The sequence below is a fragment of the Magnolia sinica genome, chromosome 17 (genome assembly GCF_029962835.1).
Source record: "Magnolia sinica isolate HGM2019 chromosome 17, MsV1, whole genome shotgun sequence".
In the NCBI taxonomy this organism is placed as follows: Eukaryota; Viridiplantae; Streptophyta; class Magnoliopsida; order Magnoliales; family Magnoliaceae; genus Magnolia; species Magnolia sinica.
Genome location: NC_080589.1, coordinates 23,918,191 through 23,990,279, shown reverse-complemented (window position 1 = coordinate 23,990,279; position 72,089 = coordinate 23,918,191). Strand labels below are relative to the sequence as shown.

General features: G+C 39.5%; 2 protein-coding genes across 6 annotated transcripts; both read left to right on the top strand.

Annotated features, from left to right (window-relative positions):
• The first annotated feature begins 36,846 nt into the window (after positions 1-36,846).
• Positions 36,847-56,653, top strand: LOC131231406 (autophagy-related protein 18g-like). Of its 5 annotated transcripts, none has more exons than XM_058227577.1 (10): positions 36,847-37,383; positions 46,710-47,171; positions 47,652-48,098; positions 48,246-48,491; positions 48,715-49,539; positions 49,629-49,804; positions 54,809-54,957; positions 55,051-55,338; positions 55,429-55,641; positions 56,037-56,653. In XM_058227577.1, exons 1-10 carry the CDS (start codon positions 37,204-37,206, stop codon positions 56,039-56,041), a joined length of 2,991 nt encoding a protein of 996 aa, XP_058083560.1. In that variant the 5' UTR covers positions 36,847-37,203; the 3' UTR covers positions 56,042-56,653. The 5 variants fall into 5 exon arrangements, 3 of the variants coding, with proteins under 3 accessions (XP_058083560.1, XP_058083557.1, XP_058083559.1); XR_009164345.1 differs by having other exon boundaries at positions 36,849-37,383; positions 55,051-55,641; positions 56,037-56,156; positions 56,271-56,653; XR_009164344.1 differs by having other exon boundaries at positions 36,849-37,383; positions 55,051-55,641; positions 56,037-56,156; positions 56,236-56,653.
• Positions 56,654-68,003: 11,350 nt separating this feature from the next.
• On the top strand, positions 68,004-69,178 carry LOC131230910 (uncharacterized protein At2g29880-like). Its single transcript, XM_058226932.1, has 2 exons — positions 68,004-68,585; positions 68,669-69,178. The coding sequence occupies exons 1-2, from the start codon at positions 68,502-68,504 to the stop codon at positions 69,026-69,028; spliced, it is 444 nt and encodes a 147-aa protein (XP_058082915.1). The 5' UTR covers positions 68,004-68,501; the 3' UTR covers positions 69,029-69,178.
• Positions 69,179-72,089: the final 2,911 nt, after the last annotated feature.

Here is a 72,089-nt window from a genome sequence, read left to right as displayed (position 1 = left end):
AAACTGGAATGACATTCTGGTAATGCGTTGCGTGCCAATCAAATGCTGCCTCGATTTTGACTTCTTCACCGTATCTTTACATCCAATGTGTATCATCATTAGGGAATAAGTCAGATCTTACTCCCTTCATGGCTAATATTCTTCACTCTGTTGTTTCTGGGGTCAAGTGTGTCTTCCTTCTTTTATTTTCTATATCATAATTCAGTTTTGTCTTCATCTTGGTCATGGTTCTATTCTCTTTGGATATCTTATGACTTGTATTGCCTTACATTGTAATGTTCCTATTCCTACGTCTGAGGAACCCAAGTCAGAATTACCATTCGATAACGCTAATATTCACAAGATGAATCTAAGATATCTTTCAGGTCGGTAAGATGAGGAAGAAGAGGAAGTACCTGCACCACCAGAAGACGTATCTATGGACGACATCTTTGATGAGCTCGACGATATGATGATCCAGATGATTCAGATTATCAACCTTTTTAGGTTGATGATCGGTTTAAATCATTGGAGGAGAAGGTTGAGGCTCTACGGATCTCATAGGACACTATGATTCAAACTCAAAAATCTTCTATGCAATATATGAAGAAGTACTTCCATCGTATTGCAAGAAGTTTGCATCAGATGGATCCTTCCATGCTTGCTCCTTCCTCCTTAGGATTTGACTGAGTTCATTTCATTTCTCTTTTATTTCTATGGGGCTATATGACTTGATACTTTCACTTTGTTTAGATGATCATTTCCTTCCTTTGATAATTTAATATGCCACACTATCTTGACTTAATGTTTTATTTATTCTACATGTTTTACATGCTTGTTAACATCCTTTTTTCTTTGTCAACTTGTGACAAAAATGGGAAGAGATTTGAATGAATATAGCATTGGAATGCATGTTAGGAATATGTTAGAGATTATATATACTTGCTGAGAAAAAATGTTTTGAATATAAATGCTAGGAATGCTTTGTATGTTTTAAAACAAGAAACAGGGAAAGCATAACTTGAGGGAGAGTACTATTTTTCTCGCTCTCTTCAACTATACCATGAGTTCAAGAATACAAGGCCACATTCTAATTCATTTATCACTAAGTATTTTGTCACAAAATTGACAAAGGGGGAGATTGTAAGTGCTATTATGTTTAAAGCACATGTTACACCTAGTTTGTCAAATTTCTTCTTGTCAAAACAACTTAGCATAGTGTTCTTCAAGTTAAAGTTAAGCTTATGTTCAAGTTGAAGTCTAGCTTATATTCAAGTTGAAGTTAAGCTAAAGTTCAAATCACGTAGATCAAGATGAAAAGTTCACCTTCAAGTTTAAGTTCAAGTTCTACTAAAAGTTCTAGTAGAAGATCAAGCTTCATCGACAAACTCAACTCCTACTGATGATCAACTAGTAGAAGATCAAGCTCCTTATGACATTCTAGTTCTACGAAATTCAGTCCTTACAGGTATAATAAACCCTAGAAAGACCTTAGGTTTAGGTGCTTTTAAAAATAATTTAAAATTGAGTTCTTATACTTATTGTAGGTTGAGTTTCGACTAGTCTAAGTTTTGCCTTGACTAGTTTAAGAAATTTCTCGATTAGTCCAAGAAACAGCTGAAGTGTAATGAAAATTTTGTTGCGTCTTTGACTAGTTAAGTGGAGTCCTCGATCAGTCGAAGGACCCCCTTCGAACAGTCGAAGGTTCCTCAACTCGAAGTCCAACAACTAAAATTAAGTCAGATTATGCTTGCTCGACCAGTCGAAGGTCACTCTCGACTAGTCGAATAGGCTCTTCAACCAGTCGAAGATCTGTTAGATCTTATCCCGCTGAAATTTAAAATTTTATTGGAACCGAATCTAATACTTCGACCAATTGAAGACTGCCTTAGGCCAGTCGAATGAATAAACTTTCTGACTATAAATAGAGGTTCTTTCTCAATCTGAAAATAAAACTTAAGCCTATTAAAACCCTTATTCAAGAGAGAGAGAGACCTCATTTATTGTCAAGCTATCAAGCAATATTTATAAATTTATTTTATAGGTTTTTCATTAATTCTTTTATCTCAAAACTCTATCATTCTGATTTTAAAAAGAGTGTTTACTCTTATTGAGATTTAAGGTAATTAATGAAAATAGCCTTTGGGTTTAAATTTAATTAAAATTAAATAGAACCCTATACCTTTTCTATTAGACTGAATATTGAACATTTGTCATTCAAGAAAAGCGATTTATGGTTACAACATCTTTTTTGGTGAAGATAAGTATCAATTTACTTTCTATATTTGGTTTTTTATGAGATAGCCAGAAAATCTCATTAGAAGTTGTCTAAGATAGCCTAAAAATCTCAAAGAGGGGTTTCTTTATTTGTGATAGCCCGATAAAATCACAGCTGTATCAGGTTTTAAGGTGACCCTGTGAAAACCTTGTTCATAGTGAAAGCCAAGATTACAAGGTAAGTAATCTTGGGAGTGTAGTAGGTGTGGTTGTTTGAGAACAATTGTTGTACACACTAAACCACTATAATTCTTAGTGTTTATAGTGAATGTTTCCTTTTTGCATTTGTGGAGAATGTTTGTAATTTTATTTATGCATAAGTGACAAATGTTTGTAATAGATAAGTTTATTTTCTCTTGCTTGGTTTAAGATCATAATTCTTACAAATGTTCATGAAATAAGGTTATCCTATCTAAACTTTATTTTATGTGTAGGTTGTCCTACGAACTAGTTTGAATTAAATTTTCAATACTAGTGTGATTGAGATTCAGATTTGTTTATTATTTCTGTATTTTAATTTTTTTATTTGGCATAGTTCTATTCACCCCTCCCCCCCACCCCAAGACTATTAAGCTCGCATTTTCAGTTAGATAAGAAAGCTAATATATCTATCCAATTGTATCTAATAGATGAGGTCCTTTATAATGTTATGAGAGAGAAGACTGCAGTGGATACGTGGGCGAAGTTAGAGAACATTTATGCAAAGAAGTCTCTTGAAAATCATTTGTATCTAAAGCTACATTTATTCAATTTGAAGATGAGCAGGGGGGGCGTGACATTGAGGCCAACATCAATAAGTTCAATAGGCTTGTCTCTTTGTACACCACTAGAATGACCATTGATGTTAAGACTATTATTTCGGCCCTTTAGTCGAAAGTGATGAGAAAGAAAAATAGTGACATGGGTGTTTCTACAGATGCACTAGTTAAGAGGGGAGAATTCTGAGCGAGACATTAGATCTTCATGATGAGGTCCAAATCCAAGGGCAAGGGCAAAGGAAAGTTGAAGTGCTGGAATTGTGGCATGACTGGGCATATGAAGAAGGATTATTATAATCTTAAGTCGACAAAGGAAAAATCAAAGGGTTCTTCCAAAGAGGCCGACACTACAGAATCTGATTAAATATGAATGGTTGTAATATGTTGTCAGTGTCCAAGGTCAGACACTTATACGATGAACGTAAGAATGAGTGTATTTTAGATATGGGGGCTTCATACCACATGACCCCTAATCGGAATTAGTTCACTAGTTACAGTAAGTGTGATGGTGGCCAGGTGTTTATAGGCAATGACATTGCCTATAACGTGGTTAGTGTTGGATTGGTGTGCATCATAATGTTTGATGGCATGGAGCGTATCTTGACTAAAGTAAAATACATTCCTGAGTTAAGGAAGAGCCTGATATCTGTAGGAGCACTTGAGGCACTAGGGTGCAAGTTCACTCGGTTTGATCATATCCTTAAAGTTTCAAAGGGGGCAGTTATGAAGGCACAAATAAATAAAAACCTTTACATGTTGATTGAGAGTAATTCATCAGGTGAAGCTGCAGCATCAGTAACGGATTCCACACTTTGCACAGATGTGGCATGCATGCTTAAGCCACATGAGCGAATGGGTCATAAAGGCACCTTCCGACTGTTGTTTAATTCTAGTTTTTAAAAGTATTGATTTTCATATAAAAGAGCATTGTATATAGTCCTGTACATGAGTCGAGCTTGCACGAAAAGCTCGCTCGACTCAGCTCGAGTTAGCTCGGATTGACTCAGCTTGAAGGACGACTTAGGGTGAGTTAAGCTCCATACTACCCAACTCGATTTGAAAACGAGCCGAGTTCGAGCATGGTGCAGCTCGACTCGACTCGAAGCTCGAGCTGGACTCAAATATTATATATATATATATATATATATATATATATAACGAAAAAACTTAAAATTTTAAAACAAAACTCTACCTTGCTCAACCCTTTCCTATCTCTTTTCCTCTCTTTCCCTTACCCAACCCATTGCAGCCTACACTCGCCCGAGCAATCTCTCTCTCTCTCTCTCTCTCTCTCTCTCTCTCTCTCTCTCTCTCCCCTTCTCCTCTCTTGATCCTCACTTGGCCACTCGTCCAGTATTTGCCTGACTCGTCTCAACATGGCTCAGCACTCGACCACTCACCCCAGCTTTGTCACACTCTCTCTTAGTAATCAACACCTACCACAAAGGTAGGTTATCTTCCTCTATCATGAATGATTTATTATTTTTTTAATAAAAATGAATATTTGATTTTCTATTTGATTTGGGTTGGGTCCTGGGTATGGATTGGGCACTAGGTTGGGTTGGGTCAGATTGGGCGTCGGGTTGGGCTAGGTTGGGTTAGATTTGGTACTAGGTTGAGTCGGGTGCGGGTTGGGCGCTGGATTGGGTTAACTCAAATCGAGGTAAGCTCGACTCGACTTGATCCACTAGCTCGACTCAAAAGCTTTCACAAACAAGCAAATCTTTAATGTTGAGCTTGAGCTCGAACTTAAGTAGAGCACGGATACCCAAGCTTGGCTCACCTCGACTCGACTTGGCTCGATGAACAACCTTAATTGTATACATGATAAACAGTTAAGGTTATCTTTTAAGTATGGAAAACATGTTTATAAAAGGGTTCTAGATTATGTGCATTCTGATATATGGGGGTTGTCGTCCATGGTTTTCACGTTCATTAACTACTATTCCAAAAAAGTTTGGGTTCGTTTTATTAAAAATAAATTCGATGTTTTCACTAACTTCAAACCGTGAAAGGCGATAGTGAAAAAATAGTTAGGGCAAAAAGTAAGAATGTTAAAGACAGATAACGGTGGTGAATTCACTTATGGGGAATTCATTTGGTTTTGTAAAGACGAAGAGATCGTTAGGCATAACACAGTGCGCCACACACTGAAGCAAAATGGTGTGGCTGAGCGGATGAATCAAACTCTCTTAGAGAGAGCCCGATGTATGATGAGCAATGATGGATTGATAAGGATTTATGGATTGAGGACGTTAACACGGCTTGTTACTTGGTGAATCGATCCTCTTCTACATCCATTAAATGTAAAATTCTAGAAGAAGTGTGGAGTGGTCAGCAGGTAAACTATTAAGGATTACGTGTATTTAGTTGCAATGCTTACTTTACTTACCATTAGTTGAGAGAGATAAGCTGGACCAAAGGGCTAAAAATTACATCTTTGTTGGCTATGGTAATGGTGTGAAGGGGTATTAGGCTATATGATAGGGTCACATGAAAAATCATCCTTAGTCATGACATCAAATTCGATGAGGGATCCATGTTTCTTAAAGATGAGCACAAGGAAGTGAAAAAGTTGGTTGTAGATGTTCAAATAGATAAAGATGAGGCATAGGCTAATATTGAGATGCAAACAGAGGTACATGAGTGGGTGGAGCATCCACCTGTGGGAAGGAATCCGCCAAGGGATCGCAGATTACCAGCGAGATACAGGGTGACTCAAATGTTACATTTGTCATTATTATAGATGAGGGGGATTCATTTACTTTTCAAGAGGCTCTTGATGGTGCAGATGCCAAAAAGTGGAAAGCAGTGATGAATGATGAGATGGACTTCTTGTACAAGAATGAGATTGAGAGCTGGTGGAGCTTCCCGTTGGCCGAAAAGCGATCGGGTGCAAGTGGATCTTCAACAAGAAATGTAATAGGTACAAGGAATAGTTAGTAGCAAAGGGATATGTTCAAAGAGAATGTGTGGACTTCATTGAGATATTTGCGCAAGTAATAAAGAAAATATATATCATATTCGTATTGGCGTTGATTACCCAATACAATCTCGAGCTAGAATAGATAGATGTGAAGACTGATTTCCTTTATGGGGAATTAGAAGAGAAAATTTATAGCAATCAATCAGAAAGTTTTGAAATACAAGGGACAAATAACAAGGTTTGTAGGTTAAAGAGGTCATTGTACGACCTGAAACAGTCACCTAAGCAGTGGTATAAAAAATATAATTCTTTCATAGTGAGTCAAAAGTTTACCAAGAGTGAGTATGATCATTGTATCTATTACAAGACATTGAGTGATGAAAAGTTCATCATCTTGGTATTGTATGTTAATGCAAATTCAAACTAGAACACAATGAAGTTCAACATAAAAAAGAATCAAAGCAAAATAAACATCCCAACACGTTACAAGCTTCACCTCTTAGCTCTAGCTAAGAGGTTTAGTTAACTATAGACATGATTAAACTAAAAACTCCTAAAAAATATGAAAATAAACTAAGGAAGAGAGAAAAACTCTTGGGAGGTTGTTTCACCCTTTGGCTCTACTCTTTAAATCCTAGAAGATACTTTGGAACATCTTAGGGACTCCTATTTATAATTGTGAAACACTATCTTTCACACTACCATGGAATTTCTACAAACCAACCTTGAAAATGCCTCGAATTTACATAGCCGCATTACACACATTGGTCGGACCGAAGTTGAGCTCGAATCATGATAGGATTTCGTTTCAGTAGTTGCCCAATTTTGGTCACACCGAGCTTGGGACCGAAATTAAGTTTCGTTCGAACCGAATTAATCCTCGGTCGAACCCAATTAACTCCGAAATTCATTGTTCTTCGTTAGAGCTTTTTGTGTACTTTTGGTCACATTAAATCCTTCCTGCAATTGGACCGAACTTGGGTTTGGTCGAACCAAATAAGCCTTGAATTTCATCGTTAGTTGTTGAACTGTTTTGTGCGATTTCAGTCGGACCGAAGTTGGCTTCAGTTATACCGAACCTATCTGTTTTCTTCTGTGGATTAAATAATCTTCTTTGGTCTTTTCTTCATCCTTTATACTTGGTTTCCTTGGATCTTTGGCATGTGAATTCTTCATTCTTGGTCTCTTAAGATCCAACTTTTGCCTTGGTAATCTGAGCATCAAATCCATGCTTTTAACATTCTTTTCAATCCAAGCTCCCATATTCACCTTGCAATGCAAACATGTATAAAATATACCCATTAAGCATTATCATGTTCATAAAACCAAGATATAAACATGGAAAAATATACAATATTTAACACTCAACACGAGGCAGGATGCACCACAAGTCATAAGACCACAATGAGCCCAACTGCACACCCGCACTGCACTCGAGCAAGCTTAGACACACCATAGCGAGCCCGGGCCGCTCCCGAGTCAGCCTAAATGCACCATAGTAGGCCCGGGCCGCTCTAAAGCTAGCTCGGCTTACCCGAGCATCCATTTTGAGATATTATGATAATTTATTTAATTAAAACAATAAAAAAAAATTAAAAAACTACCTGAAATTTAGTCGGATTGCTGCTGGAGCTGAGAAAGTAGAGAGCAGAGAGAAAGGAGTTGGAGGAGGAGATTAAATGGGTTTGGCTGGACAGGTGCTACTGTGCTGGAGTATGGGTTTCGGTCTCAGATTGGGTTTGGTGCGATGGCCGACGAGTAGTGTTAGGGTATAGGGGAAGGGTTTTTTTTTTGTTTATTTAGTACCCAATTACCGGATCGAGTCGAGTTTTGGATCAGGTTGAGTCTGATCGAATCAAGTTTTGGTTCGAGTCAAGTCAAGTTACTGGGTAACTCGAACTCGACTCGGTTAATTTTAAGATCGTCCTAAGGCTACTCAATCTGAACCCGACGCTGCCATTTGATTCGCGTTAAGTCAGGTCTAACCGAGCTGAAAGAGTCGAGTCCACCAAGTTGGTTCGACTTGTGTGCAACTCTAATGGGGATGCTCGTCCCCTAATGTTTTACCAACATGGCGGGCTCGTCACCTAATGTTTTACCAATGTGGTAGGCACGTCACCTAATCGTTGGCCTACAGTTTGGACATGGTGTCCCATACCATCATGTCTGGCCTCGAGTCTTATTGGATCATAACGTACTAACGGTTATGAATTAACCTCATTCACTAGTAATAGGGTATCCTAAATTCTGTATTGTATTTTAAACTTACCAAACATAAAAGTGATCGAGCTAGGTATTAGACTAATCTAATTGACCAAGAAAACTGTAAACAAACTGGCATTGGGTGTAAGCATCCCATGTAGTTTCGACTATTGCTGATCACCCATGTTTCCGCCTTGTTCAACCACTGTAACACCTCAAACTTTTCAATATATGAGTATTGAAAGTTTCTTAAGTATTATCATGAAATTTAATTTAGTATATACATATGTATGTTACCAACTTAGCCTATCCTAACCTTACATCTATTCTCTAACGTAAATATGACCAATTGTAATATCCCAGATGTTACCGTTCTAGCTTAGGTTAATATTGTTGTTTGATATATGTATTTCCCCTTAATTAATGAGAAGTTTAACTTATTTGGTGAATAGCTCTTTATCTGTAATGATTTAGATATGGGTACTTTTGTAATAATTGCTTAGAAATGTGCCTATAACCATGTAGAATCATTAGATTTTCCAAAACTCTTATATCAATAACAATAACAAAAATGTCATTAACTTAGACCCCTGAATTCTAGATCATATAGATCTTATGATCCATTTAATGTGAAATTTTACTATGACTTTGTATCATAAATTAGCCATACACATCAAATTTTAGCCCTTGGATCATTATAAAAGTGCCCCAATTGACAAATTATCCCCTTAACTATTGATTTTCGTATCCATCGAGTGAGGAAAACTTGTGGGTAGTCGTAGTAGGATATTTTCCTTCATATGAATGACGTAGATTTCCTGTCATATGGAGCGAGTGTATGAGAAACCTTGCTAGGTTTTTCCTCAGGCATGACTTATCAACTCTTTCTAAATCTAGACCTTCTGATTGACCTACTTTACACCGTCAATAGCAACTTAAATTTGGATCACACTTGAGCCTCATACAACTACGAGATCATACAAAATTCAGACCCTAATTTATGATCTTATACCATTGAATGATGACCACCTTAAAGCTAACTCCTTCCATTTGACACAACTAAGTGAAAATTTAAATTTAGGCATTTTCCACCATTAATCAATCACCAATTTTTGTTTAATTGTTTGCCTATCTCGGCTACACATTTTTCTCAAATTGGACCATGTTCATTAAGCGTGGACTGGTAATTGAGATCAAGTCCATTTTGGCACCCGGTAGGAGAATTTTCAAGATAAGTCAATCTAAATTTTAGATCACCAGGAAAATAATATATCATGACCCTATTTGATGACTTTGACACCATGAACGAATTGGACTTAAAGAAAGATCGACAGAAAAGATAAATTTGAGAAGCCCAATTCAAGTGGGATGTGACACACCCCCTCCTGCCTACTCCATTACAAAAAGGGGTGTGTGCCCCTTCTCCACTCAAAAACTCACACACCCCACCTTCCCACGTCCAAGGAAGAGAGAGAGGGAGAGAGAGAGAGAGAGAGAGAGAGAGAGAGAGAGATGTCCAAGCCTAGACGCTTATCTATTCTCTTCTTTCTTCACACGTGTGATGTCTCCCTCTTACTTGAGCAACATCGTGGTTCATATAGAAGCCCTCCTACATCGATATCTACTTAATGTTTATATCTAATGCTAAGGTGACAGATTCTTTTAAGTTTACACCAATTTAAGTTGAATTTATATGTACTTCTCTTATTTTTGCGTTAAAGCTGTATATAGTTTGATTTTTAACGTGATTTCTATGTTAATAAGTTCTTGGATAATTATGAATTGTTTATCCATGTCGTAATTATATTTGAGATATGATTTTAATCATGTTTAACACATTTTATAGGTCGGATCACAAAATATACCTTAAATCGTGAAACTACACACATTTGGGTCCGGAACTGTGCATAGTTTGCGCATCTAGGGCTGTACACGAACCAATTTAGCTCAATTAGCTCGCTCAACTCGACTTGAAAAAGATCGATTCAACTCAGTTCGAAACTAAGTTCGAGCCGAGTTGAGCTGATTTTTTTAGCTTGAAAAGATTTTGAATCGAATTCGAGCTTGGCTGAGCTCAACTCAGATCGAACCCGACTCGAATCGAACTCAGATCGAACCAGTTCGGTGACTTGTTTACTTTGATATTGATGTTGCTCACCAAGTGTTTGATGAAATGACTCAACGAAGTGTCACCTGGTGGCAAGGAAGGTATGTATATGAAACAAATATGTTTTTTCTTAATTTTGATGTTGCCTACAAGGTGTTTGATGAAATACTTGTAAAATTGCTGCTGCCATTTTACATACAGTGAAATTTTGAAGGTGCAATCCATGTGTTTATGGAAATGCTGCACAGGCAAACTCGACTCAATCTTAGCTCGAACTCGACTCGAACTGGCCCGAGCTGCTGACCGAACCGAGCAAAGCTGGCCAGTCAGGCTCGAAGACCGAGCCGAGCCAAGTTCAAGCTGGGGTCAACTAGTAGCCGAGCCGAGTCAAGCCATGCCAAGCTCAACTCATATCGACTCGTGTACACCTCCATGCGCATCCAATGGACTGGATAGTTATGTCAGAAAATCTTATGATTTTGCTGACATTAATCTAACCTAAATCTATATTTTAAAACTTAGGGCAGCAGGACTCACTTTTAGAGTAATTAGGACTTATCAGGTGACTCGTCTAACCCGAAATCACAATGTTGTGCCTATGGATTCACTATGAAGTGTATGAACTATTTTCTACCATATTGGGATTTATTTTATTATACTTTCATATTAATTAGTCTATAAAAATACTATTGAACTTTTTATAAATTCATGAGGAGTGACAGATACAAGCCTTGTCCTCCACCAATTTTGAGAATGACACGTGTTTCTACTCTGTATTGAGTTGACTTTTACTCCTCTCTCTTATTTTGTTGATTTAGCATGTTTGTTACTCTTCTCTTTTATAAAGTTAGCTTATTACTACTATGTTTTTCTTTATTAGGTTACTCATGTGTTACACTTCTTATGTTATGGCTTGGGCATGTGTCTTAGAGTTCTAAAACTCTCATAGTTTGATTTAATTCTCTATTGATGCAAGTTATGTGCTGAAGGAGCTCACAACTAGTGACTTGTATGTATTTATCATTGACGTAATGCACTCTGGGTAGTGATCCTCTTGGTCGATGCATAAATTATTAAATTTGGGTAGTGGTGTACACATAAATATAAGTAATCTGCAATGCGTTTTACATCACATTTCTGGGATTAAATGTCACAATTAGTCACTCCATGAACAAATCGTGTTACGTAATTCATCCAATCCATGTGTTGTACCATCTCAAGGTGTTACATAAATACACGATAGTGTTAGACACGCTAACAAATCTCCGTAGTTATAGGATGCGGAGCGAGCCGGATTTTTATGAATTATATTCCACAATGTGGTGGTTACTCAGTATGATGAGCCGCACACACTATACTAGGCATGCATTTATGTAGATTGGTTACACATATCTATACCACTCGTAATGGTGAAATATGAGGTATATCGAAACCCATACATTACTATTATGATAAATCACTTGAATTATTGTTAATCTTAAAGGACGAATGATGCAGGTGATGCATATGTTGAATATATAGGCGATGCATGATCTCTCTATGAAAGAATACGAGTGATGTGTGATTATGTTGTCGTTGCTTTTATTTTAATTTAGATTTATTTACATTTTATGTTGTGAATTTAGATATTTGCAATAAACTCCATCTAAGTAAGCATTAAATGATTAGTTAAACTTTTATATTTAAATTAAATAAGATTTATAATATGGTTGGTTTTATTTTCATGACTGGGTACCTTCGTTAATGTGATTTGAAAAAGAAAAAAAATGCATAATTATAAAGTATTCATTCACTCATTTCAGTAACACTCGGAATTCTCGGGCACGAGTATGTACTCGGACCACAAAAACTCGCGGTGTTACAGCCATATAAGTCAAGAATGGCCAACTACGGCGGCCATCCCTTACTTCAATGATTGGCAAGGCCCGATCTCACCCCACGATAGATTAATTTATAAAATGTATATAGATTATGATGTAGTGATACATTAATATTAACACGTATATCAAGCTTAAATCAACTATGAAGCCATACATTCCACGGTACATCAACTTGAACCCGCAACAGTCATGCCAAACACACAAGTACATGAAACATACTCAAAACAAAGTATACACTAAACACCATTTAGTGTCAACAATTATCATCATAAGTTGTATCAAAACTCCATCGAGATAAACATTATATTGGGGAAGCATTTCATCATGCATGTTTACTACTAACATTAGCATTATTAGGGTTACTAACATAAAGCAATTTAGGCATAATTATTGTATGTATTTCTACTTAATCAACCAAAAGTCATGGTCTATCACCCTCAAGGGTTGATAAAACAAAACCTAAGAGAATAGTCCACACCTTATGAGGATTTTCTCCAATTTGTGGCACTTATAGGGTTAGGGTTTGTGGTTAAACTACTGGTGCCTAATTAAATGCCAAAGCTATTGTGAGATTCACATGGTTTAACCTAAAAAGACTTCGATTAGGAAAAATGACTCAATCCTTATCTCCTATTGTCGATAAAAGAGATTAGACAGAGGATCCGAAAGTCACTAGGGCTTTAATTGAAGGGAAGAAGGTTAGAGAATACACTATTTCTCTCAATCCACCACCTTCACACACACACACACACTCTCAATCTCTCTCTCTCTCGCTCTCTCTCTTCTTCTTCTCTTCTTTCAGGGCATGAAATTCATATGGGAGCAAAGGGCAGCCCTAAAATTCACTTTTATAGCACCAAAAATGGTGCTCATTGTTCACAATCCCAAGTGTAGGGTCGCAATGTAGTAATAATCTCGATGAGACCAAGGTCGAATCCATAAGGACTAATCTTGTATATTTATTTTGAAAGTAATTAGAATCAAAGCTAGGAAAAGATCTAACCTAAATCAGGAAAGTAGAAAGTAATTGTGAGATGATGAATTTAGAAACTTAAGAATTTAAAGGTGGGAAACTAGGGTTTCCAGGGATCCACTGCCAGCTATTAAGATGTTTCCTTATTCGATTCAAAGAACTCAATTAGAATTGGAGTCTCATCCTATCCAATTGGAAGATATTCAATAAAATAATATCTGAACTTCCATTGACCTAATTCTCAACGAATGGAAGTTGTGAAGATTAGAAGTGATTCCATCACCTAACCATGCCCAGGAGACAATTGTAGACAATGGTGTATACCGATCCAACAACCAACATGGGAGAATTGTAAAAAATAGAGGGGATTCCATCACCCATCCATGCCCAAGGGACAATGGAGAACAATAGGATTTCCTATTTTTACAAACTTCAAACAGGAAAAGAAGATACTTCAAACTATTGCAGATATATTGTAATTTAAGTTACAACAAACTATTAAAAACTAAAAGTATTTCTTAAATATCAAACTAGAATCAAAGGGGTTCAATAATAACGAGGATCAAACAAGAAAAACATACCAACCATGCTATAAGCTTTACCCCTTAACCCTAGCTAATGGATTTAGCCAACCATAGACACGATTGTATTAAAAACCCTAGAATAAAGCATGAAATACTAAGGAGAAGGGATGAAGAACTCTTGGGAAGCGGCTCCGCCCTTTTTCTCTGCTCCTCCAAACCCAAGATATCCTAGAAAGTGCCTAGAAACCCCTATTTATAAGCAAAGTTCCACAAAATCACAAAACCAGATCAAATTTATGCAGTCTGCGTAATGCCTTCGATGTCATCAAAGGGATTTGAATTTGGAAATCATGCCTTTTCTTTTTCGGCACTGCGTAAGTCTCTGTGTCATCGAGCCGTCCTTCAATGTCATCGAGCGAAGCTTCGATCGATTGAACAGTTCTTTGAGTCATCGAGAATGTGTCCAAAACAGTCCAGCGAGTTGCTTCAATTTCTTCAATAAATTCGATGTCATCAAGAAGTATTCGATGTCATCGAACACCTTCCTTCGAGTCATCGAACATGTCTTCGATTAATCGAGAGAAGCACCCAATATGTCCAGCAACCAACTCGATTTTTCCTCATAAATTTAATGTCATCGACCAACCTTCGATGTCATTGAAGACTGGCTTCGATGTTTTCTAAGAGCTTCGATGACATCTAAGCTCAAATACTGTGAATTTCTGCACTAATTTTTGCACTTCCTTCCTTTTTCACTTGATTTTCTTGAATCTTAGGGTCTTGAAATCTTCAATCTTAATCTCCAAAGATCCATTCTTTACTTGATGATTTTTAAGCATTAAATCCATGCTTTTAACATTCTTTCAATCCAAGCTCTAAGATTCACATTGCAACACAAACATGTATAAAATATACCATTAAACATTATCATGTTCATAAAACCAAGATATAAATGGGGGATAATATGCAATATTTGACCCTCAACACTCATGTCCTTAGTGGCCATGGGTTAGGTGTATTAACCCTATGGGAGGTTAATTCCTACTATTAAGGTCCATGAGAAGGTGTATGGGTAGATCTATACAATGGAATAAGTGACTTTAGTAGGGATTTACATAAGGATTCAACCGTTCTGACATCCGAATGTATTGATCAACGATTATGGTCCTATTTTAATTTAATGGTCATCAATGGTCAATTGAGGTCACGACTATACGAATATGGGCAACGTAATATCCTACATCAGTGTCTTAAGTTTGATTGTAATCTAATGGTATGAAAGCTATAACTTCGGCAAGATTCAGATGGGATAAATAACTTAACTTCCTAACATATGCTGAACGTATTCACACATCTTATACAGTCACCTTGTAAGCCCAAGTTGAATGATTCGAGACACAATCTCGGCCTGATCTTCTGTGGTGGACATCAAGCCCACTACGATTGAAGTTTTTAAGAATTCTGAGTGTGGACATGCATATTCATCCATATTTATTTAAGGTCTCAATAGTAACGCTTAATGATTTTTAGATTCCAAGTTAGCGAAAATTTGGGGCATTACAACCTCTTATATGGTTAGTATAATGAATACTTGGTCTTTGGGGCCATTTACACCCATTCTAGCATTATAAATAATTCACTATTTCACACCTCCTCTCCCCATACGAATTTATGCCCTAACATTAGGAAAGAAAGAGAGAAAGAGAGGAAGAGGAAGAGGAAAAAGAAGAAGAAGAAGGAGGAGGAGGAGGAGAGAGAGAGAGAGAGAGAGAGAGAGAGAGAGTGATCGAAAGTGTGAGGGCTTGTGCACCTTCATACTCTCATCCCCTCAATAGCAACCTTATTCATTCTCAGATCCTTCATCGGAGCTTTTTCGTCGGTGATTAGAGGTAAGAAATTGATTTTACTTCCCAATCTAAGTATTTTAAGTTGAGTTTCCGAAATCTTACGATAGCTTGTAGATTGTTTAAGTTCTAGAGATCTTTCCCTAAAACTCTAACCTTAAAAGTGCTCTAAGTCGAGCAAACCATTTCCTTATAGTTTTTCTTTATCAACTCTTGAGGACCTTAATTAATAAATTTATATTGTAATTAGAATTTTGGGTGTTAATATTGCTAGACTTGCTTCACTATTGTAAATCTTATTGTTACTTGCTTTTGGTTGTCAACATGTTTAATGAAATGTATAAATGAATGAAATGCTTGAATTGAAGGCATAACATTACATTGATAAGTTGCTTATGTTTACCTATAATGCTTTGGTTAACTAATATTTATGCTTGACTCACCTTATTATTCTACAAATTGTTATATATCGCCTAACGATTAGAATTGTGATTGCTGGAGCACAAAAAATGCACGAGTCGATAGGAGTTTGGTTTGTTGCGCATCAAGGATCCAAGATAAGCAGCCTTGCTCATTACGCGGCTCTCTCTCTATTCTTTGAAAAATTTGTGCTGTGATGAATAATGCTACGATGACTAGTTGTGCAGGTGAATAGTTTTGTGGATGAATAGTTGAGTGGATGAATAGTTGCGCGGGTGGATGTGCCGCAATGAATAGTTACGCGGGTGGATGTGCCGCAATGAATAGTTACGCGGGTGAATAGTTGCACAGGTGAATAGTGTTACATGGAATAGGCCCATGGCACGTAAATCAATGCTTCACACATGAAAGCCTATAAATACCCCCTCCCCCTCTCATTTGCAGGATTAGAAGTTTTAGAGAGGTGTCAGGAGCACAGAGAGAGAGAAGGGAAGATGAGTTGTACGGACCTACGAAACTCAAAATGAGTTGTAGAGACTCGCACAACTCAAGACAAGTTGTGTGGACCCGCACAGCTCGATATAAGTACTGAAGATGAGTTGTGCGTACCCGCGCAACTGAAGATGAGTTGCGCGCATCCGCGTAACTCGAGTGAGTTGTGCACCTCTATTCACCAGGAGCTTTGTTGTGCGATGTAGTTTTGTGGGGTCTCTCCACACTTCATCTTCTGAAGAATACACTTCTTGTATATTGGTTTGAAGCAAGGATTTTAGATCCACACAACTCCTCCATCACTACGACGGATGCAAAACACGCCGACATGTTGCCGAAATTGCCATTGAACTGCTTCTCCTTTTAAACTTGTACTAATTCTTTTTACTTTGTTTCAGAATTAAGGGTGATACGAGGATGTAATTGAAACTCAGGATTAATGAAATTTGTGATAATTGGTCTCTATATCTTTTCTTCGTTAATTATTGAATGATAAATCCCCGAATTAAATACATTCATTTATTGTCGAAATACAATTGTGACTCTGCTAGGGACCATTTATCAACGATAGCTTAGAAACTATTTAGAGAATTTTCATCAATGTTTGGCGTCGTATAGACGCCAAAATGGCGACTTTCAATGGGAACATCCTTCCCTTTATCTCTAAAATAAAGTACAATTTTATTTAATTAAAATAACTGATACTCTATTTTGAATAACAGGTATTTTGTCCTTACATAATCGTAACGACTTTTCTCCCGACTAACGTGGTTGTCTACTTCAGACCTAATGAATTCACAGTAAATTACATCGACAATACGAGATTACTACTACAGAAAGTACCAAAAAAGGTTAAATTAGTTACGACCAAGGATAGTTAATGTTAGGTGATGTCCGAAATGGTTTCTGCTTCACCAATAGCGCAGTGAGATGATGAAGGATGGATGATAGTGGCATTCAAAAGACAAAAGGTTTGATCTTCTCCCACAAGGAGTACCATCCTGTCAAATATGGTTAAAGGGTCGATTATGCGAAATGTCATGAGGTGCAGCCTCACCTCAGTCATGTAATATCACAACAGTTCATCTTCCTCAATAGCATCAGAAATGCAGTGATCATATTCTTCTTCAATATCAGGACAATCGAAGTATAAAGAAATAGAAAGCTTGTCGACAGATATTGATCAGCCTTCACCAGATGAGCATGTTGCTGAAGAAGTCCTTAATTTTCCAACAGTGACTGCAGTGAACAACATTAAACCACAAGTACAAATGCCACAACCACAAACGGTTAGATTTCAAGGACTAACACCTAATATTACTCAGAATATAGTGCATGAAAAAATCCGACAGATGGTCACTGAAACCATTCATTTAGAGAAGAAACAAAATGAGAACAAAATTATTCGATATTAGACACCATATCCCACTGAAATAAAAGAAATGTCATTTCCCATTGACTTCAAAAACCCAAACTTTAAGAAGTTTAATGGGGATGGGTCATCAGAAGAACATATGATGTACTTCAAAATAATGACGAGAAATTTCTCTAGAGTTCTTCGGTATTGTTTGTGATTATTTGGGTCTCTCTGATAGGGAAAGCCTTCAGGTGGTATTCAGCTTTAATCCCAGGATCTATTCATACTTGAGAACATATGCGGAGTATTTTTATGGAAAACTTCTTCTCTTCCAATAGAGAAGTTAGTTTGACTAAATTAGCTTCTGCTCACCAACGAAAAGACGAATCAGTTGATGAATCCATCAGTCAATGGAGAACCTTGGGGGCATTATGCTCACAACTTGCCAGAGAAGAAGAGCAAGTCAAGCTATATATAGAATGTATAAAACCCGACATTGCGTTAGGATTTATTAGTCTGAATATACAGACCTTTCAAGATTTGATTATAAAAGCTTATGATTTGGAAAGGATCAATGTGAAGCTACTCAATACTCATATGAATCGGCTATTTTAAAATCTTAAAAGAGCAGCAACAGATATTGTCAAAGAAGAAAAGAAAACAAAGAGTCCAACAAAATGAACGAAGAAACTTCGATAAAGAAAATATGAGTGATTCCAACTAAGAAAGTAAAGAAAGAGTTCAGACAATTCAAGTCAAAGAAAATGAATCAATTATTAGATGTAGAGAAAATCAAATTTCCATGGCCAAAGTGTCCAAAGAAAATGAAAAAAGTCAAAGAAAATGATTATTGCTATTATCACCGTTTTCTTGGACATCGAACTAAAAATTGCTTCACACTAAAGAATATTCTATAGAAGATGATTGATAATGGTAAAATTGTCATAAAGAAGACATGAAATAAGAGAGAAAGTAATGACATATGATCCTGATTGAAAATAGTCATTCGACAGAAGAGTAGTATTTTAATAAAGATGCGACTCTACATATCTTGTGATCGGATCGAGAAGATGCAAGGCAAGCATATTCACTATGGGGGCAAATTTTCATTAATATACCTGTTAGTGCCAGTTCATCAAAATATGTCATCCTTGAAAATGATCACAGTTTTGATTTCGAAGATTATCAGCATAACACTTCCAAATCAAAAGGGGGCAAGACAAGTAGAATAACGAAAGAGCCTCAAAAGGCAAATGCCATGTATTCTTCGTCATTCCGAATAAAACGCAGATTTTCAAGCATATCATGTTCAAGCATATCAAGTTAATCACAGATTATCGCCAAACGCTAATATCAAGATTGATATAATCGTCAATTATTGTCAAGCGCAAATGATTATTGCCAAATCGTCAGTTATTGCTAAGCGCCAATGATTATCGCCATATCATCGTCAAGCACCAACGATTATTGTCATATCATCGCTAAGTGCCAATGATTATCGCCATCGCCATCACCATCGCTGACACAAAGGCCCATTCTATTATTAAAATTGATCGAAATTGATATCATCGTCAAGCTGATACACTATTCTAATCATAAAAATTTATAATATCATCAGCAATGACGATGTATCAATTATCGATTTATTATCTTCAACAAGGCCTATAAAGCCAACCACATAAATATCATCAGCGATGTCGATTCATTATTTACGGCAGACAACAATGGCGATTCATCATTTATGGCAGTGGAATAAGCTTATAAAGCCAACCATGTATAAGTCCTACAACAACAATGACAGTTTATCATTTACGGCAGTGGACCCAAGCCTATACGGCTAACTATGCATAAGACCTATTATCATCGGTAATATATAAAATTATTCAGGCAGCCATTGGAAGCCCGTGGCCTTAAAAAAGCCTACAAAGAGCATCACATGCACCCATGTGGGCAGTTGATGAAGCAATCACGTAAGACCCATGCCGTCTGTACAGTTTTCGACAACGTCACGAGAGCTGGCAAGAAAATGCCCTCTCATGAATGAGTCCGACCTTGCAGACGAAGAAAAAGTGGGTCTCTGAAGCAAAATAATTCCCCAGATCTCTGACTTGATTTTAATAGTAACTAATGAGGACATGTCTCTAAAGCAAGATGACCCCTCATTGATGGACTGACGGCCTTGGATTTAGTACCCGAAGGTAGCCTTGCATGCCCCGTGAACTCTAAAGAGTTATTATGGCCAACCATGTGCGTAAAACCCACCGAGTTCACTACCCTGGTAGCTTCATTGGGCCTCTTTGATGGATCGCAGTTTGTGAACTCCCCGGATAGTGACCATTTGTGTAAGACCCGACTCTAACTACTTATGAGTCTAAAAAACTATGATCGCTCCACTACTTAAGAGCTTAAACTGTGTGAAAGTGTCCAGTTCAGTCAAGTTCAGTCAAGTCAAGTCAAGTTAAGTCCAGTGAAGTTAAATCAAGTCAAGTCCAGTCATATCAAGTTATGTCCAATCAAAATGTGTTCAGTTAAAAGTATATTTATCCATCCAACAAGAGTCGCGGGGTCTTTTTGTCTCTTGCCTTCTTGATGATAAAGAAATATTATCTCGCAAAATCCTCAAAGGCGACAGAGAATAAAATAGCAAAGAATTATCATTTTCTTCCGGATGGCTTGATGACTTAGATGTATTCTTTAAATTCCTTAAAGGAACTCTGAGTGCTATCCGTCTTTCAAGAGTAGCAACATGCTTTGCTTTGCAAGTATTATCTTCCAAAGAAATCCTTATGCAAAGCTGACCTGGATAGGAAGGACATAATCTGTCTCTTCAAAGTAACTTATACCTTGGTCTTTTTGATAATTTCTTACTTGCGGCAGAAGAATATGTATGGCATAGTCTATTGGATAATAATTGCACACCAAATAACATTGGTAAACCCACCAATGCATCCAACAATAAGAAGTATGGACTGAATAGTTATAATCAGGAATTATGAAGTGAGATCCAGTATTGACATTCAAAAGTTGCCTCCATATCAAAGCTCAGTTATATTGTCCGATGCCATAACTTCTCATTGTTTTAGTAATGATATTACAAGTCTTCGGTACTGTCTGATCAAAACTGAATTGACGAGCAAATCGGCTGGGATAATATGGTTCTTAACAGAACTTGTTACCTTCTCTCAATGGAAGAGTAATGGACATAATGGAGACAAGGAACGAATGTTCGCCAAAAGAGATGGAATCATCGTCGATAACTCTATATCTTCCAGAAAGCAAGTAAATGAAAAGAAGTGTTCTCTATTTTTTTTTGAATCAGCAAAGGTCCAAAGAAAATATACTCTTAGCCAGCCTATGAAGAAATGCCAATGAGCACAAACTAGAAAAGACTCAGTGTAACGCCCTGGAATTCGGGGGTCGTGCATGCGCTCAACTCTCGAGTTCCCGAGAGTCACTTATAACCGATTTTCATTAATGAGCCTTTAATCTGGTTTAATTGCGTAGCCTGGAATTTCCTAGAACATGAATATAACCACACAAGTCTACTGAGATGAAAGAGATCTATCATATATACATGTCCAAAATATAAATGGGTCGCACAAAGCGTTGCCCAACCAAAACAACAAAAGAATACTATGTCCAAAAAATAATACGGCTGAGCCCACAGCCCAGCAATCCCGATCCAACCCATCAAGCCGATGGAGAGCCGTCCATCAACTGGAAATAAGATAGCTCGACCTCCTCTTCGAGGCTCACCTCGCCAGGCTCCTCCAACCTTGGGTCACCTGCATCTATGAACTGGTCTAGTTGGTGATTTAAAACACCGTCCCAGGGTGGGAGTGAGTGATCAAATCAGTGGGTGCTATTAGTCTCAAGTTATCACAGGCATTAATTATAATATAATCTTAATGAAAAGCAGTCAATCATAAACATCTAACAAGTCTTATTAATGCGCATGCATGCAGGATGATATGATGCATGCCCTCGCCACAACACTCCCTCGAGCGACTCCATCTAACGATCGCGTATGACAACACTCCCTCAGTGCGACCTCGACTGCCGAGTCGCCACCCTAGCTAATACGATGTAATGCGATCGTGTTAACCGAGTTGTTATTTAGGTCCCTTCATCCAGCAGATTGGGAAATCTGGTACACTCCACATATTAATGCCCTAAACTGGGTGTGAGGCCAAGACCCCCCAATGCATGAGGCCGAGACCCCGCGGTCTGTGATCCCGTCGGGTTCCTCATCCCTGACTTCAAGCACATGAGGAGTGCCGAGAGAAAAAGGATCGCTCACGGTCACAACGGGGAGGCGCGGTACCCAACGTAGGCCGACAGCTCGGACAGTGTCCCATTCCACCATGCCCAACTCACGAGGTTGTGGACCAATTTCAAGTGGGTTACTAATGAGCTACAACGGTTGTGGAGTGTTCCAGGTTCCATACATGTGTGAGAAAACAAGGTTAACAAACAAGGTTGGTCAAACAGTAGGCTAGACCGCACAAGTCGGGCGAGCATGAGACGAGTAACATCGGGTACGAAGGACCCATGTAGTCGAACTACAGCCACCCGAACACACCCGCCCAAACCCACAGGTCTAACCATATCATAGTCCTACCGATGAGACTAATGTCTTTCCTCAAGTTCTTGAACAACCCAAGAGGGTGAGGGGATCCATGACATACCGACAATCCAAGTTATCAACTAGCAAATCATATCATGTTTTCATGTACCTCAATTATAAAAATCATATATTCTCAATGAGCAAGCTATCGCCATCATGAACAAGTGCATGTGAGTTGTGTGGGCCTATGAGGAAGTTAAGCACTTCCCCCATGTTACGAAATCATGTACACAAGCGGAATGACATCATATATACTGAGGCACAATACATGAAGAGATCATCAAGGCATAATCATGTAATCATAAATACACCAAATCATGTGAGAGACAAGAACAATCATCATAATAGTCAAACTAACAATTCCATACTATTTCAACAAACCTATAATTCCTAGGGTTTCTCTAGATTCTCCAAATATGACATCCAAGCAATCAAAATCATTAATCTCATACTAAAATTGGTGCTAGGCCACCTAAGAAAAATAGTCCGCACCTATGGGTTGTTGGAGATTCGGAAAACGCCCTAGGGAAGAGGGCTTTTAGGTCAATCGGCCGGAATCCCTAAAACAAGCTCTTACAGGTTAGAATTCCAAGCCAATCCCATCTTACTACATGAATTTCAAGAAGAACGGGCGAAAAATCTTACCTAGACGACCCACGGACGGTTGTTGAGGTTAAGGAGAAGAATTTCTCCTTGTAAGAGAGGTAGGGAGTTAGAAGGGTTGACTCTCTTGGGCCCCACTTCAATCTAGGGTCCACCTTGAATCACCCCTCACACACTATCTTGTCCCTTTAACTCTTTCACTCTCTTTCTCTCTTGGTGGTTGTAGCAATTGAGAGTGTTACGAGAGTTAGGGTTTATTCCCTAGACTTGGGCCCTTTGGCCTTAAGTTTTCTCAAATTTCCAAAATAGCCTACTAGGACTCACTTTTGGAGTTGGAGTGGCCCTAATACTCATTTGGCTACCATATTTGGTGGGTAGGTGCCCTATGGCCCAATGAGGGGCCCTATAAAGTTCGGGAACAAACGGATGAACGGTTATAGGGTTTGAGTCATCGGTTCTGATCTTTAAATGGCCATATGGGGTCCATTCTGGTGATTGGAGTGGTTATGGTGGTCCTTTGGCCATGAAACTTATAGGATAGATACTCCATGGCCCAATAAAGGGCCATGCAAAATTCGAAAATGATCGGATATGGGGTTTGGTCGTACGGGTCTGATTTGTGATCAACGGTCACCGTTCCTCGATCGGGTCCCAGAGTTCGTGGATGGGTGTAGAAAAATTTATTAGACTTTCACCGTAAATGTAGAAGAGATCCGACAGTTGGATAGCCTGGTACATCGGTTTCATTGCGAGAGCCAGATTCCAGTCCTAGCATTGGTGGGGTGTATTTGGTTAGTGTTAGATTCCACTTCTGGGTGTCCACTGGGTCCGTGGTCCGCGATGGTCCACAAGCCCAGTGAGATTTATGGTTCCCTTCATTTTTAAAATTTTCTGACTTTCCTGCGTCACAATGTAGCCCATACGGGCCGTTGCTAAGTGCAAACGAGCTATCTGGCTTGACAACCCGCACTAGGTCCTGTCTTGACCCGACCGGTTTATTCTAATGGGCTAATCCTAGGTTGATTTGCTTGTGGTACCTCACCACGCACGGTTTAAATGATCGGTCCTGCGAAAATTCCTATGTGGACGCCCCAGGACCTTGTACCGGTTGGACGGGATGTTACACTCAGCGATTGAACCTTTAAAGCCGGAAATGACATCTCCGAAAGAACGATATAATAAACAAAGAATGTAATAAATGCAATATAAAGCATGCTGACAAGCACAAAGATGGAATGACCAAATCAATATCATATTGCAAATATTACAATATTTCTAAAAGCTTTCAATATATTTCAAAATTATCAATACTTCTTGAAACTAAATTGAAAAATTATGATATCTTGAGCTAATAATTCCGATTAATTTGGCGGGAAAGATTACCATTCGAAATCTTGGATTATGCAGACTATAAATAAAGGAGACAATCGAAGAGATTGTTGCAGTAAGAGCAGCATTAAAGAACAATTCCCTAGTCACGGAGTGTAAAGAAAGAGTCGCCGGAGTTGATCGAAGAGATTGTTGCAGTAGGAGCAACATTGAAAGACATTTCTCTGATCAAGTTACTCAAAGATGGAGTCACCACAGCTGTTATAGTGGCAAGTTTCGATCTAAAGAGAATTGTATGAATAAGAAAGTTAAAATCGTGGAGGATTCAATTGTGGCCCTGTTCATAGAAAAGCGTTCTATTTGATTAACCGCTATGAAGACAGAGTGCTTTCATTGCTGCATTATCCTCCCCATTAAAACATTCACTCGGTGCTTCTGACTGGGGGTATTTACTCTTCCGTTCGAGCGCGATCATTCAGTCTTTCGTTCAAGCGCGATCATTCAATCTTCCGTTCAAGCGCAATCATTCAGTCTTCCGTTCGAGCACGATCATATAGTTATCCTTCAGCCGCAATTCATTCGAGCTCGATTCCTTTGACTGTGATTCGTTTGACAGCAATCCATTAGAACACAATTCCTACGAGCTTGATTCTTTTAGGCTCCACTCTTTAGTTTTTCGTTCAAGCGATCCTTCTCCGTTATGCGACCAACTATATTTTAATGAAGAATCCTTCTCTGATGTAAATGGATTTTTGTATAGAAGGAAGATTGATCCTTCATTTAATTTCATAAATCAATCAAAGAAGGATCGATGAGACATCTGTTGGGGCACAAAAATGCACGAGTCGATAAGAGTTTGGTTTGTTGCTCATTAATGATCCAAGATAGGCAGCCCTGCTCATTACGCGACTGTAAGACCCGTGTCCTAATCCGTACCATTTCATTAGCTTCCGCGGTCCTTCCGGTCAAATTCCGGCAACCTTCGCACCGTATTCGGTATTTGCGCACGATCTTAAGCCAGGTCCCGCACACCGACGTCGGCTCGATCCGAAACTTATGTCTTGGTGATCGCGTCGTCGCCGCGGTTCCAACGCCGTGACTTGCGCACCGAACCGATACCCAGGTAAGAAGATGCCGATCAGCGTTTATTCCGAAGAAACACCGCGCGTTGCGGATTTCGAGGGAATCTCTACACAATTAGTCCCACTAATTAACCATAAATGCAACCATACCTCAAAGTACCTCACCCATTCCCTCTTTTTTCAAAAGTCCACCATCTTTCCACCTCACCATTCCTCTTTTCTCATTTTCAACCTCAACCATCCCTCTTCTCCACCAATTTCAAACTAAACCATACCCCTCATCACTTCTTTCTTACAACCACCACTCCACCCATCCCTCCACCCATTATTTCTATCTCTCCCTCTCATTCTCTAGCAAATTTTCCAAATCCCATGAGAAATTTCACTCATTCATCACTCCCTCTCAACTTCAAGTGTGGCCCACCCTCTCATCTCCAATCTCAACCATTCATCCTTCATCAATCTCCATTAAAAGTGAAGGTAAGGAGCTAAGGAGTCCAAGGGAGCTAGGAGAAGGAAGATAAGGTGGGTGTTTTTCCATTAATTTAAATTTTAGGGCCCACTTGTTGGTGGGACCCATTTGGATGTATGTGATTTAATCTAGAGGGCCCATAGTGGCGGGGTTCCTCTATCTCACCGTGTATCTCTCTTTATCTCTCTCATTCTTTCTTTGTAATGGTGTGGATCCCACCAATAGGTTACATCTCCTCCGTCCATCTACATCAGACGGTGTGGCCCACTCTATTATAGGTGATGATCCGTACCCTCTACTGTTGGGATGGGTCCAATGCATCTTTTTATAGGTAGATATATATATATGTATGTTATATTTTATATACTTATGTATATGATATATAATATAATAAGTACTTATATATATATACAATATAAGATAAATATTAAATGTATCTGTATATATATATATATATATTGGTGGGCCACATTCACGTGGGACCCACCACATTTTTATGAATATATACAGACCGTCCAGCGTCCCTGGACGCTGGACGTTGCATCAATGGACTAAAAAAAAAAAAAAAAAAAAAAAAAAAAGGGAAAGGGAGTGGTGGGCCACTCATGCAGGCCCCACCTTGATGTATATGTAAGATCCGAGCCGTCCATATTGTTTCTCAACTCATTTTAGGCGTTGAGCCGAAAAATGAAGTTGATCCCATTTTCTGGCGGGCCGTACCATAGGAAACAGTGTTCCTACTTTCGGTTTACTCCCTAAGGCTCCTGCATATCAAAAATACCCCGATATTGGACTCTATGGGCTTGTATCAAGCCATAGGGACCCATGGCTGGAGTGGATCTTGCGGATGTGGGCCCCGTCTATAAAAATCCGCAGAAAAACAAATTTTCAAAAAAAAAAAAAAAAAAAAAAACGAACAGCAGCAGCAACGGGCGCAGGCGCTGCCTGCGCCAGACCGTCTGACGGACGGACGGCCTGGGCTCACGGCCCCCCCAGCTGTGGTCCCACCTTGGTGCATCTCGGCCATCAACACCGTGCATTTGATGGGTCCCCATATTTCAACCGTCCACCCCAGAATTCAACTGTATATGGAACTCCGGTGGGCCACATCATTGAAAATCATGTGAAGACATACTAAAACATATAAAATCATTTGGCAGGGCCCACCTGAGTTTTGGATGTTGCTTAAACTTGGTCTGTACGGTCATTAAGATGGGACCCACATAATGGATGGGCTGGATTGTGAATCACATCTCGGTGGGCCCCAAAAAAAAAAAAAAAAAAAAAAAAAAAAAAAACAAATTTTAAACAGCAGCAGCGCGCTGACACTCACGACCCATCCGTGGGCCCCACCATGATGTATATTTTGTATCCACATCGTCCATTTGGTGGGCCATTATTTGATATGGACCCCCCTCAAAAATCAGGCCAATCCAGCGCTTGGGCGGCCCACATCACAAGAACAGTGTGAATTGAACTCTACCATTGAAACCCTTTTTGGGTCCCACAAGTTTGATCAAGCTGAAAATTGTTGTTCCCCTCCTCCCTTCCTGTGTGACCTTATGAATAAGTTGGATTCCAAATAAAAATTTCAGGTGGGCCTTACCCAAGGTCCAAGTGACCTTATGAATAGGTTGGATTTCAAATAAATATTATGGTGGGCCCTAGGCCCATGTGGTGGAGTCATATTGATGTATTTCTGGCCATTGGGGAGGCCCACCTTGATATATATATAAGGCCCATGAGGTTAGGCCCATTCGACGTATTGGTGGCCCGATGTCGAGGCCCACTCTGATATATATAAGGGCCATGTTACGAGACCCATTGTGATGTTTTCAAAGGCTCATGGAGTATGACCCATTGCAATGTACATAAGGCCCACTAATGCGGCCCACTTGATTTATATAAGGCCCATGGAGATGGCCCATTTAATGTATCTGAGAACTATGGGTCGAGGCCCAATGAGATGTATATTAGTCCATTGCAATGTGTGATTTCCTATGGTTTGTGTAATGGTGCTTTATGGCGGGCTAAGCCTTGGGAACAATGTTAGTTTGACGTCCACATTGTAAGGACAATGTTGGTTAAATGTCCGCATTGTCACACTCCTTAAGGCCACTGATAGGTTCATATTTATACTCTGCAGGCCGTCTAGGCCCATGATACGCAGAGCCCATCCCTATATGCATGTTTAGTATAGATCCATGGTTCATGATCATTCGCATCATATGTATGCCTGACGTGAGGAGTGACCGATCATAGCATATGCCTTTGGGCAGACTGTTTATGGGCTCCCTGATAGGCGGAGTTGCCCCATATAAGTGCATGGTATATACGGACTGTTGCATGACTGATAATGTGACTCATGCACTTGCATTTGTGTGATTATAGTTACTATGTGCCCTAGCGACATCAGGGCCATAGCTCCACAGATACATCGTGGATGGCAGGATTGGATACTGAAAATATTTAGTTTTAGCATACGGGCGCCATAGATATCTCTGGGTGAAAATCCCTAAACCCGATGGTACCGGAGGATGACTCCAACGTCGAGACCGAGTGGATATACGAACGCATGAGGGCCGAATACCGGGAGGCCGCGTCTCCCACCGTGTCGTGGTCGGTTGGAAGGAGTGTGGCCTTACTCGCCCAGGGTAGGGGGCAATACTAGGGTGAGTTCACCTCGTGAATGGGTCCGCTATCGACGTCCCGGATAGTATTGGCCGGGCGGATAGTGAGGTTTCTTACGCTTACTTGGGCTGTGCGGAGAGCGGCGATGCCATTTGGAGTGTATTGGACCCCGGTGATTATCCAGAATGAGAACTGTACTGATACATGTTGAGGATTGGCATGCTTGAGTTGCATCTTGCATCGCATGGCCGTGTTATGGCCGATAGCATTCATATCTTGCACCGCATAGCCTTGTACGGTTGATTGCATTCATGTGCTCATCACCATGATTCCGCATCACTCTGACCTTGCATTTTGAGCACGTTTATATTGCCCACACACTTACATCACCCTCTAAGCTTTCCATAAGCTTATGCACGATTGATGCGTGCAGGTGACGTCAGGACGCAGTCGCAGCCATAGTCTCGTTGTAGTTGGAGCGTGCAGCCGAGCTTCTGGAGTTCTGTTTCTTTTGTTACATTGTATTTTATTTTCTTTCAGTCGTATTGTACTTAAAAAGTTTTTGATCATAGTGGATTTTGTAGTGGTGTTCTTGTGCTTATTGATTGTGGGTTATGCTTTTGTTATGCTCATTATGAATCAGACTAATGATTTGAAACCCTCCTTGTAGTATCCCAGGATCGGAACCTGGTAAATGGGTGTCGGGATCCGAGAATGGGGTTCTACGGAGGCTGTCGGCACCGGATTCGGTGATCGGGAATTTTGTGAGCCCGGTTTCCGAGTTCGGGGCGTGACATTCAATCTTCCGTTCAAGCACAATCATTCAGTCTCCCGTTCAAGCATGATCATATAGTCATCCTTCAGCCGCAATTCATTCGAGCTCGATTTTTTTAACTGTGATTCGTTTGACAGCAATCCATTAGAACACAATTCCTACGAGCTTGATTCTTTTAGGCTCCACTCTTTAGTTTTTCGTTCAAGCGATCCTTCTCCGTTATGCGACCAACTATATTTTAATGAAGAATCCTTCTCTGATGTAAATGGATTTTTGTATAGAAGGAAGATTGATCCTTCATTTAATTTCATAAATCAATCAAAGAAGGATCGATGAGACATCTGTTGGGGCACAAAAATGCACGAGTCGATAAGAGTTTGGTTTGTTGCTCATTAATGATCCAAGATAGGCAGCCCTGCTCATTACGCGACCCTTTCTCTATTCTCTAGAAAATATGTGATGTGATGAATAGTGCTACGGTGAATAGTTGCGCAAGTGAATAGTTACACGGATGAATAGTTGCATGGGCGAATAGTGCGTAGTGAATAGTTGCGTGGGTGAATAGTTGCGCGGATGAATAGTTACATGGGTGAATAGTGCCACAGTGAATAGTTGCACGGTGAATAATTGCGTAGGTGAATAGTGTTGCGTGGAATGGGGCCCATGGAACGTAAATCGATGCTTCACACGTGTGGAAGCATATAAATACCCCCTCCCCCTCTCATTTGAAGGATCAGAAGTTTTAAAGAGATGCCAGGAGCACAGAGAGAGAGAGGGGAAGATGAGTTGTGCGGACCTGCGCAACTTAAAATGAGTTGTAGAGACCCTTGCAACTCAAGATGAGTTGTGCGGACCTGTGCAACTTGATATAAGTACTGAAGATGAGTTATGCGGACCAACGCAACTGAAGATGAGTTGTGCGCACCCACGCAATTCAAGTGAGTTGTGCGCCTCTATTCAACATGAGCTTTATTGTGCGATGCAGTTTTGTGGGTTCTCTTTACATTTCATCTTCTAAAGAATACACTTCTTGTATGTTGGTTTGAAGCAAGGATTTTGGATCCATACAACTCCTCTGTCACTATGACAGATGAAAAACACGTCGAAATGCTGCCAAAATTTTCATTAAACTGCTTCTCCTTTCAAGCTTGCACTAATTCTTTGTACTTTGTTTTAAAATCAAGGGAGATACAAGGATGTAATTGAAACTCAGAATTAATGAAATTTGTAATGATTGTTCTCTATATCTTTTCTTCGTTAATTATTGAATGATAAATCCCCGAATTAAATACATTCGTTTCAGTGATTAATGTAAAATTGGCTTTGTAAAAAATGTTTTAAGGGATGGCCTGCCTTAGGTTGGCCGCTCCAGGCTTGTTCGATCAATTGGGGTTGAACATGGATAATCGACAGTAGATTGACTATGCTGAATGCAGGATGCTTTGCACCCAATGTCAGTTGTATCGGGGTTCTCTTGTGTCAATATCAGTCTAATGCATGACTGATCATATTGTGTTCATAATATGTGATAATGCTAGATTGTATCTAGGACACCACCATTCCTCTCGAATCAGTCTAATTATAACATTAGCGATACGATCCTACGAGACTTATGAGCTACGCATGGTCGTATGAGGCACTATGTTAGAGTTGTTGGCCTATGCTGGGATGATGAGCCTCCCCGTAGTAACATTGAGTAATGATAAATGCAACCTGCTTGTCATGTGTGATTGAATGGGGTGATGAACCCAAAAATGGATCAAGGGACATTGGTGAGTAGCCGCTACGAGCCTCGTGATCCAGATGATGTTCGTGATATAATAGTGGTACCTTAGCTTCCCCAATATGCTGAATGAATAGGACATAATAACTACTTAACTAATCTTGCATAACATTCACACTTATTGATAAATGTTGGTGATGAGCCACATTACACTAAGATAAATAGTTTGTGAATGGAGTCAGAGTCACATGATGAGGGAGTACTGGATTGTAAGGCTCATGCATCATTTTATTATAACATTCATACACTTGGCAAGATTATATAGAAAATGTTTGTTTACCTATGCTATCATTACTGCGCTGATTAAGTTGATAACATGTGCAACTTAGAATAAATGAGACCATTGAGTTGAGCACCCACCCCCACTCTGAGATGCTGTTTTAAAACATCAATCATGCATTATTGTAGATGCATGAGTTATGGATGTAGACACATGCATGAATCCAAATGAGTAGTTTTCCTACTTCTAGCTATTTGATGGGCAGTTGTAGCCGGCTTACGGCTTAGCTGGATTTGGCAAATATTCTTTTGTTGGATAGAGTTTAGACTTGACACATTTTCTATTTATTTTGTAATTATATATTAGACTCCAATTGTGAAGTCTATGCTTTGAATGGATGTATATTGTATATTTTGAAATTGTTATTTGTTTGAAATACATTTATTTTAGACTATATTTCACAGTTTAGTTTAATCATACGATTGTTTAAATATCATATTAAAAATACAAAAAATTCACACTTCCTTAAATTATAAGTGATACCCGAAATATCGAGAATCGAGTATGTGCTTGACTCTAAATTTAGGGTGTTACAATAAATTTGTTCTAACTAAAAATACAAATGTTAGCGTCTCGTGTGCTTGCTCGACCCTGAAATTCAGGGTGGTACGGTAAATTTATTCTAACTAAGATTAACTGAAAATACAAATGTTAGCCTGAAATATAACTTTTGTGACTCTTTAAAGGTTTAGACAGTGGGCGTTCCATCCCCATATTCCCCGTTGCTTCCTACGTGTGGTCTTCTACATCTACCTCTTTTTTTAGATCATCTCCTAACATGAGAGGAGAAACTGATGGACGGGGTAGATTCTCACGGACATCTTGATGGGCCACATAGCTTCCGACCACGGAAACTTCACGGGGCCTACTGGCATCTCATTCACTAATCAATCCCACGTAGACTCCATGTTAGTCCGGCAACATCTTCATAAATGGTGGTGATTCTTCAAACAAGCACATGCATGGGTTGTTGTAAGGCAATCCGGACCGTCCAGATCGTTGAACTAACCGTAGGTGGAGCATAACCCCAAGATCGCACAAGAAGATGATATTAACCACCTGATTTCCACCGCTAATTTGGACCCTTTAACCATCCATTTGATACCTATCAACTAGACCGTTAGGATCGCTTGATCCGCACAATCTTAGTGATTCCTGATCCATTCACAAAGGGACCCACAATATGGATGGTCCGGATATCTGTAAATCAGCACCACATGGCAGTTTATCAACGGTGCAGAAATAACACACTTGAATCCCATTTAGTGTGGGCCCCACTCCGGAGAGGGTTGGTGCGAGTCACATATCGTTAAAGTGCACTCGCAACCCCTTTCTCTCCTCCCATAATTGAAAGAGATTTTCTCGAGTACATCCACACGTATTCCAGTAGAAGATGCCTGGACTTTAGGCCTTTGAATGTACGTCATCTCGGAGTGATCAAAGCCGTTCATTGGACGAGTTTGGGCATGCCGCATCCAATAGATGATGGATCAAATGATCGGCCTGTGTAATTGCAAAATGAACTGGGACGCATTTCGTCCGACGCTAATGAAAAAGCCCATCGTTTTGGCTTTTATTGTAGGTCCCATGCCTGTACATACAGGCGTGGTGCTTCTTTACTAGCGTTGGACCGGTGGACCGAGTGCGTCGGCACTCTGCTGGACGGACGCGGATAGGTGATGTTGCCAACGCTTGTGGATGTGTGGGGCGCTGTGGGGCCCAACATGATGCATATGGTTTATATCCACTCCGTCCATCCGTTTCCTCCCCTCATTTTAGTATATTAACCCAAAAAATAAGTAACTCCAAAGCTCGAGTGGACCACACTATAGGAAACAAGGGTTATCGAACGGCCACCATTAAGAACTTCTCAAGCGCCACAGAAGTTTTTTATTAGGCTGATATTTTTGTTTTTCCTTCGTCTAAGAATGTGTGACTTTATTAACAGGTTGGATGACAAATAAATATTACGGTGGGCCCAATTAAAGTTTCAACTGGAAGTATCATTATCCCACTGTTTCTTGTGGTGTGGTCCATTTGAGCGTCAAATCTGCTTCATTTTTTTATTTCATTCCTATAATAATCTTTCAAAACGGATGGACGGTGTGGATAAAAATACATACGTCTGGGCCCCACAGCGCCCAAACACATAATACACCGCAGCTGGGGTTGGGGTTGCTAACGCCACGTAATCCGCGTTCCTGCTGGCCGCAATCCCGTCCTTGAATTGCTGACTAACTCAATACGTTGCATTCTGTGGGTCCATGGTGATGTATTTGTATTATCCATGCCGTTCATCCGTTTTAACGGATCATTTAAGGGTATAAAACCAAAATTGAAGCATATGTAATTTTTAAATGAACCACACCAGAAAAAACAGTGGGGATAATGCCGTCCACCATTGAAACCTTTACAGGGTCTACTGTAATGCTTATTTGTCATCCAACCTATTCATAAGGTCAAATAGATATGGATGAAGGAAAAACACAAAACATCGGATTGATCCAAAACTTCTATAGCCCTCTGGAAGCCTTCAATGGTGGAATTTTTACTACCACTGTTTCCCATAGTGTGGTCTAATTGAGCATTGGATATACTTTAATTTTGGTAAAATTCAATAAAATTTTCTGTTAAAACGGATGGACGGTATGGATAGGATACATAAATCACAGTGGGTCCCACATATTATACTTCGTAAGCAAGAAAACACACAACTAGAACAGCTAATGTCGGACATTTATTATTGGAATACGTCGAGATGCACTCGTGCAAATCTTTCCTCCCCGTGCGTCCCTCAATCCTAGGCTTTTATGCAAGTTCTGGTGGTGCTTCCTCAAACGTACAAATGACTTAACTGTAATGCAATCCAGACCGTTCAATTTTTGATCAACCTTTTGATCAACCTGTAGCTCGAACACAACTGAAAAGTTGCATGGATAGGGTACTGGTAACCACTTGATTTACATTTTAATTTTGACCACCCATGTGATAGTCACCAATTGGAGGGTTAGGATTACTTGATCAGAGCTAATCTTATGGATATACAATCCATTCACGATGTGGGCCACAACCCAAATGGTCTAGATAGCTGTACATCAGGGCCACATGTGAGGAGTATGATGCATCATCACCATTTTTTAAACGGTGGAGAACCGGTTGCGACTTACCCGGTTACAGGAATCCCTGGGACTCGGCTTCGGTAGTGGATATTAGGCGGTGCTTCGTGGGCCCCACCATGATGTGCATATTTTATCTACGCCGTCTATCTATTTTTTCAGCTGATTTAAAGACATGATGCAAAAAATGAAGTAGATCTAAATATCAAGTGGACCACACAATAGGAAAATAGTGAAAACACATATATAAGCTTGATTCAAAACTTTTATGGCCGTAGAAGTTTTTAATGGTAAGTATTGAATAGCCACTTTTTAAGATTTGGATCTGCCTGATTTTTGGGCTCACGCCCTCAAATCGGCTGGAAAATTCGATGGACCGCATGGATGAAACACTTATATCATGGTGGGCCCACGGAGCGTTTCCAGCACCGGCGGGTCACTACCGACCGAGCCGGTAACCCGGACGCAAATTGGGTATTACCCCCCACCGGTACCTAGCTAGTGACGGACGGTCCAGGTAGGGGATGTGTGGGCCCACCATGATGTATTTTTTAATCCACTCCGTCCATCCATTTTGAAAGTTCATTTCAGGTGATAAAACAAAAAATAAAGCAGATCCACGGCTCAAGTGGACCACATTATAAGAAACATCAGTTACAATTTTTTTTCGGACAACCGTATTTATTTCCCATCCAAACTGTTCATGAGGTCACATAGATATGGATGAAGTGAAAACGTAAATATCAGCGTTATTCAAAACTTCCGTGGCCTTTAAGAGGTCTCAGCGGCAGGTGTTCAATTCTCACTATTTCCTATGGTGTGGCCCAATTGAGCTTTTATCTGCCTCATTTTTTCTTTTTAATCACCTAAAATGATATTTGAAAATGAATGGACGGCAGGGATGAAACGCATACATCACGGTTTGTCTCACAGAGTCCCCGCCAGGACCGTCCGTGGTAGTGGTGAAGGTAGTACCCAATCCGGGTCTGAAACGTCCGCCGTTGAAGCATTTATGTTGCCAACCTGATGTTTATATGCCATCCAATGCGTTCATAAGGTGGTCCCACCAGGATGGATGAAGGGAAAACAAACCCAAAATAAGGTTCCATGGTCAACATTCAATGGCCACTATTTCTTGTGGCGTGGCTTACATGAGTCTTGGACCTTCCGCATGTTTATGCTCGTATACTTAAATAAGCTGTAGAAACTGATGGACGGAGTGGATATATCAAAAACACCATGTTGGGCCCAACATAATGTGGGGTTATAGGAAAGAAAACGCTTGGGTACATCGGGGTTACTTTCACTGATGTGTGATAAATGACTTAAAGTGTATCAAATCCACTCCGTTCATCATGTAGAGAACCCTTCATTGGTCTATGATTCAAAAACTCAGGTGGATTTAACACTCAGGTTGCCCACCACAATAAGTTTTACCTAAAACCTTAAATTTCACATAGAATGGCGCACCTGGGTTTTAGAAAACTGTGGGTTTTGACAATTATTTCGTCTAAATAAAGCAAATCAGATGAACGGATCGGATGAAATATAAGAACCACTGCAGGTGCAAAAACAAATGGCATATGTTCCATCCTAACTATATTCTATGTTGTGGCCCATCTGAGTCATGGGAGATCATGAATTTTGGTTTGAATGGTTAAGATTATGTGGCTTGACTGATGAATGGTTAAGATTACACTGAAATGGTTTGTGTTGCCTCGGCAATGCTCAGCCCTGCGGCCTGCCGGAAGAGACTTGCCTGTGCACGAAGTTCGGAAGCTATGCCGGACCCTGAGAGATGCCCATGACAAATCCACTCGGTCCATCAGTCTCAGAAGACCAAAATAGGACAGGAATCTAAAAAATCAGAAAGTTCCAAAATTCATATGGGCCACACCATACTAAAAAGGGTGGATTAAATACCCACCATTTAGAAACCTTGTGGGGCCACAGAAGATTTTTATCATGATGATGCTTGTTACAACCATTTATCTTTGAAATAAACCTACGAACGGTTTCGATGGCATGCAAATATTTTGAACTTCTCTAAGAAGGTTTCAACAGTGGACGTTTCCTTCTTCACTGTTTCATATGGTATGGCCTACCTGTGTTGTCAATCTGCCGGACTTTTCGAACCCAATCCTATTATAATCTTTAGAAAAAGGATGAACGGAGTGGATTTATCACGCCCATCTATGTGGGTCCCATACAACTTCATACCACAGGAACTTCCTGTGCACCTGTGCACTGACAATTCAAGTCCCATTTAACGTGGGCCCCACTGAAGAGGAGGGGTTAGGTGCGAGTCACGTATGATAAAAGTGCATTCGCGGACCACGAATCCTTTTCTCCTGAAATTGAAAAATTGGAAAAGCACGTTAAAAGGATTTAATCATCTCTCTCTCTCTCTCTCTCTACACTTGCGTGTAAGCTTTTAAAAACCCATTTTTATTTTCGCTTCCAAGAAAGATAACAACACCCCAAATACAACTTCCCCCAAAAGCCCAAGCAAGAAGAGAGAGAGAGAGAGAGAGAGATATGAAGTCAAACACAAATCCTGAAAATTCTATCTCTTCCCTCTTTAGTCAGATTCTGGCGGGTCTCTGATCGGGACTCTGATGGTTTTTCCGATCGTCGTCAGGCGCTGATGGGTAGTGGAGGAGGATATGGAGGAAGGGTATTTTGGTAAAAGGACAGGGCAACAGCAGGAACAAGAAAGGAGGAGTAGGTGGTTCCCTTTTCGTTTGGAAGATAGAGGAAGAAGGGATGAGAAAGGCGAAAGGAAGTGGTAGGACTAATGGTGGGATTCTGCCTAATTCGTTAAAGATTATTTCTTCTTGCTTGAAGACGGTCTCTACCAATGCTAGCACCGTCGTTCGCTCCGCCGGTGCCTCTGTTGCCGCCTCGATTGCAGTCGCTGCGGCGTCTGATGTTGAGAAGGACCAGGTCCTTTTCTTACTTCTTTGGATTTTGATTGCTTGGTCTATGTGGTGAAGAATCGAGTAAAAATCAAAAACACCCAACTGCATGTTTGTTGAAATGATTGGATTTGATTGATCCGTTGTTGCTGACTTTTCCTTAGGTTTTGTTTGGTTGCACCAAATTAGATTGATTGTGTTTTTAATTAAAATTTTTTTTTACAGGTTATTGGTACTGAAGAAAGAAAAAAAAAAACCCATCTTGTTATTTGGTTTTTCGCGATTTTGTAGTGGTTTTTCTTGGATTCTATTAGATTATCTTACATCAAAAGAACCCTTTTGATTGTTTCATTTTTTAATTGTGTGTCGATCAAGTGAAACAAGGCTGCGTTTGGATGGACATGTGAATTGAATTTCGAACAATCAGTTTGATCAATAGCATATGAAAGAAATCATTGGTCTGGATTGCCCAATCATGGACTCTAATTGTCAGAATTAAAGCCCTTGTACTTTGCAAAGATGCAGGCCATGCATCATATACTTCCCGTGTTTAAACTGTTGTGTTGGTAATGATTTGATTTAGTAGGGTGGGGACTTTTCAATTTTGAGGACTGTTAGTGGTTTTTAGAGGGGAAGTGCTATTGAAATTGTAATTGTTATGCCAATGGTTTTTATATGGGTTTTGTGAAGTTGGTATTGAAATGTTTTGATGAAATGATTGTTGTGTAGTTCTCATGGAGAATCCAATCAAAGTGTTAATGGTTGGCGTACGCTGTTTATGACCATGAGGTGTTCATACTTCATAGTGTTGGGCAGCAATGGTACAGATTTTCTGAATTTGCTTAGTTGCAGTATATGCTCTGAATCAAGTGAATCAAATTGATTCTAAAACCTTAACTCACTGTTTTTTGTGAATTTGGCAAATCGGATTCACAAATTCACTTCACTTGGACTCTTCAAAAATTTGTTGTTTGTGTGAATCCCACAATCCATAGATTTACCTAACTCTGCGTATTGGTTGGAGTGTGCATGACTTGATTTTGATTTTGCAAGATGGATTGAAAGATGGGCTCAAGCAGACCTGATCAAAAGACATAATAAGATTTGAATAGGGTTTATGAATTATATGAATCGGTTTATGAACCGATAGTGAACCATATCCAAGGAATTGGTTGAGAGCTGGATTGTACAATGAACTGATAGCCATGCACTGACCCATTATTCTTATAGAAATTGACATGGTGGAAGTATGTTGGGTGTCAGCAACTTTGATTTGAGAACCTTATTTTAATCATTTCCTTGTGCTTGGTCTTCTTTACCATATATTTCTATGCAAATCTATCCTTATAGATATGTTTTTTTTTTTTTTTTCCCCACATGCTCTTGGGACAATTCTTATATTCTTGAGTTTGTAGAGTACCCTATGTTCAAGTGCAAAATAGTATTATATGAAGCAGTCCATACCTGGGGTCCCATGGAATGCACATCAGGGGTTCAATGAGGAAGACTGCAGATGAAGGAAGGTTTTGTGATTGTGTGGTACTGTGGACATTTGGAGCATGCAGAATTTGCATGATTGTTGACTCTCTATCTGGACACTCAAGACCACAATCTGAGAATGTTGCCCCTAATGACTACTGGGGAGTTAGTCATGATGATTGGAGTTCAGGACTAGGTGCTTTTCTCCTAGGAGTCGACATTTACGCCCATCCTATTTTGATAGATGTACCCTTTCTACTTTTGGTGACACACTATACTGTTGCATTACCAAAAGTAGAAAGAGTATCTATAATAAAGGTTGCTGTGAAAAAGTGTTTCCCTTCCTGTCCTACATATCTCTTTAGGATAACATACTAGATTGGTAGAAAAGTATAGTGCATAACATACTAGATTGTATCTTTTCAATGTCTATAGCCTACTCCCTTACAATGATTCTTTAAAAATTTGTGAGCAAGGACGGATCAACTTGCCCTTATTTCCATCTAGATTGTTAGAAAATGACAAATTGTCCCCAAGTTGATATTTGTATATTGGTCTTCTTTGGGAATTGGGTACGATAACTATTTTGATTTGTGCAGGGGGTTGTAGTGCATTGGTAATTTGGTATCTAAAGTCAATTATGTTATGTTTCATAAAAAAACCGACCAATGTATTCAACAACATTAATGGTGGCCGTAACAGCTAGCCTTGTGGGCATTATGATATGGGTTGTAACAACTGTTATGGCCTTCTAACGGTTTAAAAAAATCCAAAGGAAGAAAATGTATCGTCGCTGTATCAGCCTGTTGCTGCCCCGTTACAGCCCCATTACGGGCCATTCTTTTTTCCAGAATGGCCATTCTTTTTTCTTTTCTTTTTACCTGAAGTTAGTATAGTTTTGTCAAGGTTTGTACTCGAAAGTTAGCTGGTGCCTGAAAATGAAGCCAGATGGTTGTGTTGGTTTGGAGTTTAACATTGGAGAGTTTTAAGTTTGTGACTGAAGGCAGAAAGTAAGTTGGAGAAGTTGTATGAAGTCCATAGACATTGAAACCCAAAAAGATCTGAAATCAAACCAATGCAACTGACAAAGCAAGATGTCTAAAGTTCGAAGAATTCTCAAGAAGGATGCCCAAAGTTATAAGAATTTGCAGTGAGATGTTAATGTAGATGGATCCACTAACAGAGTAAGGTTCTTAAAGTTGTTTTTGGTGGGTGTGTTGGCTGGGCTAGAAACCAACATGATCCGGGCCCATATTGGTTCACATTGACGCATTTTTTTTTTTTGGCCAAAGTAATGCAGATATTAGAAAAAAAGGAGAAAAACAGAAAACACAAGAATCTACCATTTGGCATGCATTTTGCTGTGTTGGACATTATTTGGTAAGAATGTTGCCTGTTCGCTGTTGAAAATTGAGTCTTTTACTTCTACATATGGTGTTAAAGCTTATAAGAATTAGTGATTCTTTAGTTCACTGTCAATTTTACCGTCATGGGTTTTATTGCATAATTTATTGAACTTCAAAGGTATGACCACCAATTATGCAGGATTAAAGTATTTGTAATTACAATCACAAATATTGTGATTGGAATACAATGAATTGCATATAATTATAAGTAATTACATGCATGTTAGTCTAACCTAATCCAAGACCCTCCTCCCAATTGAGGCCTCCAAGTAATAAAATATATGATATTTACCTTTCACAAAAAAAAAGAAGCTATTTTATTGTGCAAGAATTGGAAGAATTTATTATACAAGGTTTTAAGACTCATCATGATGAAAGACCCAATATTTTGTTTTCCCTTAGAGAGTAATTAGGGATAGCTTATTTCCTTTAAATAAATACCCATCTTGGATTAAATATTATCCTTATTGTCCGTGCACACACAGACAATATTTTCAAAAAAATTGTCAGTTGAAGCGTATATACTAGTGATGAATTCAAAACCCACTGCTTCTATGTTCATCATGTTTAACATGAACATTCTTCTACTCAAGACATCTATCTTTTAGGAATTTATTAGCACTTAATGCCCCTTTTCTACTACTATTATGTTGGTAAGCCCACATGTTTACATTGGGACCGACCATCTACATGCCATCCTGGTGGGTTCCATTGTTTAGATTACCTATTAAGTCAAATAAACAGGCCACGATGTTAGATGTAAAAGATTGGCCATTCATTTATTTTGTTACATTTAGCTCCAACTTCCATTCAGAATGGAAAATGGATGGATTTTGGTGATTTACGTGACATTGACATGAACCATCATCATACTCTGTTAGAGCATCAAATGACCCCCATCTCCTTCACTGTAGTTTTCTTCTCATCTTCCTCTCCTGTAAACCCAGCACAAACCATCTAACTCAAACCCTGTCAATTCTAGGAGCCTAAGATCCAATGGGAACTCTGTGGCTACCCAAACTTGACCATATCCATGTTGGCTACCTCAAGTTTGGTACCCAGACCCGGTTGGAACTGTCCCAACAGGACCAGGCCCCAACAAGTCTGCGTATGGGTACATCAAGATACAATCTGAACCCGATCTGTTGACAACCCTACTAGGTCTATATAAAGGCCTCTTCAAGGAAACAAGGCAAAGAGAAAGTCCAACTAGGACTACCATCAAAATTGGAACTAAATCAATGCTCTATCTTGGACTTTATCGGTGTTTGTACATGGAGGATGTCTTTGCTTGGTGAGCCTCCCATTGAAGATGTTAGAAGACAAATTAGTCATGGTCAAGTGCATCTTCTTTTTAAAGCTTCAAAGGTGACTGGTCTACCATCACTAAGGGTACAATAATGCTCATCAAGCCAGTCTTAGCAAAAATGCCAATGCACTTCCTGTTGCTATCCAAGTGCGTTATTAAGGAGGTGGCCGGGCTTAGGTCCATCAAGAAGCAGTTCCTTTGGAAAAATAGGGAGGAGAATGATAATTTCCACTTGGTCACCTGAGGGCATGAAAGCCAATCTCTGTTGGTAGTCCTGGTATTAATTCAATCCGGTCTTCCCTTTTGGCCAAATGGTGGTGGAGGATCAGAAATGGCGAAACCATTGCATTATATTAGCTCCTTGTGGCTCAGTACGGGGTTGTGTTAAATGGTTGGAACATCAAGTTGGCACATGGTCAGGAGGGATCAATTATTTGGATAATGATTTATGCTGTCTATGGAGTTTTCTCAACACATATAGGACTTAGGATGGAAAATGCGTTGAAGGCATGTTTTTGGAAATACAAATGGTCCTCTAAGGCTCCTCTTGGCACAAATTTGAGTCCCTCTTTTAAGATAAATGTTGACAAAATTTGCTGTGTGACTATGGCTTTTGGCCGATCGACCGGGGATTGCTTTGGAACTTGCGTTTCCGCCACAACCTCAAGGATGAAGAGATTGAAGCCTTGTCCCAGATGTTGCTATCCTGGAGGAGATCTTCATTAGTTGCTCTGCTATTGGTTGATGGATTTGGGATCTTGAAGTCAACTTCATCCCCTTTCACTTGGGGGCATTGCTATATGCTATATGCCAAACAAATGTTCCATGTCACTCAAGGAGGAAAAGACCCCTCATTTTTTTCTTGCACTGTTCAACGGGCACGACATGTTTGGGTTTTCCATTTTAAAATGTTCAGGGACCATTTGGTCATCCCCTTGTTTGTGGCTAGGTGTTAAAAGCCTTTCACTAATGCACTACAAGACAAAACACTGGTTATGATGAAAAAAAAATTCCTTTGCCACAAGCCAGATTTGGAGTTTGGGAATTTGATGAGCTTGTTTACCAAGTTTGGTACGTGGTGAGGTAGCTAGAGCAACTTGGGAACGGTGCTCGAGAAGTGGGGGAGCCCGACTGCTGATTTTGGGGCGCTATAGACCTAGTACGGTGTATGGAACCCAGTCGGTAGATTGCTTTGGAACTTCTCTTAAGGTTTTTTTGTGGTGTTTCTGGCTAGAAAGAGGTAAGAGGATATTTGAAGGTAAGGAGATGATGATGGGTTCCATTTTGAAGAAGATTTTCAGCTCAATCATTGAATGGGAAATCAGAGAAAGATGTTTCATGGGTTATCCAACAATCCAATTTCATGCCAATTGGGATGGGCAGTTGTCATGCGAACGTGCCCTGGCAATCCGTCTGAGATTTTGTCCCTGCCAGGATCAGCTGTGTGGTTTTGAATGAAAAAAAAGAAGAAGAGGGTAATATCTTGTTGGAGTTATTGGGCCTATTGGTGTTCGGGACTGTAATGGATGAAGTTGCTACTTTTCTTAAAGGAATCGGGCTTGTAGCCAACTGTGATTTTAGTCCTATCGAGATTGAACGGAACTCTAGTCATGCACTCAGTTGGATTAATCAGGGCTGAAACCCTTGGAAATTGGCAAGTATTTTTTGAAGAATCCTTGGAGCTGTGTGATTTCAGTTAAAATGTCCTAAGGTAAACCCTTCAGCTACCTCCAAGAGGGCTTATTGGCGAAGGATGGGGTGTAGCTTGGAAATCTCTCCATACGAGACTACCACCAGCGATTGCTTGTCCTATGAGATCTTTGTTGTTGCCTGTTTTGTGGGGGTAGTCCCCTTTGTTCTGTTTATTATCTATTTTTCTTTTTCTTTTAATAAGATCTCATACCTTTTTAAGAGAAGGAACCAAGTCAAAGAGGCAAATTACTAAATTGAACTCCAAGATAGACAAATCTCTTTCCTAAAAGAGTGGACATTGACTTTGGACCCTGTCCAATCATACATCAGATGTCCTGGGTCAGGAGAAGCCCAAAAGGTGTTGGTAGTTAGAAGAATTCCAATTGTCAGATGGCCAAGTCTCAGAGCCAAATTGTCAAGGGTGTTCAAAGTTTGGAGTTGCAGAGAAGTCCATTTGTCACAATTCACAAAGATGAGTATGCAATATTGTGTTCTAACTTGTGCAATAAGAGACCATGTAGGTTGGCAAGTATCCGAGTTAATCTCAGGGTCCAATTTGGCAATGAGTACAGAGTTTGCTCCAGAGTTATCAAGTTGACGAAGGCAACAATAGAAGATTGTCAGATGTGCTTACTAGTCTATAGTGGAGACATTGTTCGATCTGATTACCCTATGTAGGAGCATCTGAATGACCGACGATGAATGACCCGTGGTTGATTTAGAGGAACCCCCCCATGGGTTGGAGCATGCATTGGTCCAACAAGGAATCGTCATGTGTAAGTGTTGGCATCACCCCTCCTTTTACTCAAACACAAATGAGTACTCTTAAATCTTCAATGGTTTTTTTTTTTTTTTGGATTAGGTAAACGGGGCTCAAATTCGAGACCTCAACGTTGAAACACAACCTTTCTACAGTTGATCTACAGGCTCGATCCCAATATGATCATCAGCTTGCTTCCTGATCTTTTGTTTTCTTCTTGAGGCGCTAACACAATGGTAGATTCAGTTGCTAATTGTGGATTCTGTGGCAGACAAATGCAGGGTTACTTTCTTATGGACGCATTTAGTTGCTTTCTTCCTTGTTTTCACCTTTTAACTCGTTTATATGTTCTTCAACATTTTCCCTCATTATATATGATGCATTTCACTGCCTCAACATACATCAAAAGTATTTGAAATCCTTTGCATGCTAGTCATTATTAGCATGGATTGGAAAATCAGTATCGTATTGGCCGATATGCTTGTATCTTATCGGTATCGGCACGAGCTGATACTTGATATGGATCTGTATTGGCCCAATATGAAAAAAACCACCCTATATTGGTCTGTATTGGCTGATGCAGGCTGCATTAGTCAGCCCTCAACCGGCCCTCTTTTTCTGATTTTTCCCCTAGCTCTCTACTCTCGAAGGTTTTTTTTTTTTTTTTCTCTTCGAGATTGTTTTAGGGACATTTTCAGCCAGATCTACAAGAAATTTTAAGGATCAAAACAGGATTTTTTGAGTGGAATTGAATGATTGAAGCCCGGGTAACTGATTTGGGAAAAATAAAAATGGTAAAAAAAATCATTTAAAAAAAAAATGTTTGTTTTGGTTATTATTCTTGGAATCAACTCGAAATAACATTTTAAACCCAAATTGATCAAATCTTGCTTGGTTTGTCCTCAATTTGGGGATTTTTTGTATTTTTTAATTTTCAATTTATGCTGGAATTTTCTTGAATTTTTTACTTTTTTAAAATAGAAGCTGTAATGATGCATGGGGAGTCTTTTCTAACAAAATCTACACTAGATCTGAGGATGAAAACAGGATTTTTTGAATGGAATCGAAGGATTGAAGGCCTGGTACCCGATTTGGGGAAAATTAAAAAAAAAAGAATTATTATTATTAATTTTTTTGGTTTATTATTGCTTGAATCAAGTGAAAACAATTTTAAACACAAATCGATCAAATCATGTTGATTTTATCTTGATTTGGGGATTTTTTGCATTATTTTTTTTTTCTATTTACGCTGGAATTTTCTGTAATTTTTAGATTTTTTTTCTACTTTTTTTGAATAAAAGTTGTAATGATATATGATCAGTCTTTTAATATTATAGATCTACAGATCTCACACCTGGATTGATTAAATAATTTTTTAACATTTTTTAAAAGGAAATTTTCAAAGTTTTTTCTTATTTTTATTCAAAAATCAGATTGGGGAAGTGAATAATTAGATGTACAGCTGTAATTTTTTTTATTTTTTATTTTTTGTTTTTTTGTTTTTTATTGGTATGCTAGTGAAATGAATAATCATTTTCACCTCTTTTTTCTTTCTTTTTTTAATAAACTTTTTGTAAGTTTTTGCTGTTTGTTTATTTTATTAAAGTTAGATGTTATTATTTAATTGGTTTTTTTTATTTTTATTTTTTTTAAAATTTTAAATTTTGAATGTTAGTTGTTTTGTATGTTTATGTGTTTCTTTAATTGGATTATTAAGTCTGTAATGCTAATACATTTATCAATTATATATTTATATATGTGTTTTACCACGGTGCCATGCCTTTACTTTTATGTGTTTTAGACCTTACTATTATGATTTGAATCATTAATAGGTAATCGTATTAGCAATGTATTATATCATTTTATGATCTATATCAACAACTTATACAAAAAAAAAATCGACATACTAGGTCAACCCAATATACAACATTCTTATCAAAGAATGGTTTGATAGACAATTGAATAGAATGTATAAAAAAAGAAGATAGATTCTTGGATATCTCCTTTTTTCATATTTTTATAATATTTTCCTCTTTTTTTTTTTTGGCTAAAAAAATTGTTTGATACAGGCTGATACGGGTCCAATACCAATATGCAACATCGTATCTTATCATTTTTTGGCCGGGCTGATACGCTGACTGAGACCGATATTCAGAACCATGATTGTTAGTTATTTTTCTTGGCCCTTTATTTAGATAGAATGAAAAAAAAAGTGAAAGTTGAGGTTCTTCAGGTGTGCCCTTTATTCTCTTCAACTCATGCAATGGTCCTTCAATTCTGACGGAGCCTCTCAAGATATCATGTCTTTGTTTCCAAAGAATGTGTTGAATCTTCTCGTGTAGTGTTTATCATTGAGGTTTAGGCCTTTCACAAGGTTAACAGTTTTGCTTCTTGATTTTGACCAAAGATATGGTGCCCTATTCCTTGGCAAAGGAGGTGGAAGGTGATTTTTATTGGTACCTTCTCCCTTTATTACATGCTCTTCTTGGATGAAGTTTTCGGTATCCATCAAAGTAAATTAAAAACCGTAGTTCTGTTATTGCATGGCATCATGGGGCATTATAAATTCTTCCAGTCAAATTCTGATGTCTTTATGGGAGTTCCAAATAAGGATTTCTCAATATACGTTGTAGTTTCGGACCCTATGTATTCCAATTTTCGGCTGTCTTTTAGCATATACTGTTTTAAACTGTTCTTACTCAATACAGGTATTGTGGGCTGGTTTTGACAAGCTTGAGCTTTGTCCAACTATCTTCCGACATGTTCTTTTACTTGGTTATACCAACGGCTTTCAAGTTATTGATGTCGAGGATTCCTCTAATTTCCATGAACTCGTCTCAAAGCGTGATGGCCCGGTTACATTTTTACAAATGCAGCCCATTCCAGTTAATTCGGAGGCTCATGAGGGATTCAGAGCATTGCATCCTTTACTGTTGGTTGTTGCAGGTGATGAGGATGATGGCTCAGATATGGTTCGAGGTGCCCATTTGAGCGGGCCAATTAGAGATAATACTAGTGAGCCTCAATCAGGAAATTTCATTTCCACTCCTACAGTTGTTCGGTTTTATTCACTAAAATCCGACAGTTATGTGCATGTTCTGAGATTCAGATCTGCTGTACATATAATTCGATGCAGTCCTCGAATAATCGCAGTCGCTCTTACATCACAGGTAAGCAGGGTGAATTATTCATTGAGAGGAGATGGTAGCATAGTGGCATAGAGGCTTTGATTATGAGGAATTATGGGGATTCAATCAACCAGCAGAGGGACAGCGTGCCTATGTCCCTGTTTGTTCTAGCGGGGCCCATGGTTCAGTATACAGATGGGCCCCACTGTGGATGGGGATGGCCCAAGGATCTTCCCTATTGAACAGTCGTTGTCATACAATCTTTGCCTCTATTTCTGGGCCTTTTTCTTTGTCTTTTAGTTGACTGTCTAGAAGCAGTTAAGAGGGTGGATATCCTCCATCCTGGGTCACAACCAGATGAACATCTGAATCACTGAACCATGGCCCCACATGTAAAGATCAGCGCATCAGCACTCTATACATATGCTGATGCATCCCTACCCTATAATTCTGTTTTGAATAATCCTAATAATGGGACTAGACATTGAAGGATCACTGATTATTTGCCTTTTCTTGTTCCAGATATACTGCTTTGACGCCGTCACTCTTGAGAATAAATTCAGTGTGCTGAGTTATCCCATACCCCAGGGAGGACAAGGAATGGCAGGGGTTAACATTGGTTATGGTCCAATGGCTGTGGGCCCAAGATGGTTAGCTTATGCTTCCAACAATCCTGTCTTGTCAAACACAGGCCGTCTAAGTCCACAAAATCTTACACCTTCTCCAGGTGTCAGTCCATCAACTTCACCCGGCAGTGGGAACTTGGTGGCCCGCTATGCGATGGAGTCTAGTAAACAGTTGGCTGCTGGAATAATTAACCTTGGGGACATTGGATACAAGACATTGTCTAAATACTGCCAAGAGCTTCTACCTGACGGTTCCAACTCTCCTATATCATCGAACACGAGCTGGAAAGTCAGCAGAGTTACATCTGCCGTGCATCCAAGTGAAACAGATAATGCTGGAATGGTTAGTTGTTTGATGAGGATCACAATTATTTTAGCTGCTCAGACTAGAGCATGTTTCAAAGAAGATTGGTTGTTTTGTTCTTCACTTTTTTCTAGATTACATTGATTTTTATTTTTATTTTTCTATTTTAAAACGGTTTTGCTGCAGGTTGTTGTTAAGGACTTTGTTTCAAAGGCTATTATTTCACAATTCAGAGCACATACCAGTCCAATATCTGCACTCTGCTTTGATCCAAGCGGTACCCTATTGGTTACTGCCTCTGTGCATGGCAACAATATAAATGTCTTTCGCATTATGCTGTCAACCATGCAAAATGGTTCAAACTCTGCACGCTATGATTGGACTTCATCCCATGTGCATCTTTACAAGCTATATCGTGGACTAACAACAGCTGTAAGTAGTTTATATTAAAGTGCATTTGGGTATCTAGCCAAGGTTTCTCTCAGTCCAAGTTGCATCTGTGCCTTCACTCCTTGAATTGAAGCACTTGTGATTTGGGGCTGAAAAGCACCTTTTCTTCTTCCAAAAAATTCAAACTATCTGTTATTTTCGGTGCATTCTCTTTATTTATTGGTCCGTACTTATTGGTTCCTCTATTTCTCCTTTTCTATAACAGGTCATACAAGACATCTGCTTTAGTCATTCTAGCCAGTGGGTAGCAATTGTATCATCCAGGGGGACATGTCATATTTTTGTCTTATCCCCATTTGGTGGCGATGTTGGTCTTCAGACACAAAGCGTACATAGTGATGGGCCGATCCTTTTGCCAAGTCTATCATTGCCATGGTGGTCAACTTCCTCTTGCGTGATAAATCAGCAACCTCGGTCGCCCCCACCTCCTTTAACACTTTCCGTAGTCAGCAGGATAAAAAATGGCAGCTTCAGATGGCTCAATACAGTGAGCAATGCTGCTGCTTCTGCAACTGGAAAGATAAATGTGCCGTCCGGTGCAATTACTGCTGTTTTCCATAATTCCATTCATCAAATTCTTCAGCCTGTTCATGCAAAGGCCAACTCGTTGGAGCACCTTTTGGTTTACTCTCCATCTGGTCATGTAATCCAACACGAGCTTCTGCCATCATCAGGTGTTGAGTCATGTGATACTAGTTTGCGAACAGGTCCTGGCCCTTATGTTCCGATTCAAGATGAGGAGTTGCGGGTGAAGGCGGAACCTGTTCAGTGGTGGGATGTCTGCCGAAGGTCGAATTGGCCGGAAAGGGAGGAAAGCCTTTCAAGTGTTACCTTTGATAGACTGGTAACAACAGAGGTGGTCATGGATACTTCGGATTGTGAAGATAATGATCCAAAGTCTTCAAAGTCATTTAACAGTAGTGCAATGGGAAAAGATGTGGTAAGAACCCATGAAAGGTCCCACTGGTACCTTTCCAATGCTGAAGTGCAGATAAGCTCAGGGAGGATACCGATATGGCAGAAATCTAAGGTATTCATCTCCATTTCAGTTGTAAGATGTCACATGTTTCTTTTGCTATTGTTGGTTCTAAATTTCTAATTCTTTCAAATTTGTTTCAGATTTGCTTCCGTACATTGATGCCTTCGAATGCCAGTGAAAGAAAGCTTGCCAATGATTGTTCTGGTGGAGAGATTGAAATAGAAAAGATCCCAGTTCATGAGGTTGAAATAAGGAGAAAGGATTTAATGCCTGTTTTTGAGCATCTTCAGAGCATCAAACCGGATTGGGTTGACAGGTAATTGCTGTAATATAACTATAGCTTCTCATGTCTATTTAACCACCATATAATATTTGGGGCCATTTGGCATCTCTATTTAGAAGAGCTTATTTGCTTATTTCTAAAAAATAACTCTCTTTTTTGGAAATAGATTGTTTAGTAATGGTCTAATTTTACATCTACAAAATTTAGATTGTTTTGTAATTATCTAATTGTACATCTCTACAAAATTTGGAAATAAGAGATTTACCTCTTTTTAATTCTTTAGACAAGCAAAGTTTTCAGTTTTTTTTAAAGACTTATGTTGCTACATCGGGTAACGGGTATACATTTTTGGGCTAATTTTGGGATAAGTTTGTCCCTAAACTTTTTAAGTAGTTACTATCTTCCTTCTTCTCTTTACAATCTCTCTCAGGTGGGTGCACATGATGGATGACACGTATTGAAGGTGGGGCCCCACATGATGAATGGTCCACATAAAGGTGGGCCCACAAAATGCACAATTCACACCAAAGGTGGGCCCCACATGATGGATGGCCCACATCTAAGTGTGGCCCCACACGATGGAGTATCCACATCATTCAAGGGTGCCCCACCTGAGCCCTATGTTCTTTGCCAAGGTTCATCTTTACTGTTTAAAAAAGAGGATGGGTGACTGTTTTCATCTGTTATTGTCCTTCGCATCCATCAATGGTAGTCTCAGCAAACATTTTCAAGAAGCCTGGGATGGTGGGGGAGGTGGTGATCCCAGGAGAGAGAATCCAGCTAGTTCAAAAGCTTTAGATTTGGGCACATGGTGCCAGAAGAAGACAATCAAGTGATAGAGGAGATTGATGATATTAAATGGAGAGGTAAAAGTCTAAAGATTCAGCACGCTAAATATGGTTCAAATGTGCAAAGGAATACCAAGAAATTCTCTATTTTAGGGTTGCATTGAGTTCCAAGGTGTCGATTGGAAACTCTTCCCATATCTGGCACATTGTCAAGGCCAGGTCGTTTGAGGTGGTGAAGCAACACAATGATGCTCGGAAATGGGCTTGGGTGGTGGAGGAAGGGAACTTGGAGGCTTTTAGAATCTATGGTTTGATTAGTAGCTTCATTAGGTGGTTGGAGATCTGAGGAATGGGTGAGCTGAGTAGGCTCAATGCGTTCGACTTTTCAATTCTCTGTTGGTTGCTTGGGATCCCAAAGCTATAGTGGTGATGGGTGGTTGTATTGATGTGGTGAATGAAATTGACTTGCTTTCAATGCTTTGAAGGAGGTGGGTGTGCCAGGGTGAAAATCAGAAAACCTCGACCATGGTTAGGAGGGTCGTCAGTTAAGATTTGGATCAAAGAGGGGTGTTGCTTCATTGAAGCTGAGACGCGGCTCAATCTTTTACTCTCTATATCGCCAGGGAGATTTACTCTTGAAAGATTAGGGACAATACAGAGCAGTTAGCCCAAAAAGCTGGGTCAGTTGTAGATGCTTGATAATATTGGCAATACTAGGAACATTGCTAGTGTGGAGAGCAACAGTTTAGGGCAGGATTTTCTCTCAGCGGCTGGCAAGGGAAGATGAAGGTGTATCAGGTCTAGTGGAACACTGGCTTTGATGTGTGAGGCAGGTGGGGTTCATTGGCTGAAGCCTATCTGTTCAAGGCATCTGTCATCTCGAATTTTGAAATAGTGCCTGCCATTCCACGTTACTTAACCATGCATTGTTTTGCTAGAACCCCAATGTTGAAAGGGGGCTCTTATACCCATGTCCTCAATTCATTAATAGTAGGGAAGGGGTTTTTCCTAGCTGATATATATATATATATATATATATATATATATATATATATATATATATATATATATATATAAGACGATGGGGATCTCCAGCCTAGTGATGAAAGACGGATATTTGAGGATTTTGATTCCAACTGGCGTCTCTACCGGATAGCAGTGCTTCATCTTATTAGACCCATGTGCGGGGCCCATGGAAGTGATGGGCACGCCTCTGTGATGTTGGACGGGCCTATTGATTAGGGTAATTTGGGTTTTTCACATAATGCATAATTTGCGATCGAGGTTTGGATACACCCTTAAAAAATGGTACAGCCTATTTAGCTTTGGGCATAGACAAAGCGCTTGGCCTAGAAGGCTTCGCCATCATGTTGTTTCAAACCAGTGCAATTCTTGGTCTCTTTGCTAGATCCATCTCAACATCCTCATCAGACCGAAGTTGATATAATCTTCCAGAAGTTTTCTGGCGTTTGAAGATGGTTTACGAGCCATGGTTGCTCAAAGGGTGAAGTGAAGTGGCTACAAAATCAGGTGCAGGAGCAGGAAGCCTCATCTACAAAATGTTTGTGAGTATTAACATCTAGGAAGTGGGAGTGGTAGTATGAGTCCGAAGCGTGATTTGAAGTGGGAGTGGTAGTGCAAGTCCTAAGCGTGATTTGAAGTGGGAGCTGCACCTAGTTACAACTATCTTCCAACTAAGGTCTAGGCAAAAGCTTAATCTTCAAAAAAGCGAATTGTTGGGAGTTTGCATGTGTGGTGCTGAGGTTGAAGTCTTTGCTTGTTCTAACTTGCCACTATATGTCATCTTATTCCTGTGCCCTGATAGCGCCATTGATAGAATGGAAAGAATTCAGAGGATTTTTTATTTTTATTTTTATTTTTTAATGGTGCGGTGCTTAAATTTAAAGGTTCCACTTGGTTAGCTGAGATGAGGTTTGTGAACTGGAGGAGTTTGGTGGGTGGGTTAGGTATTAGGAGCCTCAAAATCAACGAACGAGGCCCTTTTCAGAAATATGGTTATGGAGGTTATGTAGTAGGAAGATGCCTTTGGAGGAGGGTGATAGCCAGAATGGCCTGGAGGGAAGGAGCTGGTTCACACGGCAGTGATCACAAAACAAGGCCATCGTTAGGAACACCATATTAAGGGCAGCTGTTCATTTTGAAAGGGAGTTGTTGTTCATTCCAGGAGATGGATCTCTCACTTGGTTTAGGAAGCATGGGTGGTGTGGAGATATGTCACTATGCTTGTCCTTTCTTGTGCTTTGTAGAGTCTTCATCTTCATTGTTACTCTTAAGGCGGGAGACACTATTGTGTGGGTTCCTAGGCTTCTTAGAGATCCTTCTAATGAGATGTGGAATTTGTGAAACTGATGGAAATGCTACATGACCAAGTCATTCATGTTTCTTGAAGGGATGGATAGGTGTGGAATGTTAGGAAACTGGGTTTGTTTTCTTTGTCAAATCTTTCTTGCTGCCATTGGTATTTTTCCTTCAGCCAGGATCCAGGAGCCAATTCATCATATCTGGAAGTTCATGGCCCACCTCATGTTTTTAGTTTTCACGTGGTTTGTTGGAAGGAACAAAGTTTTTACAAGTCATAGACCACCTTCGAAACACGCAGATGATCATCCCTAATGGGCTGTCTTATCTGTTTGTGGGATGCAGAATTGGTCGACCATTTGGTTATGTTTTGCTCCTTGTCCATGAAGTTCAGTGGCAATGCATCTCCAGAGTTCTTTGGTTTATGATTTACCAAGTGTAGCAGCTTTTTAAGCAGGTTAACAAAAAGAGGACCATCTGGCAGCTGTCTTTTGTAGCCTTTTTGTGGGTAATATAGCAGGAATGTAATAACAGAACATTCAGAAACAAATCGTCATTCCTGGTGGTGGTTTTCCAAAAGGCTAAGGTCTAGCAGTCGACTGCACTAGGTCAACCAAGGCGTTTGCAGATTCTCCTAGGGATTTGCTTTGGGGCTCTAGATGGGTTCTCATTTGTTTTCAATGGAAGATTTCTTGTCATCCTTGTTTTCTTTCTTTTTCCTCTTTCTTATAAAAGTTTTGTTGCCTGGTAGTCATTGTGGTCATGTGGGATTGCATATGCCATTTTTTAGAAGGATCGATAGTATGTGATGGCATACTTTTTTGTGTGATAAGTATGCAATGGCATACTCCATATGCAATGGCATACTCCATATGCAATGGCATACTTTGCAAGTTGTGTTGTTTTTTGGTAAATTGTAAATTGTATTTGTAAATTAAATTGCAACTTGTAACTTATATGAGTTGTTCAAGTTATCAAGTTATCATTTATCAATAAAATTTCTATGTTCAAAGTTTTTAATAATTAATTCTATCTTAATGTAACATGTTGTTTGTTTTGTTAAATTTTATGTAAACATAATACAAGTAATTAAGTATTTAACTTATTTTATAGATGGTCTAATAGTTCAAACACTCAAAATTACAATGAAATAGGTAAAAGAACCCAATCAAATCACTTGTAATAATTAGGCATAATTTTTCCTATTTTTTAAAGTTTTATTTTTTCCTTTATTTTTTTTTAATTTCTTACATTTTTATAAATTTTTTCAAAAAAAAAAAAAAAAAACCCAGAGCAATATGCGATGGCATATGCGAACAGTATATGCCAGTCACATATGATGGCATATGTGATTTGACAACAATGCTGGCAGTGTAGTGTGTACGAGTGATCCATGGTTCAGCCCCTGGTAGTCTTTACCTTTCAAAAAAAAAAAAAAAAGGTTGCCGTCAAAAAATGAAAAAAAATAAAAAACTCACCTTCGCTTCTCCACGTCGTAAGTTGATTTCCATTTTTTATTTTATTTGCTTTCATATATGATGTTTTTACATAGTAAGGGTGCATTTGGATATATGAAGATTCACGGGAAACTGTATGGCGCAGCTCCAAGATTAGCATCAGGTTATGGTTAGGCGTGAGGCGTGACAAGTTTATTGCCCAACTACAGGAGGTGGTTCAGAAAAGTGATATTGTGCATACTCCCTGAGGCACACTTGGAGTTCCTGAATGGTGCTAATGTCTTGTTGTGATTCGATCGGCCAAAAATTGCACTAAAATGCCATTCTGCATTACATCTGAACTGTCTAAGATGACACTCAATAACTGTTTCCTTATTGAAAAAAATTTGCTTGTCTAATTGATATTCCCGCGCATTTGTTGATTACTAGTAAGATACCCAAGTTGGGTTGTCTTGTATTATTTTTTTGTGCAGGGGCCTTGTTGGAGGTAGATATCCAAGTTCTTCCTCTTTGGAGTGCCACCAAACTAAAGACAAATTCATGGAAGAGAAGGTTATTAGGCGCTCCTTGTCTACATCATCAGGATCAGGGGAAAGCTCACATGTTGGAAAGCTCTCATGTGGTAACAGCTTCCTTTATCTGAATTATCAGTTTAAAAGCATTTGTATTATATTATGTTTGTGTTTGGAACCCATATTATCGTCTTCTGCATTAGGATCAGCTAGAACAACTGACAATTTGCCTGACTTGGATCAAATGAATCCAGTGGGAAGCTGCGAACCTGTCACCTTGCTAGCAATGGAGAAGCCGATTCCTCAAGGATCTGTACGGGGCTCGACTATAATGGACCATTGCCAATCTCCTAGGATACCAAAAGAGAACTATGACCATGGTTGTGTATCTTTTCTTTCTGGGCTTTCAAACTTAGGCGATGGCTGCATCGCAAATGGTCCGTCCTCTTTAGAGAGCGACGCATCTTGTGTTGGAAGACAAGTCACCAAAGGTGCTCTCTCTTCGAACAATGTTGTGAGCAGTGAAGTCTGGAATGCCTCTGGTTCAAACCCTTCTGAATCGAGTTTAAACATTCACACAGAGACTGAACGCGCCGACTCGCACAATTCACTGGATTTTGCTCAATATTTTCACGAGGGCTATTGTAAAATATCAGAACTCGATGATTGCCGTGAGTTGACTGAGGTTGTTACTGATGCTGACAGCAGCAGCAGCCACTGCGAGAGAGAAAAGCCCGAGGAAGATGGTGACAATGACGACATGCTTGGTGGCATGTTTGCCTTTAGCGAAGAAGGTAGAAACCTGAAAGTTTTTATTTCTTTACTTATGAGAAATGCTACCATGATGCAAGCTATGAATCACGCACATGACGAGTGCGAACCATTAGGCTGTTGATCTAGTGGCAACAACATAGATGGCCATGGGAAAAAAATTGTGGTGATTCTGCTACTTTTCGACCATTCCATTATTGTTGGGTATCTCACATAGATTGCCTTGCATTTTTAGCTATGACCTTCCCACATAGTGGCCCACCAAATTGAAGGTCACCATGCTGGAGCGCCATGTGTTTTAATGATTACTCCATGGAAGTCCATAGAGATCACATATCATAGTAATAGCCATCACATTGAATTGTTTCTATGATTGCTCTCCAACCCTTGATTTTTGTGCGACGTTTCTGTGCTGCAGGTTAATGGGTGCCCCACAAATCCATTCAAGTGTATAAAAAAAAAACGAAAAAAGAAAAAAAGAAAAAGCCAAACTCATGCCACCCTCAAGCCCATTCACATTTCAAAATCGTGTACAAAGGTTGGTGACATTTCATTTGCAATAGTAGTCCAAGGGCAGGGTTATCTTTGAGCCCCTTTACAAGCTTTAATCATTGCAGCTGTCTGTCCTGCATTGATATTTCACCTTTATAAGGAGAAGACGTAACTGATTCAAGAGACGACACCCCCCAAAAACCATTCTGTATAATGGAGAAGATACTGACCCGGAAACCCAATTGCTGAAGTTGTGCCAAAAGAGACTTCTCCTCTCTCTCCCTCTCTCTCAACCAATGTACATGCTGTAGATGGAGATTCAGAAATTCTTGGATTGTCGAGTTCGTATGACGTGGGGAAGTTTGCTGCGCTCTTGGTATTGTAGGAGTAGCATCTGTTTCTCTTTTAGGAGATGGAACTTTCTATCATGTCTGATGGTTGTACAGAATTTTATCTGTTTGGACAGGTTCTTTGCTGAGCTGATGATTGGTGGGGACATTCCTAAATGTCTCTGAATGAATGAAATTGGGTTCTTTTATTGCATTGGTTTCCATCTTGTGAAGGATTGGCATGTGGCTGTGTATGTTGTATCAAGAGATGTTCTTTCAGCAATATGATTGTAAAATAAAGGGGGAAAAAAGGCAGTTTGTTGATACATGGGGGCAATGCTGTATGCGTGGTGTGGCCTGGAAGCCCTTACTCGAAGCCCACAGCAACCTAGTCTAGTAGAGGAGCTCATCCTCCTATGGGCTGAAGAACTGTTGGTGTCAGAATTTGTTTGGATGCATGAAAATTAAATGCTGAGAGTTACATTGAGGACTTCTTTAAGCTTCTTTGAAAGGAATTCCTTTTGGTGTTGCTCATCCATACATGGGAGTTCCAAGTTTCATATGGCAGGTTTGGATCGTAAGTCGTTTTACTTGAGTTACTCATGCTTCAAGTTGCATATCTTGGTCAACAAATAAGTATGTTTGATAAATATCGTACTTATTAGTCAAAAAATAGAAAAGTTTGTTTGGTTTTCAACACTAGTTTTTGAATCTCTTTCATTGATCTTTCTTCTCTTTTCTTACAATTTTTATAAATATATTCTATTAAAATCTTATCCATAATTTACTTAATTATGTGGGGTCACCTTTAATATCCATCATCCATCATGGGGCTAACCTTCGGTGTGGTTTGTTCATTTTGATGGGCCCACCTTAGTGTTGTCTTCAATGTTAACTATCCATCATGGGGCATACCTTTAGCATTGTCTTCAATGTGAACTATCCATCATGGGTCATACCTTCAATATGGACCATCCCATCTTGCAAGGCCCACCACCTTGGATGTGAGTTGTCCATCATGTTGGATATTGAATGTCGATCCTCCATCATGCGAGCCTGCCTTTAATGTTTACAGTCCATGCTGGACCCAACTTCGGAGTGGGCATCCATCTTGCGGGGCTTGCCTCGGATGTGGGCCATTCATTATTAGGGGTGACCTTTGATGTGAACCATCCATTATGTGGGGCCCACCTTGATGTGGGCCATCCATCATGTGAGCCCACCTTCAAAGTAGGACATCTATCATGCGGGGCCTGCTTTTGATGTGGGCCATCCATCATGTGAGCCCCACCTTTAAAGTAGGTCATCCATCACGCGGGCCTGCTTTTGATGTGGGCCATTCATCCTTAGGGGTTGAGCTTTGATATTGACTGTCCATTATGTGGCGCTACCTTGACATGCATCATTATCACATAGGGCAACCTTCAATGTCTGTTGCCCATCATGTGATGCCCACCTTTGATGTGGACCATTCATTGTGTGGGCCCCTCCAATGTGGAATGTCCATCATATGGGGCTACCTTTGGTATTAGACCATCCATGACATAGAGAGATGAGAAGGAGCAAGGAGAGAGTAAAAAGTAATATTTTTTATATATTTTATTTTATACTTGTGAGGGTAAGCAGGTAAGTTATTTTTATGAATGTAATTACTTCAGGCTTGTGGGGTAGGACGTTACTCAAGGTACACCTCAATTATCATATCTTAGATTTCACTTATTCAACATATAAATATGTTTGTTTAACAACATACTTATCGGAAAGTAGAAAAGCATATTTAGTTTCTAACATCGGATAAATACTTATCCCTTAATTTTGCTTGGTCCACCCTTAATATCAATCGTCCATCATGTGGTGTCAACCTTTGATGTGGACTGTTCATTATGTTAGGCCCACCTTGGCCTATCTTCAATGTGAACTGTCTATATGCGTATGCGTGTACATTGAGTCGAACCAAGTTGAGCTGGCCTCAGCTTGGCCACTAGCTGACCTCAGATTGAACTCGGCTTGGCTCGGTCCTTGAGCCTGACTGGCTAGCTCGGCTTGGTTCGGTCAGCAGCTCGGGCCGAGTTCGAGCCAAGATCAAGCCGAATTCGCCATTGAGGCATTTCCACAAACACCTGGACTGCACCTTCAAAATCCCTCTATATGTGAAACAGAAGCAAATGTTTTATAGGTATTTTATCAAACACCACCTAAGCAACATAAAAACCAAGAAAAACTAAGAAAAAAAGGGTATTTGTTTCATGTACATACCTTGCCACCAGCTACACTTTGTTTAAGTCATTTTATCAAACACTTGGTGAGCAACATCAATGGCAAAGTAACCGACTCACCAAACTAGTTCGAATCGAGTTGGATTCGATCCGAGTCGAGTTGAGCTGGAGCCTACTCGAACTCAACTCGAACTCATTTTCGAGCTCAAAAAATCAGCTCAACTCAGCTTGAACTCAACTTTGAACCGAGTCGAATCGAACTTTTTTGAGTCGAGTCAAGCGAGCTAACCGAGCTAACTTGGTTCGTGTACTGCCCTAATTATACAAAACTTACCTTCAGTGTAGACCATCTACCTTGCGAAGCCCACTGTTGATGTGGGCTATCCATAATGCAAGGTTCACCTTGGATGTGGGTTGTCCATCTGCAGGGTTCACCTTTAATGTGGACCATCCATCATGTGGGGACCTTTAATGCGAATCGTCCTCATGTGGGGGCCATCTTGATATGGGTCATCCATCATCTAAGCATGCAATCAATGTTATTGTCCATAATGTGGGGCGACCTTCAATATCTACTGCCATGAGGCCTACCTTGATGTGGACCATCCATCATGTTGGGCCCGCCATCAATGTTATTGTCCATCATGTTGGGCCCACCTTTAATATCCACCACCCATCTTGTAGAGCCTACATTTGATGCGGACCATCCATCATGTGGCCCCCACCTTTGACGTAGACTGTCCATCATGATAGGGCCTGCCTTGGATGTAGGCCACTCATCATTAGGGGCTTACCTTTGATGTGGATCATCCATTATGTGGGGCCCACCTTGATGTGGGTCATCCATCACGTGGACTCACCATCAGTGTTAATTTTTCCTCATGTGGAGCCTGTCTTTAATGTCTACTGCCAATCATGTAGAGTCCACCGTTGATGTGGATCATCCATTAAGTGGGTCCCTCCTTTGATGTGGGTCATCTATCATGCAAGGCCACCTTTGATATAGATTGTCTATTATGTGAAGAGATTAGGGAGAGTAGAAAGTAAAAAGTTAAAAAATTAGAATTTTTTGCTGATTATTATAAATAAGATGAAGGTGTTAAGTTTTTCTTTTAAAGGATTTTTACTAAACTAACTTTTTTTAAAAAAAGTAAACTTTTTGTTAGTTTTTTTTTTTAAAGTACTTGTAACGTAGGGCTATACACGAGCCAAGCTAGCTCGAAAAGCTCGCTTGGCTTGGCTCAATCTAGCTTGACTGGACTCGACTCGAACGATAATTCAAGGCAAGCCAAGCTTTATATGACTTTGCTTGTTTTGAAAACCAGCCAAGTTCAAATATAGTGGAGTTTGACTCAACTTGAACCCAGCTTGGCTCGACTCGAATATATATTATTATATATTATATTATATTTAAAATTTTAAAATTTTAAAGCATAAGCCTTAACCTACCCATCCGTCCCTTTCTTACTCTTTCCCTTCCTTACCTAACCCGTCGCGCTCAAGCTCCCCTCTCTCTCTCTCTCTCTCCCCCCACTCAGCCACTCGCCCGAGCTTGACTTAGTGTCTGCCCAACTTGTCTCAGCCGTACAACCTACACTCATCCGAGCTCTCTCTCTCTCTCTCTCTCTCTCTCTCTCTCTCTCTCTCTCTCTCTGCACCAACAACAAGGTACCCTCTATGGCTCTATCTAATATTATTAATTAAATATTTGATTTGTGGGTTGGGTCAGTTGGGTCGAGTTGCTGGGTTGAGTCAGGTGCGGGTTGGCACTTGGGTCAGGTTGGGAGCAAGCTCGACTCGACTCGAGGTAAGCTCACCTCAACTCGATCCACTAGCTCACCTCGAGCTTGATTCGAAAGTTTTAGCAAAGAAGCCAAGCTTCAATGGTAAGCTCGAGGCTGAGCTTGAGCTTGAGAAGAGCACAGACGAGCCAAGCCAAGCTTGGCCAACCTCGACTCGACTCGACTTGACTTGATCGGCTCTATGTACAACCCTATTATAAGGTGGATCCAAACAGGCAAAAAAAAAAAAAAAACTTCTTACGGGTGTTTCTAAACAGTCTCATGGAAGGAGTCAAATGCATTATTTGGTTGTTTGCAAATAAAAGTCCTAATAAGATCATGGATTGTTTTTCCCTCTTCCAAGGAGATTTGGAAGAAGAGTAATGCGAGGGTGATTCCTGCTATTGTATGGACACGCATCATCCTTATTATATTGGCACACGTCCTTTGTAGGACTCACACCATTGAGTCTTTCCTAGACCTAGGACCCAAGCAATAGTTGGATTGGATGTCACATATACTAATGTACATCATCGGGGCCCCACAAAGATTTATAATACATATATCCTTCATTGATTGTTTTTTTAACACACGCCCTACGTGAGGGCTTGAACCCATGACCTTAGTGTTGAAATGCACTCTATCTACCGCCCATCGGTTGGATGCTGTCTGTCTGCATTGATAATACCATAAGAGGTATGACTTGGACTGTCCATCATGTGTAACCCCACCTTTGATTGCACATTCCCGTTAAGGAACCACTTCTGAAACATTCTATCAATGGGTTGGAAAATGGATGGTCTCTCTGGGATCTTCCTTCAATTACCTCTCTCTCTCTCAAAATACACTTTGATTGGATAACTCTAACCATGCAATAAATGGTAGAAAAATGGATGGTTCATAATGATTCTATTAGAGAAGTGGCAATTTCTAATTTGAATCATACATCATGCATAACTCATCTTCGAATGTCCATCCTCTCAGACATTAATATGATCGGATGATCATCACAACTCTTTTATTATTGGGTCAAAAAATGAATAGTCATGTTGATTATAATAAAAAAAGATATGATAATTAATGTGGAGCGTCCTAACTATATGACCAAGCAAAGGAAAATAGATGGTCCAAATTGATTATGATAGAAAAGAATGTGGTCCATCATTCTTCCCAATGCCATGTTTTATGTGTGCCACCATTAATTTTCAAGCACATATGTCAAATGTGTACATGTACACATGTCAATATGAAACCACTGTATTAAGTTTCTCAACAATACATCCTTCATCCATTAAGGGTTTGACAAACAAGGAAAAGAACAATCAATCCATCACGACATCATATCCACAACTATTAGTTTGGACAACATACCTATGGATAACATATGGTGACATATCTTGACCTGAGTCCAGACAATCCTAAATAGTCCAAGTAGTGTATGAAAATATTGAAAGGGAAATTATTCTAGAGTGTACCTTAGTCTAATAACATCTCTCCATCATATGAACAACTCTCGTAAGCTTGAATGGGTTATAATGTGGACAATATATGTAATAAAAATTTTATTCAAATTAATACTTATCGCTAAAGCTTTATTATCCTCAACTAATTTAGCCGGCTCTCTTAAAGTGATTTCAAATCATCATCATCATAACTAAGCTTTATTTGATTAATTGAGGTTGGCTCTCAAAAGGTTATTCCAATTCGAATACAATTTGTAAATGAACAAGAATGAAAGAAAAATTAATATGGTTTTCCTAATTATCATTATATAATGAGTATTTATCATTTATTGTTGGTCTATGTCTTATTAAGCGGTCTTTTGTAAAATCTTTACCATGTAAAGTATTACACAAAAGAGATTTATTTTTTTACATTTTTTTTTTTTTAAAAGAAGGAATCTTGCAAATAAATGTCTAAGGTTGTGGTCCAATTTGTAATATGATTTATTTTTATTTTTTTTCCTCTTAGCTGAAAATCAGCCTTTTGAAGGAGAAAGAGTCCAATGAATTTAGTTTCTAACAATTTATATCATTTTTATTATAGGTTCTATAGGGGTATGTTAGCATACACCTAGCCACACGCAACATCCATACCCAGGCGGTGGGCTTGGACAATTTGGATCATAATGATAAGCAATTAATGGGTCATTTCAAAGTAGTTGTATATACAATAAGAGGATGTCATGTACCATGCTCTATTATTAAAGAGGTTGGAAGCCTTTGGAACTTCTCTTGCCATTAAGGGCATGTTTGCCCATCCCACGCGCATGTTTGCTTTCACACGGGAACCGCATTTCAAACCTATCCCCTGGGATCGGTCATCGTGTACGGTTGGATATGGACGAGATATCCCATCCCACCTCCTCCTCTCCTCGAGCCCAACAACAAATCCCGCGGGATTTCGCCCTGCCGTCTACAGATGGATTTACGCAAGTATGGAGAGAGGAAACGACGTCGCACCTGCTTCATCCCTTCCCACCATCAGGACCGTACCAGCAGAGATGATCAATCGATGGTATGGCGTCGGTCAGTGACATCCATCAGCGGCTATTTAGCCATGGATATGGCATGTCGAGCTCCCATCATCGGCCTACGCAGAGAAGGTAAGCTCCGGTCTCTGGCTGTGAACCGTCGTTCTTGCGTCAGGTACGCTCTTTCTTGCCCTGATTTTCCCCCAATTTGTCTCCTGCTTTAGGAATTGGCCGTTGCGGGCGGTTTCGGTTTGGATCTACACTACAATCGGATGCCGTCCCTGTTCACGAACACCAAATTAATCTCTTTCAACTTCCAAGTAGTCAAGTACTCAAAATCCATTCTACTTTCTTATGCTTTGCAACAAGGTACGACAGTATGATCTGTACCTATGCATGCACCCATGATTAACGTCTCTTTTGGCTAAGAGCAGGAGATGGATTGGAAAAGGATTTCTGAATGAAATCCTTCATACTCGGACCTAACACAGAACGATAACGTCAGTTGGTCGTTCATGACATGGTCAGTGGGTGTTGGAGAGTTACAACTTGTTGCATGACGCCGATTGAGTAGCCAAAAAAGAAGAAAAAATACTGGAATAGCTTTGTGTTTTGTTATTCTTTATATATTACTTGAGTACACTTATTGTCTGTTACTGTTGGCACCCCGTTATCAGCACCGAACAATTTGGTGTTCGTGAATGGCAAAGGATATCCGTTGGAACTTCAACTTGATATATGTTCCATATATTTGTTTCTATTTATTTGTTCTTCTATTTTTTCTTACTATGGTGAAAATGAAATGATGGTTGTTCCCTTTTACCATCACCATTTATCTATACCGACTGGTTGAAATCGATCTGAGCAAGGTTTTCTTATTTTCATGGCTTAGCATTTTCATGGCTTAGCATTTCCAATTTGATTGCGGGTGTCCTACATCTCAGTATAACAATCCCCAGTTGTACAGTGAGGATGTGCTGTCTTTTTTCAAGTAGCTGAGAACACTGACTTCGATAGCAGTTTCCCATGTGAGGGATGCACTGTCAGGCAGTGGATAAATTATGAAATATGGAATCACTATTTCAGATTCACATTTCATTTATCTTTCAATTGATTTGTGAATTGTTTGATCCCGTGTAGTAGTAGTGAACGTTGCATGATATGGATGGTTACGGTTTTACTCCTCACTACTTTCTACCTTTCAAATCCAAGAAATCCTTAAATATAAAATAATTTGCTGAAATTTTGTACCTGAATTTCACATATCTAGAATTTTAGAAACATCGTTTGCAGGTACACCTGTAATGTCTTCGTTAGGCTGTTGTACTCTGTGTATGTTGACTGTTTCTGTGATCTCCCTTTACGGATTGCGTAGTACTTGAAATTTCTTTTTCTGGGTGTTGATTGGCTTAAGAAAATCTGTCGAACGGTTAATGTTTTGCAATGTGGATGGTCATGTATATTACTCTTAACCATCCACATGCATCCACATGATGAACACTCGCTACTTCATTACCTAGCATCACCAGGGTGTTTTCATCTTTGCTTTATTGTATCTGTTTTGGCAACATGGTGTGACCCAGAATTTTTTCCAGAATGTGACTATTTTATCAAATTATGAAAGGAGTTTCTTTCTGTTGTTCTTAGAAATGTTGAAATTTTGAAAAAAAAATATCTTTCTTCCTCTTTTCTTCATTTTCATGTCAGTGGGTGAAGAAGTTCTCATACCTGATATCTATGATCAGCACAAGTTACATATTTGATGCATGGATTAAGATTGGGAGCCGGTTTTAGGACCTGGCTTATACTTTGAAAATGTTATGAACATTTATTGTACCTCATTACTATGATCACTTATTGTACATGATTGCCTAGTGTGCAATCAGTGCATATTTCTGGATGGCTCAGGGCTTTTAGCTGTGATAATATGGAATACTCAATCTTTGTTCATCTCTGTTGCCTACTATTTTGAATTGATACGATTTTGGTATACCTTTCTTCAGTCCATGTTGGTACCACATGTTCCGTTGTGTTTTTGTATTGTTATTGGAATCAAAAGCATGTGGAATCATAAAGAAGATGGCTGGATATGGACCTTTGTTGGCTGAATATGGACCTTCATGAACATGAGAATAGGCTTGAGATAGCTTGAGATGCTCAATGGGAGAGAAGAAGCCAGGTCACCAACTCATGTTAAAATAGATTCGTTTATAAAGCCGAAAAGAATAAAAACATTAAGAAAATTAAAATCTGCATGTCCATCTAGGACAGTTTCAATAGAAGATGCACAGAAGAAGCAGGTGCCAATCAAAATAATTCTAAACTAGAGTATCATATTTCACGTTTTGGTTTGCCTATAAAAGCCACCCAAGCCATAAAAAGACAGTCTCAATATAGATTTAGAAGCATTTGTCCTCCAAAGTAGGAACCATTCCGTAGACCACACATTCACACGTTGCTCTTAGTAGGATTTTTGTATTTCAGGCATATAGCTCATAATGTTTTATTTTGAATATTGTGAAATAACTGTATATGCATATCTACAAATACTCCCAACGATTGGGTTACTTTTTCATACGAAATAGTTTTAAGAATTCCCCGCTGCTGCACCATTAATTCAAAACTAGTGCTGCACCAAATTGAACATCGAAAGAAGAAATGGCTGCAGGATATGCATTTCTTGTAAATGGACATCTCTTTGTATAGAACCAAAACAATGATTCAGCTGGCCATAGGTAAAAAACTTGCAGCGCACTCCCTATGTCTGTGTCACAACTATAAAACGAGATCTGTTTCAGGTTAGATAATTTCACGGCATGAGTTGAAAAATTATGCAGATTCAACTCATTTGGTGGATGCTCTTGCTTGACAATCAGTTCAATTGTCATGGTCAACTGGTTTAAGCACTAAATACGTTTCCTCTTTCATGCTTGGGTTTTTCAGATTACAGGAGGCATTCCCCTATAGCGACATTGCGTCCATATAGCTGCAACTGACAGTTTTGATATGTTCTATCACAACCCAATTGTTGTGGATACTGCTAGTTTGAACATGTGCATGGCAATATGTGATATTCATGTGCATACATCTCTAAAATTGCTTACAGTTTTTGAAATTCACCGGCATACCACCATTGGGTTTTCAAAAACAGAGTACATGATTTGGTGGTGCTCTTTGAAGGCTCGGTCGGGAGCTTACAGTTGCCATGCACATGACCATCTTATAATTCCTTGCATAAACATCATAATTTAATGATTCTTGTTGTTATAGGTCGATGTTTTCTTCTTTTTAAAACTTGTTTTGGATATAGCGTGTAGGAAGAGAGTTCTATTTACATCATTGAGTGAGACTTTAAGAGGGTTTCCATCATGGATCTCTTTAAATATTCAAACAGGTATTGCCAGAAGGCTGTTGGACACATTGAGCACACTTTTCAGCTATAAATGGCAAATGGGATGGTCAGTGCAGAACAATTCAGTTATTATTCCGCATGGAACGTGTTTATCAACTCGATTTTTGAAACACTTTAATTGAGAGATTGACGATTTTGTAAAATCCTCAATTTCCACCTATATACGTATGTGGTTGACAAGTGATGGATGATGAAGATGAGAAAGAGATGGCTGATTCCATTGTCATTCTTGCAACAGCTGCATGTGTAGTAGCTGTTGGGGAATACTGTCGACACTATATGTTTAAAGAACCGACTCGGATAGGGGATGATGCGCGTGCCAGATTTATTAATTCAATTATTCGGAGTAATGATAGGGATTGCATTACCCAACTTAGGATGAAGCAGGACGCATTTTTCCATCTATGTGAAGTAGTGCGTGATAAGACGACCCTATGCGATACACGTAACGTTAGTTTGGAGGAACAACTTGTGTACTTCTTGCATACAGTTGGCCACAACGTCCGAAATCGTGTGATAGGACAGATTTTGTCGATCTGGTGAAACTATAAGTCGTCACTTTCATCGAGTTTTAGATGCGATTGTTTCCCTGTACCCTGAATATGTTAAGTAGGCAGGCGCACAAACGCCGATTGAGATTCACGAAAATACACGTTGGTCCAGTTATTTTCAGGTATCATTTTAAACCAACTGATCATTTATTAATCTACATGTAAATAAAGATATAATATGATACTAATCCTATAGGCTCGAGACCTCTGCCACTATAGGATTGCGTGGGTGCAATCGATGGGACACATATTCCGGCACACATAGCAGCATCAGAACATGCAAGCTTTTATAACCGAAAGGGTATCTTGTCACAGAATGTACTTGCTGCTTGTTCCTTTGATATGTCAATATTGTATGTGTTAGCCGGATGGGAAGGTTCAACGCTGGATGCGCGGGTCCTACACAATGCCCTGACGCGATCAGACGATCCACTTATTGTGCCCCACAGTAAATAATATTCAGTATCATTTAAATATTGATTGGTGCGTATAATTTGTCCCAATGCAAGACTGAAAGAATCATTCCTATTATTGTGTAGGAAAGTACTTCGTCGTAGACACAGGTTACGCTCATTCACCAGGGTTCATAGCTCCTTATCGTAAAGTTCGATACCATCTGCAGGAATATCGTAGTGGGAGATCACCCATGAATGTGAAAGAATTGTTTAACTATCGACATGCACAATTACGAAATGCAATTGAGCGCTGTTTCGGTGTGATGAAGGGAAGATTTTCAATTTTAAAGACGGATATGCAATACCCCTTTAACACACAGGTTAAAATTGTCGTTGCTTGTTGTGTGCTACATAATTTCATACGGAGTGAAGATGGATCAGACCAAGACTTGCGTGACATAGGTGTACCAGTGGGTGATGACGAGGCTATACCTACCTCAAATGAGGTATCCACAATTGATGAAAGGCAATGGCTAGTCCAAGTCACTCAACAAGCGAAGGATGACTGGATCAGAACTCGTGACAGGATCGCGGAGCGCATGTGAAAAGACGCTCAAAACAATAGTAGGATTCGATAATCCTACTTGGTTATTGTGATAATCATGGCATACTGCATAACTAAAGTAATAGATGCTTAACGATTTTTGTACAACTACGAAGTAGGATTTTTTGCACTTTGTACACCGAAGCTTACAAATTTTGCTACATACATCAACAACTGTTTATTCCTGTACATTTTCCTTCATTCGGCTAAACCTTATAATTAACACATACTGTATTCCGCATTATTCTCTTTGTGTAACTGCCTTCCCATCTGCACATAGGTGATATGTCGGCCAATTTGAGTGGATCTACTCCTACTCCAACGCAATCGCTGTTGCATAGCCCGGTTCTACCGATACGTACCTCACCACGTGAGAAGTCCGTAATATTTCTGGCAGAGCCATCCTATCGCGCTACGAAGATCAAATGGACTGGAACTATGGATCAAGTTTTGTTTGACACCTTGATTGAGCAAATTGCGCTAGGTAGAAAGGGAGATAATGGCTTCAAACGAGAAGCATATCAAGTGGCCGCCGACGCGGTCCATAGACGTACATAGATACTTCTTACCTGGAAAAATGTTCAAAATAGATTGAGGTATCACAAGAGGGAGTACGGTGATATAAAGGACATGCTGGTTGTGAGCGGTTTCGGTTGGGACAGTGAGCACATGGTGGTGACGGCCCCGGACGAGGTTTGGGAGGAATATTTAAAGGTAACCTATATTGTTGTTTTGGTTGTATACAAATTTTAATTTCAACTGACATTTACTGATATTCAAAATTATTATGTGTATAGTGTCATCCGCGAGCTGAGAGGTTGCGCAGCAAGCGAATTGAGCGGATGGATGATTTATCGGTGATTGTCGGGTCAGACCAGGCGACGGGCAGATATGCACAAGGAAGTTGGAACATTGTGGCATCCACGTCTCGTGTTTATAGAGACCTGAATGATTCGTGGAGAGAGTTGGACGATGATACAGATGCTACCGTGGACCTATCTGAGGAAAACCTCGATGAATCACCTGACATATTTGGCCGATCAACTGACAGTCAGACAAGGGAAAATAGGTCGTTTCAGGACAGACCCACTCGTAGAACCGATTCTGATAGTAGTCATGGTGGAAGTGCAACAACAAAAAGGATGCGACCTGCTTGACCATGTGATGTCGTAGGCTTATCTCTCACGAGTGTCGCAGAGGCAATGCGTAACTTCTCTGTTGGAAAGGATGTCAACCGAACATGATGTGTTTTAGACATACTGGAAGAGGTTTAGGGGCTAACCAATGCTGAATTTATTGAGGTTGGTAAGCTCTTGAATAAAGACGAGAAGCTTACCTCCTTTTTGTTGCCCTACGGCCGAATCGTCGCGTTGATTGGCTTAAGAAAACTCTGGGCGATTTGAAGGGTAAGGACGGTGGTGGTTCTGTTTGATGGTTGCTGATCTTTGGGGTTTAAAAACTTTGAACGTTGGGTACCGTTCATATGGAAATTCAGGTGGAGAATAGTTGGCAGAAGAAACTCTTTTATTTTGGATGGTTTAAGTTATTTTTGGTTTTTTTTTTTGGGGCATGTAATAACTTACACATATCTTCTTTATATTGCTTATAATTTTGGATTCCACATATCTTCAAGGGCCACTGGTATGCACTGGCCTTGGACCCAGGATGGCTCGTTCTACTTGATATGTAATTATTTAATCTAACTCTTGGGTATTTGCTTTTGTTGTATAACTAGACCACACACATCGTAAGAAGAGAAGGTATGCTCCCATATTTTCGTCTACAAATGGTTTTAATAGATTGTATACTTTTCATTGCAACGTGGATGTCACCGCTTTATCTCTGTGTATACATGTACAAACATATGAGTTTTAATTTCTTGCTATTCATTGCGATACTGGACCTCTTTTTGCAGATGGCGAAGGAAAAATACTATATTGTCCTGGTTGGCCGTCAACCAGGTATTTATCTTACATGGGATGATGCGCGAGTCGAGGTTGAGGGATATAGTGGGAGCCGCCATCGAGCGTTTAAGAATTGGAGAGATGCAACGGCATACTGGGATAGTTTTTTCAGTCTGGCAACTGCACCGCCGACACATGGATGTGGCGCTCGCTCGAGAGAAGTGGGAAGATCAGTGGACACAGTTGATGTCCATCATTCGGCTATGCTGTCTATCCACCGGACATCCCGGGCCACTATGTTGAGGCCCACGTCTACTGATGATCTCCCCCCTTCAGCTGCAGACAGATTATTGAAACTCTTGATTGGAGTAATAGTTGTTTTTTTCGAATTGTATATTATGATTAAATTATAAATTCTTGGGTATGTTTTGTGTGACACTAATACTTTGAATAGTTCTTTAAATTTGGATGATTTCATGAGATGGTATAGTCATAGTAGGTCATACATTATTACCTGATGTTAGAACGCCCCAAGTGGATTTGATTCCGTAAACATCCACACATGTAAAAATCCACATGTATGCATAAAGGGAATCAGAGCATGTTGTGTATGGCTAAGATGAAGACCGGGTTGCAACAAAACAGAATTCTGGTGCATTATGGCGTGACCCAGAAGACGAAAATGAGATGTCATGTAAACCAGTGTACGCACACAACAAGGTGCGGGTCATATACTGCGTTTAACCCCATCAACATCGTTGTGGATGGTTTGGATGATACAAAACCCCATATGGAGGGTTCGGATGACATAGGAGGCTGTTGTGGGTCCCACAGAGAACCGGCCACTAGTAGCAGACGGTTTGGATTGGGTATGGTACGCAATGCAATTTGGGTCAGCGCATCGTTCCTAGTCAGCGCTTGCATTCTCCAATCCCGTACGGTAAAACTCGAAGCTCCAAACGTGCTTCCCATGGGATCAGTTGGATTCAAATCCAATCCCATGTTAATCCAAACACTATCTCTGACGTGATCCCAAGATGGCAGTTGCAATCCAAACAGGCAGATCTTTTGGTATTGGGATATGAAAATCCCAATGGATGCCCGACCATCCACTGACTCTGCCATCATTACCTTAAAACCGATCCATTACCTCCTAATCCCATGGGATCGGTCTGGCCAAACACGCCCTAAGAAGTGTGGAGAGTGAAGGGAACTAATGTTTCCCATTATTGGTGGGATATGGGTGTGAGAAAAAAGCCTCCTTCCCATTGTGACATTACTTTCCCTCATTTCATTATCTATTATTATTATTCATAATTTTCCTCAAAAGCATTTATTTCTAATTCTATCCTTCTTCTTTTTCTCTTTTTTTTTTTAGTCCTCTCTCACATCTATATCAACAACCACACTTCAACTATATTCATCTTATGAGCATGTTCTTTCATCACCCAATATGTACATGTGCTATGTAGGGTGCTTGAAATTAGATAGTTTCACATGAGGCACATTTGGAATATGTCAAGCATGTGCATAGATAAAGTGCTCCTTATGTATACGAACTACTGACATGTCAAAGTCAAGTAGTTACAACCTTTCAAATAGAAACAACTTATTCATAAGTCATATCTTAAATTACTTGTCCATAAGTGTTTAGATTCTCGTGCAAAAGGAGATAGCAAATGAAGGGCATGTCGTTTGTGTTGAGCACATGACCCTAACAAAACTTTGCTTGAATCCAAACAACCCTTAGACAAAAAGTACATGTCCATAAACAAAAAAAAAAAAACAAGTTAACCGGTCACAATATTGTATTCACAAACAACTAATTCTATAGATAGCCTGCTGTGACACAAGGGGCTATTTAGATTTGGGCAAAGTTGTGTACTGACAAGTAATTAAAGCAACTATAAATGTCCAAGAATTTTCAACCGCATTGAGCCAATGCATTTTTTGATTAGTTATGAATGTATGATCGTGGGACCACATATTGAGTGTCTTAAATGGAGATGTGGAACTGCTTGTTAATAATACTTTATGGTTTTAGTAAACATTTGAATCACACTTACCTATGTACATGCGTGACATGCTACAATTTGCCACTTGTGTGACATCCAATTTGCCACTCGTGTGATTTACTATCAATTTTCAAATACTAAAAAATATGGTAAATTTATGAATGTGCACATGCATACATGCCAATGTGCCATTAATTAATCTTGAAGTTCCCCATGTATGTCATCATAAATTCAGCCCTTGTTCAAAAGCCTTTGACAAATAAGGAATATACATAATAGTAAAAAATAACATATTCATG

Coding starts and splice junctions, on each gene's coding strand:
- LOC131230910 (XM_058226932.1), top strand. CDS start 68,502: ATGCTGGTTGTGAGCGGTTTCGGTTGGGACAGTGAGCACATGGTGGTG. Junction 68,586..68,668: donor TTTGGGAGGAATATTTAAAG/GTAACCTATATT, acceptor TTATGTGTATAG/TGTCATCCGCGAGCTGAGAG.
- LOC131231406 (XM_058227574.1), top strand. CDS start 37,204: ATGAGAAAGGCGAAAGGAAGTGGTAGGACTAATGGTGGGATTCTGCCT. Junction 37,384..46,709: donor CTGATGTTGAGAAGGACCAG/GTCCTTTTCTTA, acceptor TACTCAATACAG/GTATTGTGGGCTGGTTTTGA. Junction 48,492..48,714: donor ATCGTGGACTAACAACAGCT/GTAAGTAGTTTA, acceptor TTTCTATAACAG/GTCATACAAGACATCTGCTT.